Here is a 72,089-nt window from a genome sequence, read left to right as displayed (position 1 = left end):
ACTTACCTCCGCGCCTTTGTGCTTGTAGGGTTGCTTTTGAACTGAAATTTTGACTGTCTACCCTGTGGCACTTTCTTTTTTTCGTATTACTTATACGGTACCTTTAATAACCTAACTCCGATTTGAATAATTCTAGAGAATTACGACGTTATATCTGTGAGACTGAATTCACTATGTTGGGTTTCACTATGCCTATCTTGCACGATCTGCTGAGTTGTCGGTATCCTCTTGTCTAGCCATAACTAGGTTGTTCCTCAATCAACTACTAACTACTCGTTGGTCCATTTTCTCTTGGGATATGTCTTTTGTCTTAACTTACCTCTTGTATTGGCTCCTGATGTATCAAGTGTCGATTCGCACTTATTTATCAATAACATCCTGCGCGGGAACCTTTACTGCATCTCCCTGGCGGCGTTTTTGCATAATGTTCTAGAGTCGTAACATATCTGTAGGATCTAAATAAATGTAATCTCATTCTTTTTGCCTTATTACCACATTCTTCCTTTACTATTCCATAGTTACATGAACCATATAACTCCTACTTAATACCATATCACACCATCTTCCCCTGTCCATTCATCTTTGACGTCTTTTCACATCTTCACTAACTCTTACTCGCCTTGCGGTAACCCTTTTGTACCAAGGATAAAGAAATTTCTTACTCACGAGGATGACACCTAGTGTAACTGGCACACTTAGTCCCTTAAGCTTAACTCTTCTCACAGTTCTCTCTTTAGGGAAGCGTTTTCTTGAATAACCATTAAAGGTTATTCTTCTGTTGTACATTCTATTATCTCCAGAATGCTATCTCTAAAATTCTCATGATGCCAACTATTATAAAATCAATTGGTCCCTAATTCATCTTCAATTTATCTTGTTCACCAGCTCATACTGATTTCAATTACTCAGGGAGTCTAACATAGCCTTTTGGTAATCACGTTGAGTCACAAATTCATTTCTCGTAATGAGGGTATGTGTTAATGGCTTATACAATATTATTGTCTCAAGGCATGTCACCTCTTGTCTTTTCCTTCACTTGACTATAGACTCTGTCATTCTATCATATTCTGATTTACCGTTATCACCCATATATCATATCTTACTCATAATGCTTCATTTACTCTCTTCTTATTCTTCCGCTAATATTTTTATCTATCACTTTATTCTGAAAACTTCAACAAAATGTTCTTTCACTTATAGCTCCCCTTGCTTCATCTCACTGGCTCTTCGGGAAGCCTAACATTTTCCCTTTTTTCCTAGGGGCAGGAGTCATACTAAGGTAGATATTTATCCCTTCTAGGATTCTACTACCTATCTTCTAAAATTTTTGAACATTCTAGTATTCATATCCGACTGTACTATTCTAGAGTGCACCATCTAGGTGTCTCACAAAGAAATCTATTACCACATTTGCACTATCCTTCGGAAATGATAGCTAATGATAATAATCCATCTACCATTTTGGGTTACTCTAACCCCAGCTGGATCCTGATATCCCATTCTTCTCTTCTATATCTGTTAGATCCGATATGGCATAATTGAGATGGGTGTGGTCAATTGTATATACCTCTGTTACTGTTGAAAGTAAATCAGAATACTTATACTTCTCTGCCTGAATTGTAAATACTTATAACGTTCACTAACTGGGTACCTCGTACTTTTTTTCACCTTGCTTCTTTTAATTATTGAAACTTGTATATACCTTCTGATTCTCCAGTCGATTTTTACCATATGGGTGGATATATATTCATGCCTTAGGGATTCTTATCAAGAAGCTTACACGTCTTAGTACACACATGATCTGCTGAAGACCTCACGTTTACTCATCATAAGCATGATGCAAAATCAAGCTCTTCTGATTCAACTCTTCCAGAACACAATTCAATATCTTACCAACTGTCTTTCTGGATGTAGGTATCATTGTATTACGAATAAAATATAATTTAGGAGTTTGAATTCTTACAAATGGGCTCTACCACACGATATAGAGTAAGAAAAAAGAGTGACAGTCCTAAATGCTTTGTAGCCTCCTGCTTATAAATTTGGTGCACAACACATCTATAAACAAGACTCTACTAGACATGACTTGTAGACTCCCTAGGACACAACTGCTCTGCTATAACTTTTGTCACGACCCAAATCGGAGAGCAGTAACGGGCACCCGGTACCTTACTCAACCGAGTACCAATGTAACATATCTTTATTATCACACAATCATAGGAAAATGGGCTAGAATGATCGTCATGAGATAAACAGAATAAAACATAAGGAAATACTAGATATAGGATGACCCAAAATGATATAGAAACTTATACATGCGACATACGGGCCTATAAGGCCTACATGATCATTTGTACACTCAAAATATAGGCCGGCAAGGCCATACAACATGTCATCTATCTATAAGCCTCTAAGAGTACATAAACGTCATAAAGTCCGAGACAGGGCCCTGCCATAACAATCTATACATGTCTAAAGCATACTGACCAAGCAAGCAACTCCCGAGCAAGTGGAGTGCACCAACACCTTTCGCTGAGCTCATAGCCTACTAGAAGTACTGTCAACCACTCTATTGAGACCTGCGGGCATGAAATGCGTCGTTCCCAGGCAAAAGGGATGTCAGTACAAATAAAGTATTGAATATGTAAGGCATGAAAGCAGTATATAAAGACATGAAAGAAGAATGGAGTAAAGAACACAACCTATTATATCGACTTGGCTAGTCGTTTAGAGAGTTATAGCCCTGTTTCCCCTATTTCTACTTCCTTTTGTGCTTTTCAACTATATTATGATATACTGGGTTTATTGGTTTAGCTCCGGAGTGGTTTCGGAGTGGATTGAGACACTTAGTCTCTAAAGTAGGATCTTAAGTTGGAAAAGTCAACCGGATATTGACTTATGTGTAAACGATTTCAGATTTGAATTCTGATGGTTCCATTAGCTTCGTTAGGTGATTTTGGACTTAGGAGTGCATCTGCAATGTGATTTGTAGGTCCGTAGTAGAATTGGGCTTGAATTGGTGAAAGTTAAAAATTGTCCATTTTGGTCGGCAGTGGAAAATTTGATATCTGTGTCGGAATGGAATTACAAAAGTTGGAGTAGGTTCGTGGTATCATTTGTAACGATTGTGTAAAGTTGGAGGTCATTCGGACATGGTTTGGTTGGTTTCGGCATCGATTGTCGAATTTGGAACTTTAGAAGTTCTTAGGCTTGAATCCTTGAATAATCCGTGCTTTTGATGTTGTTCGACGTGGTTTGAAGGCTCGACTAAGTTTGTATGGTGTTTTAGGATTAGTTGGTGTGTTTGGTTGAGGTCCCGGGGGCCTCGGGTGTGTTTCGGTTGCTCAACGGGTCATTTTTGGACTTAGGGAGTTGGCATATTTTCTGGTGTTATTGCAAACATTTTCTTTCATCGCGTTCGTGAGGGAGATCTCGCGATAGCATAGGTCATATGAGAGGTCAGCTAAAATTGCTCTTCACGTTCGCGAATATGAAGATGCGATCGCGTAAGGTTATCAGGTAGTGCACCGCGAACGCATGGCCTAGGCCGCGTTCGCGAAGAATAAGTGAGGTAGCAGTGGAGTTTGAGTGTTACTCTTCGCGGTCGCGTGAGGACAATTGCGATCGCGTAGGAGTGAGCAGCTAGTGCATCGCGTTCGCGTGAGGTGTTATGCGTTCACGCAGAGTAAAGTTCTAAGGGAGCGAAGTTGTTCTTCCGCGATCGCTATTAAGGAAATCTGGGCAGCAATGTTAAATTTCAAAATCAGGGGTTTGAACCCATGTTTAATGTTTTAAGTTAGAGACCACGGATTTAGGTGATTTTTGAATGGATTTTTAGGGAGTTGATTGGGGTAAGTGTTTCTCACTTGATTTTGGTTAAAATCCATGATTATATCTTGATTTTTATCATCTAAATTGTGATTTGGGGTGAAAAATTGGGGAAAATGTGGAAGAGTTCTTGAGATGGAAATTTGTGGTTTTGAAGGGGATTTTATTGTCAATTTTGGTAAATTTGGTATGACTAGACTCGTGTGTGAATGTGCTTTCGGGTTTTGTGACTTTTGTCAGATTTCGAGACGTGGGCCCGGGGGCCGGGTTTGGGCCGATATCGGATTTTGGCTATAATTTGGTATTTTTCTTGTGGAATTGTTTCCTTTAGCCTATATTGATGGTATTGTACTGATTGTGAATATATTCGGAGAATCTGTAGGCCGATTCGAGAGGCAAGGGCATTGCAGAGTAGAGATTTGCTCGGATTGAGGTAAGTAACGATTGTAAATCTGGTCCTAGGGGTATGAAACCCCGAAATTTGTATCATTTTACTATTTGGAGGTGGCGCACATACTAGGTGATAGGCATGTGGGCGTGCACCATTGGGGATTTGTGACTTGGTCCATCCCGTATAAACTGTAAAGTTGAATATTTTGTTGAAACTATATGATTATTATGTGTTTTAGAAAGAATTTCTGTAAGTCAGGCTGAATGCCATGTTTAGGCCTTATGACAGCGTTGTTGGACCCTTAGAGGTCTTTCTTTCTATCCTCTCATTGTTTTTGATTAAAATCTATACTCAGTCATGTTTATACATATTTACATCATAACTCAGTCTCTATTACTCTATTTTGATGCATCATATAAATGTTGTTTGGGCTGAATACTTTGTTTTCTAAGAGGCCGAGAGGCTGGATAGATTTGTGACTGAGTGAGGCCAAGGGCCTGATTTGTGAGGATATTTACGGGATCGGGCTGCACGCCGCATCATGTTTGATATAGGCCGAGGGCCTCATCATTTTATGCAATGATTGGCTTGATATAGCACTTGGGCTGAAGGAGCCCCTCTGGAGTCTATATATACCCCCAGTGAGCGCAGGTACCTACTGAGTGTGAGTGCCGAGTGCTGAGTGACTGAGAGGCATGCGTGATGGTGAGATTTTCCCGAGGGGCTGTATACGAGTGATTGTGAGATTTGCCCGAGGGGCTGTATATGAGTGAGGTTGCCCGAGGGGTTGATTATGATTTCATTATTTTTGCTCACCTTTGCATTGAGCCTTTGTTTGAAAACTGTTGAAAGATTTCTTTAAATGATTTTACTGGAACTGGATTTAAAAGAGCTGATTTGATTCAAACCCTGGTTTTCAAAGTATGCTGTATTTTACAGAATTTTTGTGATATGAACTTTACTAGCATTATTGCTCGTCACTACTTATCAGTCTTTATTTACTGTTGTTACTTACTGAGTTGGCGTACTCACATTACTCCATGCACCTTATGTGCAGATCTAGGTGTATCTGGACACGGTAACGGCTGTTGACTATTCCGGTTGTAGATTTTCTCGGGGATAGCAAGGTAGCTGCCTGGCGATCGCAGCCCTGCTCTTCTCCCTCTTATCTTCCTTTAGTTGTATTTAGCTATTTTCCAGACTATTTTAGTCTCGCTATTGTCAGACAAATTGTACTAGATGCTCATGACTAGTGACACCCCGATGTAGAAATTTTCTTTTCTGCACTTTTGTTTTGATTTGATTTCCTGTACGAAGGTTTTTATGTTAAATAGCCTTGAAATTATCTTTGAAATGAAAATATCGGTTTGTTTTGCAAAATAAGTCGGCTTGCCTAGTTCCACGATAGGCGCCATCACGACGGGGTTAGTTTGGGTCGTGACAAGTAGGTATCACAGCCTAGGTTCCATAGGTCTCACAAGTCATGAGCGGGTTTAGTAGAGTCTTGCGGATCTGTACGGAGACGTCTGTACTTATCTTCGAGAGACTGCAGAACCTTTGGGAAAATTCCACATTCTTGAATTCTTATCATGCGAATCTGTTGATTCTGGTAACTAAACTTTTGTTGTTTCATTCTCTCACAGATGGTGAGGACTCGCACTACCGATCGGGAGGACCAGCCCCCAGTACCTCCAACTAGGGCCGCCAGGGGGCGAGGCCGCGGTCGAGGCCGTGGTAGGGGTAGTAGTGCAGCCCGCACATCAACTGGGGCAGTACCTGCAGACCCACCAGTTACCCTATATCAGGATCAGATCCTAGTTGTTGATGCCCCAGCTCAAGCACCACCTGTGCCTATTGTGATTCCAGGCCTTCAGGTGGCCCTAGCTCAGATTCTAACAGCGTGTACCGGCCTTGCTCAAGCAGTCTCTATCTCGACGGCCGCAGCCACTTCTCAGGCCGGGGGAGGCACTCAAACTCCCGCCGCTCGCACACCCGATCAGGTTGTTCAGGGACTCCAGATACCAGGGGCACCACCAGCCCAGCCGGTTGCAGTTGCTCAGGACTATGTGGTTCCTTCTATGCTTGAGGATGATCAGCGTAGGTTGCAGAGGTTTGGGAGACTCCAGCCTCCACCTTTCAGTGGCACAGAGAGAGAGGATGCCCGAGACTTTTTGGACAGGTGTCAGAGGATACTCCGTACAACTGGTATTCTGGAGACTTGTGGGGTCTCATTCACAACTCTTTAGTTTTTAGGGGCTGCACTCAGATGGTGGGAGACTTATGAGAGGCGTAGGCCTGTTGGCGCAGCACCCCTTACTTGGCTGCAGTTCTCCGTGGTCTTTTTGGAGAAGTTCGTGCCTCAGTCCCGCAGAGAGGAGCTGGACAGAAAGTTTAGGCAGCCTTGTCAGGGTGAAATGTCTGTGACACAGTATGAGATGCGGTTCTCAAAGTTGGCCCGTCAGGTGATCTGGTTGGTTCCCACGGACCGAGAGAAGATCACGAGGTTTATAGATGGCCTCGGTTTTTAGCTTCGGTTGCTTATGATCAGAGAGAGAGTGTCTGGTGCTACTTTTGATGAGGTTGTCGACATTGCTCGATAGATTGAGATGGTTCGCTGTCAGGAGAGGGTTGAGAGGGAGGCCAAGAGGCCTCGTGGACAGGGTGGATTTAGTGGTGCTCCTTCCGGGGGTCAGTTCTAGCACGACAGAGGCCGTCCATTCAGACATGCTCAAAGGGCTTGCCCAGTTCACCGTGGTGCATCATTTGGCCATGGTTCTCACGGTTATCAGTAGAGCCGTTCATCTCTTGGTGCCCTTCCAACACAGATTTCTTCTCGTACTCCATCGGGTCAGGGTTCATCTATACCGGGTCCTTCTACTAGTTATCTCGGTGTTAGGGCTTCCTTTCAGTCCCCACCACCAGCACCAGGGAGTTATTTTGAGTGTGGGGAGTTTGGTCATATATGGAGGCAGTGTCCTCATCTTCATGGAGGTCTATCTCAGTAGAGGAGTCAGCATTCGACTTCAGCACCAGTTACTTCGCCACCCGCCCAGTCAGCTCGGGGTGGAGGTTAGTCAGCTAGGGGTAGCAGTAGAGGGGGAGGCAGATCAGGGGGTGGCTAGGCCCATTTCTATACCCTCCCTGCCAGACCAGATGCTATTGCTTCAGATGTTGTGATTACAGGTATTGTCTCAGTTTGTCACAGAGATGCCTCTATATTATTTGACCTTGGTTCCACTTATTCATATGTTTTCTCATATTTCGCTCATTTTCTGGATATGCCCCATGAGTCTTTAGTTTCAACTATTCATTTATCTACTCCTGTGGGTGATATTATTGTTGTGGACCGCGTATATTGGTCATGTGTGGTGACTATTGGGGGTCTGGAGACCCAGTGGACCTTTTGCTGCTCAGTATGGTTGATTTTGATGTGATATTGGGTACGGATTGGTTATCTCCATGCTATGCAATTCTAGATTTTCTTGCTAAGATCGTGATGTTGGCGATGCCGGGATTTTCGAGGGTTGAGTGGAGCGGTGCTATAGATTATATACCTAGTAGGGTGATTTCATATTTGAAGGCTCAGCGTATGGTTGAGAAGTGTTGCCTATCTTATTTGGCGTTTGTGAGGGATGTTAGTGCAGAGACTCCTGCCATTGATTCTGTTCTGATGGTATGTGATTTTTCGGATGTGTTTCCTGCAGACCTGCGGGGCATGCTGCATGATAAGGATTTTGACTTCGGTATTGATTTGGTGTCGGGCACTCAGCCCATTTCTATTCCACCGTATTGTATGGCATTGGCGGAGTTGAAGGAACAGCTTCAGGAACTCCTTAATAAGGGGTTTATTCGGCCTAGTGTGTTACCTTGGGTTGCACCCATTCTATTTATGAAGAAGAAGGATGGTTCCATGAGAATGTGCATTGATTACAGGCAGTTGAACATGGTCACAGTCAAGAACAATTGATGATTTTTTGACCAGCTTCAGGGCGCGAGGGTGTTCTCCAAGATTGATTTGAGGTCCGGTTATCACCAGCTGAAGATTCGAGATTCAAATATCTTTAAGACAGCTTTCAGGACACGATATGGCCATTAACGAGTTCTTAGTTATGTCTCCAATGCCCCAGCAGCGTTCATGGATTTGATGAATAGTGTATTCTAGCCCTATTTGGACTCATTCGTTATTGTATTCATTGATGACATCCTGGTGTACTCTCCTAGCCAGGAGGAGCATGCTCAGCATCTGAGGATTGTATTACAGAGATTGAGAAAGGAGAAGCTTTATGCAAAGTTCTCCAAGTGCGAGTTTTGGCTCGGTTCAGTAGCATTCTTGGGGCGCATGGTATCCAGTGAGGGTATTCGGGTGGATCCGAAGAAGATAGATACGATGCAGAGTTGGCCTAGACCGTTCTTAGCCACGGAGATTAGGAGATTCTTTGGTTTGGCGGGCTATTACCGTCACTTTGTAGAGGGATTTTCATCTATTGCATCGCCCTTGACAAAATTGACCCAAAAGGGTGCTCCATTCAGGTGGTTGGATGAGTGTGAGGAGAGCTTTCAGAAGCTCAAGATTGCCTTGACCACAGCTCCAGTGTTAGTTCTGCCATCGGATTCAAGTTCTTACACAGTGTATTGTGATGCCTCGAGGATAGGAATTGGATGTGTTCTGATGCAGGAGGGTAGGGTGATTGCCTACGCCTCGCGCCAGTTGAAGACCCATGAGAAGAACTATCCTGTCCATGATCTTGAGTTAGCAGCCATTGTTCACGCCTTGAAGATTTGGCGTCATTATTTGTATGGGGTTCATTATGAGATATATACTGATCACTGTAGTCTGCAGCATCTGTTTAAGCAGAAGGATCTTAATTTGTGTCAGCGGAGATGGTTAGAGCTTCTTAAGGACTATGATAACACTATTTTGTACCATCCGGGGAAGGCCAATGTGGTGGCCGATGCTTTGAGTCGTCGGGTGGAGAGTTTGGGGAGTTTAGCATATCTTCTGGCAGCAGAGAGACCTTTGGCATTGGATGTTCAGACCTTAGCGATCCAGCTTGTGATATTGGATATTTCGGAGTCGAGTCAGGTGTTGGCTTCCGTTGTCTCCAGGTCTTCTCTTTATGACCGTATCAGGAAGCGTCAGTATGATGACCCACACTTGCTCGTTCTTCAGGACAGGGTTCGAAGAGGTGATGCTAGGGATGTGACTATTGGTGATGACAACGTGTTGAGGATACAGGGCCAGATATGTGTGCCTAATGTAGATGGGCTTCGGGAGTTGATTTTTGAAGAGGCCCACAGCTCGCGGTATTCCATCCATCTTGGTGCCGCGAAGATGTACCAGGATTTGAGGCAGCACTATTGCTGGAGGCGGATGAAGAAGGATATAGTTGGGTTTGTGGCTGGGTGTCTTAACTATCAGCAATTTACGTATGAACATCAGAGACTGGGTGACTTGCTTCAGAGGTTAGAGATCCCGGAGTGCAGGTGGGAGAGAATCACCATAGACTTCGTAGTTGGGCTCCCACGGACTTTGAGAAAGTTCGATGATATTTAGGTGATTGTGGATCGGCTGACCAAGTCCGCGCACTTCATTCCAGTTGGAACTACTTACACTTTAGAGCGGTTGGCTGAGATTTACATCCGAGAGATTGTTCGCCTGCATGGTGTCCCAGTTTCCATCGTTTCAGATAGGGGCAATCAGTTTACATCACAGGTTTGGAGGGCCGTGCTGCGAGAGTTGTGTACTCACGTTAAGTTGAGCACAGCTTTTCACCCTCAGACGGACGGGCAGTCCGAGCACACTATTCATATATTGGTGGACATGTTGCGCGCTTGTGTCATTGACTTTGGGGGTTCATGGGACAATGTTCTACCGATCGCGGAGTTTGCATATAACAACAGTTACCAGTCAAGTATTCAGATGGCTCCGTACGAGGCTTTATATGGGAGGAGGTGTAGATCTCCAGTAGGATGGTTTGATCTGGGTGAGGCTAGGCTCTTGGGTACAGACTTGGTCCAGGATGCATTAAATAAGGTAAAATTGATTCAGGAGCGGCTTCGCATGGCGTAGTCTAGGCAGAAGAGCTACGCGGACATGAAGGTCTGTGATGTGTCTTTTATGGTTGGGGACAAGGTTTTGCTGAAGGTATCACCCATGAAGGGTGTTATGAGGTTTGGGAAGAGGGGCAAGTTGAGTCCCCGGTTTATTGGACCTTTTGAGGTGCTTCAGAGGATAGAGGAGGTGGCTTATAAGCTTGCCTTGCCACCCATCTTGTCGAGTGTGCATCCAATGTTTCATGTTTTCATGCTCCGGAGGTATGTTGGTGATCCGTCCCATGTTCTGGACTTCAGCACGGTTCAGTTGGAGGGTGATATGACTTATGATGTAGAGCTGGTGGCCATTTTAGATTGGCAGGTTCGGAAGTTGAGGTCAAAGGACATAGCTTTTGTGAAGGTGCAGCGGAGAGGTCAGCCTATGGAGGAGGCCACCTGGGAGACCGAGCGGGAGATGCGGAGCAGATATCCATGCCTATTCGAGACTCCAGTTATATTTCTAGACCAGTTCGAGGACGAACGATTATTTAAGATGGGGAGGATGTAACGACCCGGCCGGTCGTTTCGAGAGTTATAGCCCCATTTCTCTCATTTCTTCTTCCTTTTGTGCTTTTCAGCTATATTATGATATACCGTGTTAGTTGGTTCGGGTCTAGAGTGGTATCGGAGTGGATTGAGACACTTAGTCTCTAAAGTAGAAGATTAAGTTGCAAAAGTCAACTGGATGTTGACTTATGTGTAAACGATCTCGAATTTGAATTATGATGGTTCTATTTACTTTGTTAGGTGATTTTGGACTTAGGAGTGCGTCCTGAATGTGATTTGGAGGTCCGTAGTAGAATTAGGCTTGAATTGGCGAAAGTTGGAAATTTGGCGATTTTGGTCGGCAGTGGAAAATTTGATATCGAGGTCGGAATGGAATTTCAGAAGTTGGAGTAGGTTTGTGGTGTCATTTGTGACGTGTGTGTGTAAAGTTTGAGGTCATTCGGACGTGGTTTGGTTGGTTTCGGCATCGGTTGTCTAATTTGGAAGTTTAGAAATTCTTAGGCTTAAATTTGTGCATAATTCGCATTTTTGATGTTGTTCGACCTGATTTGAAAGCTCGACTAAGTTCGTATGGTGTTTTAGGATTGGTTGGTAGGTTTGGTTGAGGTCTCAGGGGCCTCAGGCAAGTTTCGGATGCTCAACGGGTCATTTTTGGACTTAGGGAGTTGGCAGATTTTCTAGTGTTATTGCAGACATTTTTCTTTATCGCATTCGTGAGGGAGATCTCGCGATCGCGTAGGTCATCTGAGAGGTTAGCTAAAATTGCTCTTCGCGTTCGCGAAGATGAAGACGCGATCGCGTAAGGTTATCAGGCAGTGCACCGCGAACGCATGGGCTAGGCCGCGTTCGCGAAGAAGAAGTGAGGCAGCAGTGGAGTTTGAGTGTTACTTTTCACGGTCGCGTGAGGACAATTGCGATCACGTAGGTGTGAGCAGCTAGTGCATCGCGTTCGCGTGAGGTGTTACACATTCGCGTAGAGTAAATTTCTGAGGGAGCTATGTTGTTCTTCGTGATCGTGAGGCCTTTTTCGCGATCGCGATTAATGAAATCTGGGCAGTTGTATTAAGGCTACTCCACCCACCCTTACAAGAATTTCAAAGGGTCCGAAAATCATTTGCTAAGCTCGCATTCATCCTCGTGACGGTCAGGTAAACTTTCTCAACCAATCCAAACTCAAATCGCAACACCTATAACCCACTAGTATAAAAGAAACCGTTCACACAACATCATAATGATCACACATCCGCAGATCATCCGTATATTACCCCATAGGTGATAACCCGCCAGCTTAGCCTTAAGCTGACATCTCTCTATACCCTTTCACAACCACAACTACTATGCAATCACTTAATCTTTCAGAGTCTGAACTCATTAGCAAGACATGAGAATCTACTTCATTCCACAAATGAAATAACATGAAAGAATCCCTCAAAACCTGCATTACTCCAGACTATATAACAAATCCACAGAAATCGAGCACCCAATAGTCATTTTCATATCTCAAGAAAACTCTTCTCGTCACATTCAAACCATCTAAACATATACCACAGTCACATCCTACTCATCATATAGCCATCCAACCATTCACGAAGCCACTAGTCCCACTCATAGGGACACCACCAGACATAGAAGTTCAAAAGCACATACTCACACAACTGAAATCTCTGTTCCCAAGCTGCGGTCAAATCCCGGCCTCAAGTCTTCCAAATTGGCCCATCACCAAACACATCTCGCACTTCATCTATGGGACCACAAGTCGTCGAAGTAGAGCTGATACCGAGAGCTCACATACGCATACAAGTGAGTGGAAGAAATTCAAAAAGATACGCTTTAAGCTGAATCAATGCCGCACGATAATGAAAGAAAGACGGGAAGTTTATCCTATATGTCCCGTAGTCTCTCGAAGATAGGTATGGATGACATCATAATGATACACAAGATTCTACTAGACACTTGCTAATGACTCGCATAACCTATGAACCTAGAGCTCTGATACCAACTTATCACAACCCAGAATCCAACTCGTCGTGATGGCACCTAACCCAACTTGCTAGGTAAGCCAAATAACCATAAAACATAATATAATGTTAATGATAAGAGTCAAAAATGAAATTTAGAATTTTATACAACTTCCCAAGGACCGGTAGTACAAGTCATGAGCCACTAAGACTTAGATTTTACAAAAAATCGAACTGAAATAATTACAATATCTGTTTGGATTGTACATGAATAGAATTTGAATCTAAAGCTACCAAGGAAAAGTGATAGGTATAACTGGAACACGGGTACATCTTCAATGCCAACTCCCGCCATACACATCAGCAACGACTCTAAGATATGCACATAAGATGCAGAAGTGTAGTATGAGTATAACTAACCAAATGTACTTAATAAGTATCCTAACTTACCTCGGCAAAGTAAAAGAAGCAAGAACTATAGATGATACTCACTAACACTTGTGCAGTTCATAATTTCAATAAGTATAGAACATATATATTATCAAAACAGGAAATCTCAGGTAAAACCACTTTGATGCTCACAATTCTTTGCTTTAAGGTGTTCTGCTCAGTTAGCAATCCAGCATATAAGGAAGATACGCAAGATGAAATGCAATAACCAAATATCAGTTTGTTGCAGCTCGCAACCCGATCCAATAACCATAAGCCAATAAGACATGATGCGGCGTGAAACCCGATTCAATAATAGTAACCAGCTCTCCCAGAGCTCACATCAACCAGAAAGTCGTCGGTTTCTTACTATCTGCATGTACACCATCAAGAGAGAAACATGAATGGGTGACCCTAGGGGAATGGATATGTATCCACATGCAAGCACAACAAATTCAACTTTCTACCTAGCCCAAGGTGGTCACATAGTCAATATCATAAACCGCCCGACATGGTCACATGCCTAATATTAACCGTACGGCCAACTCACGTGCTGCACGACCAACTCACATGCTGCACGGATAACTCACGTGCCATAATATCAGTATCTGGATCCGCAAGTCATGTGCTGCACGGACAACTCATGTGCCGATACTCACAATACGCCCGTATGGTCACAGGCAAAAATACACAATTCGCCTGGCGAGGTCACAAGCATAACAACACATCCGCCCGGCGTAGTCACAGGCATCCAGTCCAGTCATATCACACAGGAGAAAATAAACAATAATACATGTATGTGATGAATGAATAACAAATCTCAAGCTCCTGGACTGGTAAAAATGACATGCTAAAGTGTAGGCATGTGCAAAGTGTGCTATCATAGCTCAAATCGGCAATCTCATCACGGGATAGCATGAATCAAGTTCATTCAGGAATTAAACCTCTATGTAGCCTCAAACATGGCTCAAATAGATCACATAAATATCACAAAGGTGAGAAACATCATAGCTTAAAGCTTATCACTCAATTTTAGGCTTATTATAGCCTAAGCACAACCCGAGCATGGATAAATACCCCCAGTATTAGCACATGAGCTCAAATCCCACAGATGTGCACGCCTATAACACATAGCTATCACAAATAATTAAGGCAACTAGTGCCTCAATGAAGTTTTGATAAGATACTTACCTCAAACAAGCCAAAAGAATACTGAACAAGCCAAAAAATACTCTAGGAATGACATCCCGCATGTATCAACCTCCGAACGACTCGAAACTAGCCAAAAGCAACTCAAAAAATAAATAATGCCTAAGGAAACAATCCCAAATGATAAAGGTCGAATCATTACTCATTTACTCAAAGTCAACCAAAAAATCAAACTCGAGCCCACACATCGGAACCCGATAAAACTCATAAAATCAGACAACCCATTCAATTACGAGTCCAACCATACTAATTTCACTTAAATCCGACTCTGAATCGATGTTCTAAACTGAAAAATTTACTTTATGAAAGTTTAGACAAAACCCCCCAATTTCTCTTTCAAATTCATCAATCAAATGCCAAAATTGAAGATGGATTCATGAAATATAAGACTAGGTAACCCCAATTTCCCTCCGTAGGATGTTGTGACGGTACTTAGTCTCTACGACTAGGTAAGCCTAACACTTGCTGAATTAATAGCATAATTTAACCAACAACTATGAATATCGATGTGGAAATTTCCATACAAGCCAACAATCCCAAAACTGGTAGTACAAGTCATAAGCTCTACTAAGTTTGCTAGAAAAATCCCTAAATACAAATGTTTTGAAATAGAAATAAACAATATAGGTACAATATCATAAGGTGACTCTAAAGCCTGCGAACGCGACGACAGGTTTACCTTGAGTCTCCGCAGCAAAACCCGAACAGCTAGCTATTGATCAACCAACTCCAAAATACCTGGAACTGCACAAAAATATGTAGAAAGCATAGCATGATTACACCATAGTAGTACCTAGTAAGTATCAAGACTAACCTCGGTAGAGTAGTGACGAGGGACAGTCAAGACACCAACCGAACGAAACAACCTGAACAAGTGAAAAGGTGAACTAACAGAGAAATAATATTAATACAAAGCTAAGCAGGATAAGGATTACAAAATAATGCTTGCAATGATACACTAGTAAAAAATTTATTTAACAGGAAGTAGTTAGGTAATAGTGGTATAGAGTAAGTTGAACACATTCTAAGTCCGGTGATACCAAATATAGGAAAACCAGCAACAACTCAATAACGACAACCGCTGTCACATAATATTTATCAAGCATTTCCACGAGGTACCAAACCTCATAATCACAACTCGCGAGTTCCAATTCATGAACCCTAATCACTTGGCATCTTGTGCCCGCATTACAACTCATAACCGCACGGACGACTTACTTGCCAAGAGAACAGGTCTCACACAGAAGGCAGGTAGACAAGAATACATGTAATGGTCAATAGCGTCAGGATTCATCTTGTTAAATCGATACGAGTGATTCATCTACGTGTATGTGTGTGCTAGTGTTCTACCACAATTCAAGTCAACAAATAAGAGTAAAGACAACTAATGGCACATAAGAAACGATCATCACAAAATGTATAGTCTAAGCAAGACAACAATGAAGTTGAAGCAACGGCAAGCACAACAAGATTGGCTACAACAAATATTGCAACACGGAGGAAGACAATTAAAAGTATGTTAAGGAAACAACAATCAAAAACAAGTACAAAATGATGGGGAAATGACAACAAGATCCCTACCGAAGTACCGCCTCGTAGTCTCAAATCATAAAATGAATCAAAACTTTTCTTATTTCACCGCGGGAGCCTTTATATTTAGTTTTGAAAATATTTTTTCCCGAAATAGCATTCCGCGTTTTAGCCCACCTTATATCACGCATGGTTTCTAGTAGTTCCCTTACTAGCCACGCATTTCAAGCCCACCTTATCTCACCGCATGCGTTTCAACACCCAGACCTTATACCACCGCATGCGTATCAATAATAACAATAGAACGACAGAAACCTCGTGCAACACAATAACAACTGCACGGCAGAAACCTCGTGTAAACAAAATAACAACCGCATGGAAGAAACCTCGTGCAAACACAATCACAATCCTTTCAACAATAACATGTGTGCCAAACCATAACAACTCAACAAAATGACTTTCACAATATGTGCCCATATGCCACAACTTTTCCTCAAATCAGTTTAAATATCACAACCACGCATAGCCCTCAGCTCAACAACACTGAATACAACAACAACAACAACAATAACAATAACACGAGAATACGATAGTAAATCAACACAAGAACTTCATAACACAAAGAAACGGAAGAACGAATTCACAAAGAAAGACACAACAGGGAAATAATAGTCTCAACAAGAATAGTTCAACAAGGGAGAGGTAATGTGTACAAAAGTGCAGTTCGACAACAAGAGAGATAGCATGAATCGATGACCCCAAATAAGAATGTGTCAACAATGAAAGGGGTTAAGGCTAAGCAATTGCGGAAGAGATAATAGTGATTTCAATTAAGGTTAAGCAATTACAAAAAGATAATAATGATTAAAATTAAGGTTAAGAAATTACGGAAAGGATAACATGACGATAAAAGAGGCTACAACTTCAGTTAAGTCACATAAGAGTTTAATCGGCAATAAGGGTGGAAAATGAAGCAATTAATTCCAATTAAGGCACATGAGGGTGAATTTAGTAAATGGGGGATTTAACATGACAAACAACTTCATATCTAATGAACATGAGAACCTAAGAGCCCTAAACAGTCAAATTTCCATAAATACGCCCGAGAACGTACTCGTCACCTCGCGTACACGGCTTTCACTTGTCACAATTAGCACAAATGACTCAAATCCTAAGGGGTAGTTTCCCCCACACAAAGTTAGGCAAGATACTTACCTCAAAGAAGCTACACCGATACTTTAAAATGACCTTTTCGAGATAAACAACCTCTGAACGGCTCAAATCTAGCCAAAATAACTTCAAATCATAAATAAAACTTATAGGAAAATATTCCGGATAATGAAGCTTCAATCTTTAACAAAAACTAAAAAGTCAACCCAAAAGTCAACTCTAGGCCCGCACCTCGGAACCCGACAAAATTTATAAAATCCGAACATTCATTAAATTACGAGTCTAATCATACTAATTTCATCCAATTCCGACTCCGAATCGATGTTCAAAACCCAATTATTCTCTTTAGAATTTTTTTTGATAAAAACCCCAATTCTCCATCAAAACATGGATTAATTCAAAAATGAACTTATGTAATCATATTAAAATACAACAATTATAGTTATATACTGACCCCCATGAAAATACGAGAAGAACGCCGCAAAGATCGCCTCAATCGGAGTTCTAGAACTCAAGATATGCACAAAATACTAAATGAACTTATGTAATCATATTAAAATACAACAATTATAGTTATATACTGACCCCCATGAAAATACGAGAAGAACGCCGCAAAGATCGCCTCAATCGGAGTTCTAGAACTCAAGATATGCCCAAAAATGCCGCACCTGCGGTCTGCTAGCTGTAATTTCCGCATTTGCTGACCATTTTTCGCACTTGCGGTGTCGCAAATGCGGACCCAACTTCGTATATGCGAAGCACCAGCACCAGCACCAGCTCTCTTCTCCGACGCTAAAATGAGCATAACTCCCTCATACGATGTCCAAATTTGACGATTCTTTTTGATATGACTCCATAATTACGATACAGATTTAATGTTTCAATCAAAACAGAAACTGGAGGTCATTTGCTTTCTTTGGTACCATTTAAGCTTGAAAAAACGACGTCGAAACAGCAAGAGCGAGCGCAACACAACCCAAACATATCTGAAACTCACCCGAGCCCCTTGGGACCCCGTCCGAACATACCAGTAAGTCTCAAAACATAACGTGGACCTGCTCGAGGCCTCAAATCACATCAAACAATATCAAAACTAATTGCGCCTCAAATCGAACTTAATGAATTTATAAACTTTCAACTTCTACAACTCGCGTCGAAATATATCAAATCAACCCGGAATAACGTCAAATTTTGCATGCAAGTCTCAAATGACGTAACAAAGCTAATCCAACTCTCGGAATAGCAATCTGAGCCCCATAGCAACAAAATCAACTCCCGATCAAACCTCTTAGCCTTCCAAAACTTCAACTTTCCAATTTTTGCCAAAATGCTTCAAGTTATCCTATGGCCCTCAAAATCCAAATCTAAATCTGAACGCATGCTTAAGTCCAAAATCATCATACTAAGCTATTGGAATCATCAAAACGCCATTTCAAAGTCGTCTACACAAAAGTCAAATTGCGGTCAACTCTTACCGTTTAAGTTTTTAAAATAAGAATCATTATTCCAAATTGTTCCCGAATCATCTGAAATCCAAACTCGACCACACATGCTAGTCATAATACATAATAAGAAGCTGCTCGAGACCTTAAGCTGCAGAACGGGACGCTAATTCTCAAAACGACCGGTCAAGTCGTTATAAAATGCAAATCTAGGCATACGCCCAAGTCCTAAATCAACATTCGGATCTAAAGGAACCATCAAAACTCCTATCCGAGGTCAAATACTAAATAGTCAAATTTGGTCGACCCTTCCAACTTCAATCTTTCTAGTTGAGAATATTCTTCCAAATCAACTCCGAATCACCTGAAAACCAAAACCGACGATTCACACAAGTCATAATACATCATACGAAGCTACTCAAGACTTCAAATAGCTGAACGGAATGCAAATGCTCAAAACGACTGATTGGGTTATTCCATAGTTACAATGCAACTTTTATCAAAGTGTTATAATTGCACATTACTTTTGTGCTTGCTCGGTTTTCTTAAAAAATATGTGGGCGTCACGTAGCAAAATTGGTGGGTAATAGACAGACTTTATAAATATTTAGTGTATAAACTAATTTCCGTAGTCAAAAGGTCATTTGGGTACAAGACTGGGGGTAAACAATGTATTAAAGCCTATACAAAATATATATATTTGTTGACAATTATTTTTTTAGGCGACCCAAAAATATAATTATCCCATGAATGGGAAATAATATAATTTAATCAGTTCACAAATTTGATGAATGAGAATGGGAGCTTTGGAATAACGGTAACGTCGTTTTAGTGTGATCTATACGTCAAGGGTTCGAACTATAGAAGCAACCATTAATGATGTAGACACTCTTGAGCTGCGATCCTTTTTCGGACCCAGCTATATGAACTCAAGATGCCTTGTGTATCGAATTGCCAATTACAATTTGATAAATGCACTAATAAATAAAGTAGAGACTGACATTCCTAACACGAATACTTAAAAGCAGCATTTCATTTCGCATAAATGTTGAGACATAGAGTATTACACAAGATCAAGTCCACATACATTTTAGCACAATTTAATGCAAGCGCAATAAAAGACATCAGTTATTTTTGGGATTCATGCCTAATTTTTTGTAGCCATTTCTTGCTTTTTCTTGGACCAGCATATGCATCTGTGAAAAACACAACTGGTTTTCAGAGGATAAGAACAAATCCTGTCACAATCATCTGAAGTATTACATTTTCTTAGTGCTGCCACCTTAAAGGATGAAGTATCTGCAATTATATACAAGAAAATTGTAATCAATCCATTATATCATATATGAGTTTAGGGGTGTCAAACATGCAATTCCGGCTGAATTTGGGCGCGTCAAAATGGGGTGACTTAACTAATGAAAGAGTTATTGGTCCATCCAAAAAATATTTAGACTAAGATGAGTTAAATCAAGATTAGCTAAACAATGTGGTATAGCCCGACCAGCCTAACTCTTATCACATTTTACTGTTTTTTGTTTGTTTTCTTGTAATTTGTTTATTTATTAAACAAAATTAATGAAATTTTTTTCATTTTATTGTAGCATATATATATATATATCAACATAAAAAATATTTAAATATTTTGATAAGGTTTCTCATGGGTCTAAATCAACCTGACTTTTAGACAGGCTAACTTTCAGTAGAGTCAAAATGAATCGAGTTAATAAATAGGTGGTCAATGACTCGCCAAAACTTATGTTGGTTCATATTTGATGGGCTAATTATATCACTCTTACATATGATTATTATCATTTTTTTTCTCTTTGCTCTAAGACCATATTACAATGAAAAACTAATATTAAATGAAATGGCTATGAAGGGACTGAAATAAGAAAAAGAGACAAACCCATGGTAATAAGCAACAAAGCAACAAAGAAAGCAAACTTCATAAGAGCCTTGGCCATATTTATCCACTACTACACTTTGTAAAGAATAGAATATTATAATTTTTGCATGATTTGGATTAAGGTCTTGTTTAACATTATATAGTGGCAGAGGCAAAGTTGAGCTTAATATAATCTCATGAAACAAAATATTAAGATGGTCTTTGGATTGACTCAAATGCAGGTCAAACTAGCTTTAAAGTATTTTTTTTTAAACGTGTTTTGGTATTTGACAAACACCAAAACTGTTTTTTTTAATTATTAGTGATATTTCATATAAGGCCTTACGGAAACTGGGCCACAGGTAGCACCCCACGCTGTCAGTGGCCCTCAAATGTGCACTTTGTCCTTTTCTTTCCATTTTCGCTCCAATTCGCACACTTTCTTCGCAAATTGCATCTGAATGACTCCTACACATAAAAATATCACAAATTAGCACAAATTATTATATTATACATCTGAAATCTACGAGACATGAGCACAATGCGAGGCAATATACATAAAAATCTGCATACTTTAAGCAGAATATCAACACCCCACACTTAAATGTTGCTCGTCTTCGAGTCAACCAGCAAATTACTCTATCTTTGAGAACTCTATACTAATAACCATGGTTCATAGAAACAATTAAACTCTAGCATATGCAATCACATACACTTCCCTTTACTTATGTCATTCTTCAAAAATATTCAAACAAAGACAATATGCTAACAATAATCCTAGCCTCACAAACCAACTCAATGTCCCAATGCACTCATGGCGTGAACACCCAATATCCTAGAGAAGTCTAATAATGCTAACTATCCCTCGTAAAACTATGTGCCCTCACAACAAAAGCGAAGAGAGTAAGTTGAATCCACACATCTGAATCTCATGATCAAATATAGTTTAAGTACTTACTTGTATATAAAAGAAATCTCTTACTCTCACAAAGAAGTCACATGCATGCTATTGATACCATAGGCTTTCCCTTAATGTAAATCTCTACTAATGTAAGCTCGCTCGATCTAAAATCAACTAGGACTTTTTCATGGTCGTAATGTGGACTAAGGGATGGGTAAGATATATTTAGGAATAGTGGTTCACCCTCCTAGGCTTTTTAACACAACACATAATCAATTTTAAATGCATATTTCCTCAATCCAACTTCAACTTCACAAACAATATCACCACCAAAAAATATTCTCTTTTTCTTTAAGCACTATCGTCATTTACACTCCACTAGCAAAAATAAGATATTTATTCATCTACATTTTTTTCTCCTTTTTTTTCTTGAGATTTTTCTTCATTGTTTTCCTTTTTAAATTTTCAGTAGTGGTGTATTATTTTACAAAATAAGTGTATTCATCTTTCTTTCATTGGTTCCACTCAAAAGCCGCCCCACATTCCCTCCTTACTTCTTCTATCACTCATTTCACAATTAAAGTGCTTTAAGAGGTAAAATAATTAAAAGTTTCAATTAAGAATAAAAAGATATATAGGCTTGTAATGTGGGTGCCAAATAAAAGTTTATAGGCTCAAAAGTGTTAACTAGGGATATATTTTATTTGTGATAAGCAATTAAGGTCAAAAGGATCAAAGAAAGCCTAAAATTATTTTTCAAACCGAGCATCACCTAAATTTTCGCTTCAACTCACATACCTGGTAAATTCTAGACACAAGTATGATACATAGACTACACAAAATCCTCACCACACATGGCACATGACTGACTAAGGACAGTCTCATTCTAACTCTCAACTAATTCAAGTATTCACAAAGCCACGAGATATTAAGCATTACGCACAAAGTAAACAAAAGTCAAGTAAACGAGACATAGGCGTCAATAACATGTTATCCGGTATGTACATGCATCATAGACATTTTCAAAATATTGGAAGATACTACACATACCAAAGCCTAAATATGCTACTATCAAACAAGTCAAGGGCGCCTAGGAATCTCATATTTCTTTCTCCATTTATTTCTTAAATTCTAATCTACTTTAAAAATTGAAAAACTACTATCCAGTTCAAACTATATCCCATGGAAAAGAATCGAGGCACAAAAATATATCACGGGGGATTATTGACGTCGTTGCCGGGGACTTAGAATTAGATATTTCTTTAAATCCAAATAGGACTTTTTCATGGTCGTAATGTGGGCTAAGGGACGGGTATGATATTTTAGGAATAGTGGTTCGCCCTCCTAAGCACTTTAACACATTACATAATCAACTTTAAACGCATATTTTCTCAATCCAACATTAACTTATCATCCCCCAAAAATATTTTATTTTCCTTTAAGCATTATCGTCATTTACACTCCACTAGAAAAAACAAGATATTTATTCATCTACATTTTTTTTCTCTTTTTTTTTCCAGATTTTTCTTCTTTTTTTTTTCCTTTTTCAATTTTTGGTAGTGGTGTATTATTATGCAAAACAAGGGAACCCTTCTTTCTTTCATTGGTTCTACTTAACAGCCACTCCACATTCCCTCCTTACTTCTTCTAGCGCTCATTTCACAATTAAAGTGCTTTAAGAGGTAAAATGATCAAAAGATTCAATTAAAAACAAAAGGGTATATAGGCTTGTAATGTGGGTGCCAAATAAAGGTCTATAGGCTCAAAAGGTTAACTAGGGATATATTTTATTTGTGATAAGCAATTAAGCTCAAAAAGATCAAAGAATGCCTAAAATTATTTTTCAAACTGAGCATCATCTAAAATTTCGCTTCAACTCACATACCGGGCAAGTTCTACACACAAGTACAATACATGGACTAAATATAAACCTAACCACACATGGCACATAACTCACTAAGGATTATCCCATTCTAACTCTCAACTAATGCTAGTATTCACAAAGCTACGAGATATTAAGCATTAAGCACAAATTGAACATAAGTCAAGTAAACGAGACATAGACGTCAATAACATGCTATCCAGTCTATACAGGCATCATAGATAATTTTAAAATATAGGAAAGATACTACACATGTCAAATCCTAAATATGCTACTAACAAACAAGTCAAGGTCACCTAGGAATCTCATATTTCTTCCTCCATTTATTTCCTAAAATCTAATCTACTCTAAAAATTGAAAAACTACTACCCGGTTCAAACTACATCTCATGGAAAAGAATCGAGGTATAAAGAAAAACCACGGGGGATTATTACTACCTAAAAAACAAAAATACATACTTTTCTATTATTTTTTTAATTTTTTTTACTAGACTTTAATCCCTCAAGAAAACTGTCTAGGAGATCCATCGTCAGGAAAGTCCAATATTTTTCAATTTCTTTCATTTTATTTTTAAATTAATCACCATAAATACTACACTACTCTAGAAACAAAAATACGAAACTGAAAAAATAATAAATCTACATACTAATATAATACTTCTAATGATCTAAAGGAATTCTCCCACCCCATACTTAAAAGAGTGCTGTGTCCCCAATGAACAAATAATGCAAAAAATAACGAGGGTGGACAAGAAACTCCTTGAAAGGCCAAAGACCGGAGCACTAGCAGCTCATGGGGTACTTAGACTTCCCTCAAAGAAGGCCCTTTGTGCGGGTACCTCACACTAGTTCCAACCATCTGGCTCGCTTTTGTACACTTCCAGTGGTTTTTCTTCCTATGCTCATAATCCTACAAAATAAAAATAAATACTACAAAAATAATAAAATAAAAACAAAATAAAAATAAATAAAAGAAAGCAGTAAAGCTGGGTTGCCTCCCAACAAGCGCCTAATTTAACGTCGCGGCATGACGTGAACCACTTTTTGCCTCCACCTCGAACTTATGAATTATGCCCCTAATTTGGCTTCAAGCTTTCTGTTATGCTCCCTGGGCGGTGAGACAAATTTAATTGGGCCAAGCAACCAATATCGCATTCTACACTTCTTGGCCTTCATATGAGGTATGTAATTTTGTCTCTCTGGCACGACGAATTCCAAAATGTAAGCACCCCGTTCCTCATCCATTGGTTCCTCTAAAGGCTCAGATGACTCGATTTCCATGTCATCATCAAAACACAGTGTTGAAAGATGTATGTAATGAGGACCAATACGCCCTAACTCTAGAATTGTATTACTCTTTATATCCTCATATTTACATGCGCACGAGTATTCAAATATAACATTATCTTCTTCCTCACATGGCTCTAGTGTAATTTTCTCAACATGGGCATCATCAACAAAAATATTCTCGAATAATTTGCTCTCCACTTTTAGCTCATTAATTTGGCATATAAACTCCTTTTAGCTTCACACAACTCATTACTATTTTTTTTGGCGTTAAACGCATCAACCTTTGGATACAATTGAGCCTTTACGTCGTGAATAACAGTGCCAAATTTATCGATCTCTTGTCCTAATTCAGCTCTTCCTTCTATAAAGTATCTCACATCATTTGTAATTTCCTCACATTGAGTTTCATATATTTTAAATTTTTTAGCTTGTTCCACTAGCCAAGTTTTGCTCAAAATCTATTCTTTTTCAAAATTTTTCTCTTGCTGGTACTCGCTCTTTTCATTCAATTCTTCCAGATCTTGAATTTAAAAGAGAAATTGAAAACTAGCTCTTGAAAATGTCATAAAGTACCATGAATGAAATGCATGAAATATAAAATAAAAATTTCTTATTGTAACGACCCAACCGGTCGTTTTGAGCATTTGCACTTCGCTCGGTAGTTTACGCGCGTGAGTAGCTCCGTATGATGTATTTTGGCTTGTGTGAATCATCGTTTTAGTTTTCAGGTTATTCAGAATCGAATTGGAAGAATGGATTTTATTGTTGAAGATTTAAATTGGGAGAGTTGACCAAGTTTGACTTTTTATGAATTTGAACTCGGAATGGAGTTTTGATGAATCCGGTAGGTTCGGTTGGGTGATTTTGGACTTAGGGGTAAGTCTGGATTGTGATTTGGAGGTCCGTAGTGGAATTTGGCTTAAAATGGCAGATGTTGGGTTTTTGGAAAGTTTGATGTGAGTGGACTTTTTGATATCGGATTCGGATTGTGATTCGGGGAATTGGAATAGCTTCGTTTTGTCATTTAGGACTTATGTGCGAATTTTGGGTTCATTCCGGGTTGATTTGCTATGTTTCGGCATGAGTTATTGAAGTTGAAAAGTTAAAAGTTCATAAATTTTGATTTGAGGTATGATTCATAGTTTTGATGTTGTTATGTGTGTTTTGAGGCCTCTAGTAGGTCCGTATTGTGTTATAGAACTTGTTGGCATGTTCGTACGGGGTCCCGAGGGGCTCAGGTGAGTTTCAGATGAGATTCATATCATTTCATTGAATTTTTGGACTTTTGCTAAGGTGCTGATTCTGGTGTGATCGCACCTGTGGCTGGTTTGTGTAGGTGCGATCGCTGCAAAAGAGACAGAGGCATCGTAGAGGAGAGGTGAGTGCTGGGTGAGGAAGACAGCATAAGGGGAGATTTTGGCGCATATGCGGAAGCGCAGGTGCGAGGTGATGGAGCGTAAGAGCGAGGTATTTCGCAGGTGCGGATGGTGGCTCGCACCTGCAATGTCGCAGAAGTGGATATGTTGTCCGTAGGTGTGAGAGTCGAGTCCTTATCTGATTCCACAGAAGTGGAGGTTATGCCGCAGAAGCGACGTCGCAGAAGCGGGTAATGTGCCGCAGGTGCGAAAATGCTGGCAGAAGCTATAAATCGAGGTTTTGGTTCTTTCTTCATATTTTGATATGTAGGAGTCGGTTTGAGGCGATTGTTGGATCAATTTTCATCACAAGGATTGGGGTAAGTGTTCTCTACTCAGTTTTGGTTATATTTCATGAATCTAACTTCATTTTTGGTAATTGGTTGATGAATTTTTAAACAGAAATTGGGGGTTTTGGCTTAAAGTTTAATAATATGATTTTTTGAGTTTTGAACGTAAAATTGGAGTCGGATTTGAGTGAAACCAGTATGGTTGGACTCGTAATTGAATGGGTTGTCGGATTTTGTTAGTTTTATTGGGTTCCGAGGTGCGGGCTCGGGTGTCATTTTTGGCCGGTTTTGGGTGTTGATTAAGGATTCGATCTTTATCATTTGGAATTATTTCCTTGGGCTTTATTTGATGTATTTGATTTGCTTTTGGCTAGCTTTGAGCTGTTCAGAGGTCGCTACACCTGTGATGGCATCTTTGGAGAATCGCTTGGCTTGTTCGGCATTGGTATTGGCTTGTTCGAGGTAAGTAACTCTCCTTGTTTCCACCATCTGATAAAGTAGTTATGTTGTCAATAATGCTAGATATCAGGTTTAGGCATTATGCTGATACTATTTGGACCCATATTGGTCATTTCTTACTGTCATCTCACTGATTTCATTGATATTTCGTACTCGATCATATCCATGCATTCATACCATATCTCAGTCTCAGTTATTATTTATTGATACATCATATCATTGTTGTCGGGCTAGTTTCATGACATTATGAGCCCGTGAGTGAGACTGGAGATATTGATGACTAAGTGAGGCCGAGGGCCTGAGTGAGAGTGATATTTTGGGATCGGGCGGTACGCCGCAGCATGTTATATTGATTACATATTTTGGTATCGAGCTGCACGCTGCATCATGTTATATTGATTACATTTTATGGGACCGGGCTGAACGCCGCAGCGATATAGCGCTTGGATTGAAGGAGCCCCTCCGGAGTCTGCACACCCTCAGTGAGCGCAGTCGACTATATATATGTGGTTCGGGTTTCACGCCGCAATGGGCTTTATGGTCATATGTGGATCGGGTTGCATGCCGCAACAGGTATTGTACAATACTGAGTGATTGAGTGTGTTGAGCATTGCGCACAGTGAGAGGGAATGTGAGACAGTGAGGTTGAGTACTCTGAGAGTGTGAGTACATGAGCTCATCATTGAGATGCATTGCATTTGACATGCGTACTTGAGATACATACATAGAGATGCATTTCCTTCTGCTACCCGGTTTTGGTGACATTTATGATTTTACCTGTATCATGACATGTTGGTATAGAGACATACTTTCCTCATGCTATCTGAAAATGAAACATCTTACTTACCATTGAAAGGAGTTTTGGAAAAAATAAGAGTTTTCAAACTTACTCGTATTTTGGCATTTTTTGGTAAGAGATTTGGGTTTTCACTAAGATACTTGAAAAGAAATGCCTATTTTTCTGGAACTGTGACCGAACTGAGCATTTTATTTCTGAGATACCTCTTTTATTACTTGTACTATGTTGTTATGAACTGTTGTGGAATATTGGTGTTGGACCCGACCTTTGTTCTAGCTCATCACTACTTTCAACCTAAGATTAGGTTTGTTACTTACAGAGTAAATGGGGTCGGTTGTACTCATACTACATTTCTGCACCTTGCGTGCAGATGTTGGCTACTAATGTTGTTGTGTTCAATGGGAGTTAGTTTTGAACATGTACCTGCATCTCGGTTGTAGCTGCCTCTTGTTCATAGTAGCCTTAGATATATCAAACTCTGTTAATGTATTTTTCAAATAGATGATGTATTTACTTCATTTTAGCTTTGTAAACTCTATTCTTAGAAGCTCGTGATTTGTACTACCAGTCCTTGGGAAATGTATAAGATTTAGTAAATTACTTTTGTTTAATTGTCTTGTTAATATAATTGGAATTGGATAGTTACTAGTTGGCTTACCTAGCGGGTTAGGTTAGGTGCCATCACGACTAGTGGATTTGGGGTCGTGACAAGTTGGTATCAGAGCTTTAGGTTCATAGGTTCTACAAGTCATGAGCAAGTGTCTAGTAGAGTCTTGCAGATCGGTATGATGACGCCCATACCTATCTTTGAGAGGCTACAGGACATTTAGGATATACTTCCTATCTTTCTTTCCTTATTGTGCGGCATTTATTTAGCTTGAAGTGTAACCCTTTGAATTCCTTCCACGCATTCATATGCGCACATGAGCACTCGGTATCAGCTGTGCAACGACGACTTGTGATTCCATGGTTGAGGTACGAGATGTGATTTTGGCATGCGGATGATGGGCCGGTCTGGAGGGCTTTTGGCCGGGTTTTGATGGTAGCTTGAGCATGGAGAATTTGGTTGTGTGAGCACGTGATGTTGGGACTTATATGTCTGGTGGTGTCCCTGTTAGTGGAATTTGTGATTGGATGACTATGTGGTGAGTATGATGTGACTGCAAGATGTGTTCAGATTGTTCAAATGTGACGAGAAAAGTTTACTTGAGATGTAGCAAGGACTATTGGGTGTTTCATTTCTGTCTTGATTTGGCGTATGGCCTCGAGTTGTGGGTATGTTGAAGGACCTCTAATGTTGTTTAGTTGTGGAATGAAGTAGATTTTCATGTCGTGTTATGAGTTTAGACTCGGGGAGATTAAGTGATTGCGTAATAGTTATGACTGTGGGAGAGTATAGAGATATGTCAGCTTGAGGCAAAGTAGGTGGGTTACCTTCGCGGGGTGTCCTGAGGTTGTGCGGTCCCTATGTTGTTTTTGTAGAAATTTCTCCATTACCAGCAAATTATATGTGTTGCAATATGAGTCTGGACCGCTTGTGGAAGTTGGCTTAACCATCACGAGGATGAATGCGAGATTGCAGATGATTTAAGGTACTAGATGGTTTGTGTTGCATGAGCTGATAAAGGATTTAGTTGAATCTCACCGCAGTATTTTGGCAGTAATAGAGTATGGGAATTGTGAGTTATTGTGTGTTTTGATCTATTATTTTGAGCCAAGTGGGGGGTCTGCTATCGACGAGTTGATTGCACGATTATGCGTTGTATTGGATTCGGTTTGAGGTATACCGGTGAATCACTTATGACTCCAGGGGTTGAGATTGTGGATGACTCGAGTAAGGGAATTTTTGGATACAAGTTGTATTACACTCTATGGGTATATGGGAATCATAAAATAATTGAGTGATTATTCGTGAAGGGTGTAGTGTACATGGAGTAGGAATTTGCTCGATTACTTAGGAGTGTGGGTTACTCCCTTGGGTGTTGTTGTGCTAATGGGGCATAGGATGTTCGGTCTGTTTGGTCGGTTTAATTAAGATTGGAGAAGAGTGGATGACTCTCGAGAATGGTTCTAATGGATTCAAGATTTAAATGTAGCGATTTGAAATTTTCAAGATTTGTATATGGCTAGAAACGGAGAATTACATTGGACGGTGTCGAGACTTGTGGCATTTTTTTTATATCATTGTGGGTTATGCATTTCAGTATCAAGCAAGTTAAGGAAACAATTTTTGGTTCACATAAGGTCTCTTTAGAGTGGGTATCTCAGTTGTGGTGCTTTGGGGTGCTTAAGAGGGAAGTCAGCGGCTTATGGGCCTTCGGGCGTTGTGGTTTTATACTAGGGTCTCTTGTGTGGAGAATTTTGGTTAAGGAACGTGGTGTTCTAGCAAGGAGAAGTATCAATTTGAAGGCAATTTGAAAAAAACTTGGAGAAATAGGACAGCTTGGTAGTAGGTTGGATCAGCACAATAATGAATATAATCGGTTCCTTGGGTACTTATGATATGGCTAGTTTCTACAGGTGTTTCGTGGCAATGCTCTTGGGTTTTGGCGACCTGCGTGGCTGGGTTGAGTTAGGGAGATTCGGTTCTGATAGCTTGGTTATGTGCAAATGGACTTCGAAGAGTTCTCAATGGTTTTTACCACGGTTCGAGGAGTATATTTCCTGCTGGCGTGAGGAACATGTGGTGGATAGTGAATTTCTCCTAGATGAAATCAAATGGAAGGTCCTTGGCTAATTGAGTATGTAGTTGTTTGTGACTCGGGGTGGACTATGAAATTCTCGTATTTTTAATATGATGGCATGATATATGCGGTGTGTTGCGTGGGATTAAGATTTACGTGAGCGAAATCACAATTCAGTTTTGAAGGGAAGGTCATAAAATTTGTAGGCAGCATGGACGGCTTCAGATGACTAAGTAAATGATATTACTATTTGGTATGGCTTGATGATAGTATATATTTTAGAAGGGGCAATGTGTTTTGATTTATGGATACTTCACTCGTACTGCGACACTCTCCTGGTTGATCGACTACTGATATTCAAATTTTCTATGTGGCACGGAAGAATTTTAGAAGTATTTCTCATGGGATGATCATGTATGAGAGATGTGTTAGACATTTTGGCGGTGGAGTTGGGATCAGATATGGTGATTCGTGTGTTCTATGGATTTCGAGACTGGGAGTTCTCGGGAGCGGATTGTTTCATGGGTGTGGACTGTGAAGTCATGGCCAAAGCTAGCCAGATGATAGTATGTGTTATGATTCAGTCATTGTGGGCTTTCAGAGGGTTATTTATCTAATTGTGGGTGTTCGAAGTTGATTTGGGGGTCCATTAGTAGGCCCAATTAGGATGTGTATTCTACACCGAGCCGGATTGGTTGGCTCCATACTGCTATTATTGAGGGATGTACCATTCGGTTGTTGTTAAACTTATTCGTGTTCTGAAATAATCTGTGAGTTACTCTTCTATACTGCGAGGAGTTGTGATCTGTTGGTTATAAGCACACCTGGTGTGGTTACTTTTGGGCTTTATAGCAGAATTTGAGCGAGACGAGTAACTGGGTATTGCATGGTTGATGGCGTATGGATTATGTTCTTTCGGGTTTTGTGTGGCATTGTGTCATCTGCTTATCCCTGGTTATGGTAATGCACTTTGAGTACTTGATGTCAGATTGCGCGTAGCTATTGATATTGAGCATGATGGCTGAGGTATTTCATATGGATCAGTGTTTGGATTTGGTCATGCATTGTAGCGGAGTTATGTTGAGATAGGATCCCTTGTGTTAGATTCGTGTGTTTTGGTTCTACTGTGTGTGATAGGTTCTTAGCATTGTGTTGTGGTGGTACCCGTTAAGGTAGCCAGACGGTTCTCTTGATTGAGTCATTTTCGTGATTGAGTACATTTGGATTGTTGCTTATTGGTGCATGGATTGCATGGTTTGTGGATCTGGGTAGTATTGATTTTGTGTGTCAGTAGAGTAGTTGGTATTCAATAAGATGAAGTCGTAGAATCTAGGATGGGTGCTATCGGATTTGATTGCGGTATATTTGGAAAGATAATATCGGAAGTCGGCTTAGGAATTGGCTATAGTTCTTGTTGAAGGAGAGGGAGCTCCATGGCTTGTTGATTTAATGAATGTTTATGATTTTTTGCGTGTTCTTTCATTGTTGGCAGTGTACGAAGGTTTTAAAGTGAGGTTTTGTTAGATATGAGGTTTATTACGGGAATTGGGTTGTTTTGAGAAGCTACTATGATCGAAAATTTTGCTAGGGGTATTTGAGTTATGTGGTATGTCTTGTGATTGTAACTTGGATTATGGTTGCGTTTTGGTACAACTTTTTCAGACTTATACAATGTATAGGTTGCGAGATTCAGATCTTATAAGAAATTCTAGATGTTGGAAATTGGATTCTAAGGCTTGTAGGCTAGGTTGAATTGAGAAATTTTAGTTATGTTGTGTTATCGGACCTGTATAGGATAGGGTGATGGGGGATCACCCCCGGGTATTGCATGGTAAGGTTATACGGTGGTTTGATGGCTTTGAGAACAACTCTGGACACGTTCGAGGACAAACGTATGTTTAAGTGGGGGAGAATGTAACGACCCAACCGGTCGTTTTGAGCATTTTCACTTCGCTCGGTAGTGTATGGGCATGAGTAGCTCTGTATGATGTATTATGACTTATGTGAATTGTCGGTTTTGGTTTTCAAGTTATTCGGAATTGAATTGGAAGAATGGATTTGATTGTTGAAGCTTTAAATTGGGAGAGCTGACCAAGATTAACTTTTTGTGAATTTTAACCGGGAACAGAGTTTTGATGGTTGTGGTAGGTCCGTTGGGTGATTTTTGCCTTAGGAGCGCGTCCGGATTGTGATTTGGAGGTCCGTAGTGGGAGTTGGCTTGAAATGGAGGAAGTTGGATTTTTGGAAAGTTTGACTGGGAGTGGACGTTTTGATATCGGATTTGGATTGTGATTCCGGGAATTATAATAGCTTCGTTTTATCATTTGGGACTTGTGTGCAAAATTTGGGTTCATTCCGGGTTGATTTGCTATGTTTTGGCACGAGTTATTGAAGTTCAAAAGTTCAAAGTTCATACATTTCGATTTGAGGTGTGATTCATCGTTTTGATGTTGTTATGTGTGTTTTGAGGCCTCGAGCAGGTCCGTATTGTGTTATGGAACTTGTTGGCAAATTCGGACGGGGTCCCAGGGGCTCGGGTGAGTTTCTAACGAGATTCAGATCATTTCATTATATTTTTGGACGTTTCCTAAGCTGCTGGTTTTGGTGTGATCGCACCTGTGGCTGGTTTGCGTAGGTGTGATGGCCGCAGAAGCGACAGAGGCGTCGCAGAGGCGAGGTGAGTGCTGGGTGACGAAGACTGCAGAAGCGGAGTTTTGGGTACATATGCGGATGCGCAGGTGCGAGGTGATGGAGCACAGGAGCGAGGTATTTTGCAGGTGCGGATGGTGGCTCGCACCTGCGATGTCGCAGACACGGATATGATATCCGTAGGTGCGAGAGTCGAGTCCTCAGCCAATTATGCAGAAGTGGAGGTTATGTCGCAGAAGCGACGCCGCAGAAGAGACTAATGTGCCGCAGGTGCGAAAATGCTGGCAGAAGCTATAAATCGAGGTTTTGGTTCTTTCTTCATATTTGATATGTGGGACTCGAATTGAGGCAATATTTGGAGCAATTTGCATCACAAGGATTGGGGTAAGTGTTCTCTACTCGTTTTGGTTATATTTCATGAATCTAACTTCATTTCTGGCAATTGGTTGATGAATTCTTAAAGAGAAAATGGGGGTTATGGCCTAAAGTTTCATACAATGAATTTTTGAGTTTTAAACATCGAATTGGAGTTGGATTTGAGTGAAACTAGTATGGTTGGACTCGTAATTGAATGGGTTATCAGATTCAGATCATTTCATTGAATTTTTGGACTTTTGCTAAGGTGCTGATTCTGGTGTGATCGCACCTGTGGCTGGTTTGTGTAGGTGCGATCGCTGCAAAAGAGACAGAGGCATCGTAGAGGAGAGGTGAGTGCTGGGTGAGGAAGACAGCATAAGGGGAGATTTTGGCGCATATGCGGAAGCGCAGGTGCGAGGTGATGGAGCGTAAGAGCGAGGTATTTCGCAGGTGCGGATGGTGGCTCGCACCTGCAATGTCGCAGAAGTGGATATGTTGTCCGTAGGTGTGAGAGTCGAGTCCTTATCTGATTCCACAGAAGTGGAGGTTATGCCGCAGAAGCGACGTCGCAGAAGCGGGTAATGTGCCGCAGGTGCGAAAATGCTGGCAGAAGCTATAAATCGAGGTTTTGGTTCTTTCTTCATATTTTGATATGTAGGAGTCGGTTTGAGGCGATTGTTGGATCAATTTTCATCACAAGGATTGGGGTAAGTGTTCTCTACTCAGTTTTGGTTATATTTCATGAATCTAACTTCATTTTTGGTAATTGGTTGATGAATTTTTAAACAGAAATTGGGGGTTTTGGCTTAAAGTTTAATAATATGATTTTTTGAGTTTTGAACGTAAAATTGGAGTCGGATTTGAGTGAAACCAGTATGGTTGGACTCGTAATTGAATGGGTTGTCGGATTTTGTTAGTTTTATTGGGTTCCGAGGTGCGGGCTCGGGTGTCATTTTTGGCCGGTTTTGGGTGTTGATTAAGGATTCGATCTTTATCATTTGGAATTATTTCCTTGGGCTTTATTTGATGTATTTGATTTGCTTTTGGCTAGCTTTGAGCTGTTCAGAGGTCGCTACACGTGTGATGGCATCTTTGGAGAATCGCTTGGCTTGTTCGGCATTGGTATTGGCTTGTTCGAGGTAAGTAACTCTCCTTGTTTCCACCATCTGATAAAGTAGTTATGCTGTCAATAATGCTAGATATCAGGTTTAGGCATTATGCTGATACTATTTGGACCCATATTGGTCATTTCTTACTGTCATCTCACTGATTTCATTGATATTTCGTACTCGATCATATCCATGCATTCATACCATATCTCAGTCTCAGTTATTATTTATTGATACATCATATCATTGTTGTCGGGCTAGTTTCATGACATTATGAGCCCGTGAGTGAGACTGGAGATATTGATGACTAAGTGAGGCCGAGGGCCTGAGTGAGAGTGATATTTTGGGATCGGGCGGTACGCCGCAGCATGTTATATTGATTACATATTTTGGTATCGAGCTGCACGCTGCATCATGTTATATTGATTACATTTTATGGGACCGGGCTGAACGCCGCAGCGATATAGCGCTTGGATTGAAGGAGCCCCTCCGGAGTCTGCACACCCTCAGTGAGCGCAGTCGACTATATATATGTGGTTCGGGTTTCACGCCGCAATGGGCTTTATGGTCATATGTGGATCGGGTTGCATGCCGCAACAGGTATTGTACAATACTGAGTGATTGAGTGTGTTGAGCATTGCGCACAGTGAGAGGGAATGTGAGACAGTGAGGTTGAGTACTCTTAGAGTGTGAGTACATGAGCTCATCATTGAGATGCATTGCATTTGACATGCGTACTTGAGATACATACATAGAGATGCATTTCCTTCTGCTACCCGGTTTTGGTGACATTTATGATTTTACCTGTATCATGACATGTTGGTATAGAGACATACTTTCCTCATGCTATCTGAAAATGAAACATCTTACTTACCATTGAAAGGAGTTTTGGAAAAAATAAGAGTTTTCAAACTTACTCGTATTTTGGCATTTTTTGGTAAGAGATTTGGGTTTTCACTAAGATACTTGAAAAGAAATGCCTATTTTTCTGGAACTGTGACCGAACTGAGCATTTTATTTCTGAGATACCTCTTTTATTACTTGTACTATGTTGTTATGAACTGTTGTGGAATATTGGTGTTGGACCCGACCTTTGTTCTAGCTCATCACTACTTTCAACCTAAGATTAGGTTTGTTACTTACAGAGTAAATGGGGTCGGTTGTACTCATACTACATTTCTGCACCTTGCGTGCAGATGTTGGCTACTAATGTTGTTGTGTTCAATGGGAGTTAGATTTGAACATGTACCTGCATCTCGGTTGTAGCTGCCTCTTGTTCATAGTAGCCTTAGATATATCAAACTCTGTTAATGTATTTTTCAAATAGATGATGTATTTACTTCATTTTAGCTTTGTAAACTCTATTCTTAGAAGCTCGTGATTTGTACTACCAGTCCTTGGGAAATGTATAAGATTTAGTAAATTACTTTTGTTTAATTGTCTTGTTAATATAATTGGAATTGGATAGTTACTAGTTGGCTTACCTAGCGGGTTAGGTTAGGTGCCATCACGACTAGTGGATTTGGGGTCGTGACAAGTTGGTATCAGAGCTTTAGGTTCATAGGTTCTACAAGTCATGAGCAAGTGTCTAGTAGAGTCTTGCAGATCGGTATGATGACGCCCATACCTATCTTTGAGAGGCTACAGGACATTTAGGATATACTTCCTATCTTTCTTTCCTTATTGTGCGGCATTTATTTAGCTTGAAGTGTAACCCTTTGAATTCCTTCCACGCATTCATATGCGCACATGAGCACTCGGTATCAGCTGTGCAACGACGACTTGTGATTCCATGGTTGAGGTACGAGATGTGATTTTGGCATGCGGATGATGGGCCGGTCTGGAGGGCTTTTGGCCGGGTTTTGATGGTAGCTTGAGCATGGAGAATTTGGTTGTGTGAGCACGTGATGTTGGGACTTATATGTCTGGTGGTGTCCCTGTTAGTGGAATTTGTGATTGGATGACTATGTGGTGAGTATGATGTGACTGCAAGATGTGTTCAGATTGTTCAAATGTGACGAGAAAAGTTTACTTGAGATGTAGCAAGGACTATTGGGTGTTTCATTTCTGTCTTGATTTGGCGTATGGCCTCGAGTTGTGGGTATGTTGAAGGACCTCTAATGTTGTTTAGTTGTGGAGTGAAGTAGATTTTCATGTCGTGTTATGAGTTTAGACTCGGGGAGATTAAGTGATTGCGTAATAGTTATGACTGTGGGAGAGTATAGAGATATGTCAGCTTGAGGCAAAGTAGGTGGGTTACCTTCGCGGGGTGTCCTGAGGTTGTGCGGTCCCTATGTTGTTTTTGTAGAAATTTCTCCATTACCAGCGAATTATATGTGTTGCAATATGAGTCTGGACCGCTTGTGGAAGTTGGCTTAACCATCACGAGGATGAATGCGAGATTGCAGATGATTTAAGGTACTAGATGGTTTGTGTTGCATGAGCTGATAAAGGATTTAGTTGAATCTCACCGCAGTATTTTGGCAGTAATAGAGTATGGGAATTGTGAGTTATTGTGTGTTTTGATCTATTATTTTGAGCCAAGTGGGGGGTCTGCTATCGACGAGTTGATTGCACGATTATGCGTTGTATTGGATTCGGTTTGAGGTATACTGGTGAATCACTTATGACTCCAGGGGTTGAGATTGTGGATGACTCGAGTAAGGGAATTTTTGGATACAAGTTGTATTACACTCTATGGGTATATGGGAATCATAAAATAATTGAGTGATTATTCGTGAAGGGTGTAGTGTACATGGAGTAGGAATTTGCTCGATTACTTAGGAGTGTGGGTTACTCCCTTGGGTGTTGTTGTGCTAATGGGGCATAGGATGTTCGGTCTGTTTGGTCGGTTTAATTAAGATTGGAGAAGAGTGGATGACTCTCGAGAATGGTTCTAATGGATTCAAGATTTAAATGTAGCGATTTGAAATTTTCAAGATTTGTATATGGCTAGAAACGGAGAATTACATTGGACGGTGTCGAGACTTGTGGCATTTTTTTTATATCATTGTGGGTTATGCATTTCAGTATCAAGCAAGTTAAGGAAACAATTTTTGGTTCACATAAGGTCTCTTTAGAGTGGGTATCTCAGTTGTGGTGCTTTGGGGTGCTTAAGAGGGAAGTCAGCGGCTTATGGGCCTTCGGGCGTTGTGGTTTTATACTAGGGTCTCTTGTGTGGAGAATTTTGGTTAAGGAACGTGGTGTTCTAGCAAGGAGAAGTATCAATTTGAAGGCAATTTGAAAAAAACTTGGAGAAATAGGACAGCTTGGTAGTAGGTTGGATCAGCACAATAATGAATATAATCGGTTCCTTGGGTACTTATGATATGGCTAGTTTCTACAGGTGTTTCGTGGCAATGCTCTTGGGTTTTGGCGACCTGCGTGGCTGGGTTGAGTTAGGGAGATTCGGTTCTGATAGCTTGGTTATGTGCAAATGGACTTCGAAGAGTTCTCAATGGTTTTTACCACGGTTCGAGGAGTATATTTCCTGCTGGCGTGAGGAACATGTGGTGGATAGTGAATTTCTCCTAGATGAAATCAAATGGAAGGTCCTTGGCTAATTGAGTATGTAGTTGTTTGTGACTCGGGGTGGACTATGAAATTCTCGTATTTTTAATATGATGGCATGATATATGCGGTGTGTTGCGTGGGATTAAGATTTACGTGAGCGAAATCACAATTCAGTTTTGAAGGGAAGGTCATAAAATTTGTAGGCAGCATGGACGGCTTCAGATGACTAAGTAAATGATATTACTATTTGGTATGGCTTGATGATAGTATATATTTTAGAAGGGGCAATGTGTTTTGATTTATGGATACTTCACTCGTACTGCGACACTCTCCTGGTTGATCGACTACTGATATTCAAATTTTCTATGTGGCACGGAAGAATTTTAGAAGTATTTCTCATGGGATGATCATGTATGAGAGATGTGTTAGACATTTTGGCGGTGGAGTTGGGATCAGATATGGTGATTCGTGTGTTCTATGGATTTCGAGACTGGGAGTTCTCGGGAGCGGATTGTTTCATGGGTGTGGACTGTGAAGTCATGGCCAAAGCTAGCCAGATGATAGTATGTGTTATGATTCAGTCATTGTGGGCTTTCAGAGGGTTATTTATCTAATTGTGGGTGTTCGAAGTTGATTTGGGGGTCCATTAGTAGGCCCAATTAGGATGTGTATTCTACACCGAGCCGGATTGGTTGGCTCCATACTGCTATTATTGAGGGATGTACCATTCGGTTGTTGTTAAACTTATTCGTGTTCTGAAATAATCTGTGAGTTACTCTTCTATACTGCGAGGAGTTGTGATCTGTTGGTTATAAGCACACCTGGTGTGGTTACTTTTGGGCTTTATAGCAGAATTTGAGCGAGACGAGTAACTGGGTATTGCATGGTTGATGGCGTATGGATTATGTTCTTTCGGGTTTTGTGTGGCATTGTGTCATCTGCTTATCCCTGGTTATGGTAATGCACTTTGAGTACTTGATGTCAGATTGCGCGTGGCTATTGATATTGAGCATGATGGCTGAGGTATTTCATATGGATCAGTGTTTGGATTTGGTCATGCATTGTAGCGGAGTTATGTTGAGATAGGATCCCTTGTGTTAGATTCGTGTGTTTTGGTTCTACTGTGTGTGATAGGTTCTTAGCATTGTGTTGTGGTGGTACCCGTTAAGGTAGCGAGACGGTTCTCTTGATTGAGTCATTTTCGTGATTGAGTACATTTGGATTGTTGCTTATTGGTGCATGGATTGCATGGTTTGTGGATCTGGGTAGTATTGATTTTGTGTGTCAGTAGAGTAGTTGGTATTCAATAAGATGAAGTCGTAGAATCTAGGATGGGTGCTATCGGATTTGATTGCGGTATATTTGGAAAGATAATATCGGAAGTCGGCTTAGGAATTGGCTATAGTTCTTGTTGAAGGAGAGGGAGCTCCATGGCTTGTTGATTTAATGAATGTTTATGATTTTTTGCGTGTTCTTTCATTGTTGGCAGTGTACGAAGGTTTTAAAGTGAGGTTTTGTTAGATATGAGGTTTATTACGGGAATTGGGTTGTTTTGAGAAGCTACTATGATCGAAAATTTTGCTAGGGGTATTTGAGTTATGTGGTATGTCTTGTGATTGTAACTTGGATTATGGTTGCGTTTTGGTACAACTTTTTCAGACTTATACAATGTATAGGTTGCGAGATTCAGATCTTATAAGAAATTCTAGATGTTGGAAATTGGATTCTAAGGCTTGTAGGCTAGGTTGAATTGAGAAATTTTAGTTATGTTGTGTTATCGGACCTGTATAGGATAGGGTGATGGGGGATCACCCCCGGGTATTGCATGGTAAGGTTATACGGTGGTTTGATGGCTTTGAGAACAACTCTGGACACGTTCGAGGACAAACGTATGTTTAAGTGGGGGAGAATGTAACGACCCAACCGGTCGTTTTGAGCATTTTCACTTCGCTCGGTAGTGTATGGGCATGAGTAGCTCTGTATGATGTATTATGACTTATGTGAATTGTCGGTTTTGGTTTTCAAGTTATTCGGAATTGAATTGGAAGAATGGATTTGATTGTTGAAGCTTTAAATTGGGAGAGCTGACCAAGATTAACTTTTTGTGAATTTTAACCGGGAACAGAGTTTTGATGGTTGTGGTAGGTCCGTTGGGTGATTTTTGCCTTAGGAGCGCGTCCGGATTGTGATTTGGAGGTCCGTAGTGGGAGTTGGCTTGAAATGGAGGAAGTTGGATTTTTGGAAAGTTTGACTGGGAGTGGACGTTTTGATATCGGATTTGGATTGTGATTCCGGGAATTATAATAGCTTCGTTTTATCATTTGGGACTTGTGTGCAAAATTTGGGTTCATTCCGGGTTGATTTGCTATGTTTTGGCACGAGTTATTGAAGTTCAAAAGTTCAAAGTTCATACATTTCGATTTGAGGTGTGATTCATCGTTTTGATGTTGTTATGTGTGTTTTGAGGCCTCGAGCAGGTCCGTATTGTGTTATGGAACTTGTTGGCAAATTCGGACGGGGTCCCAGGGGCTCGGGTGAGTTTCTAACGAGATTCAGATCATTTCATTATATTTTTGGACGTTTCCTAAGCTGCTGGTTTTGGTGTGATCGCACCTGTGGCTGGTTTGCGTAGGTGTGATGGCCGCAGAAGCGACAGAGGCGTCGCAGAGGCGAGGTGAGTGCTGGGTGACGAAGACTGCAGAAGCGGAGTTTTGGGTACATATGCGGATGCGCAGGTGCGAGGTGATGGAGCACAGGAGCGAGGTATTTTGCAGGTGCGGATGGTGGCTCGCACCTGCGATGTCGCAGACACGGATATGATATCCGTAGGTGCGAGAGTCGAGTCCTCAGCCAATTATGCAGAAGTGGAGGTTATGTCGCAGAAGCGACGCCGCAGAAGAGACTAATGTGCCGCAGGTGCGAAAATGCTGGCAGAAGCTATAAATCGAGGTTTTGGTTCTTTCTTCATATTTGATATGTGGGACTCGAATTGAGGCAATATTTGGAGCAATTTGCATCACAAGGATTGGGGTAAGTGTTCTCTACTCGTTTTGGTTATATTTCATGAATCTAACTTCATTTCTGGCAATTGGTTGATGAATTCTTAAAGAGAAAATGGGGGTTATGGCCTAAAGTTTCATACAATGAATTTTTGAGTTTTGAACATCGAATTGGAGTTGGATTTGAGTGAAACTAGTATGGTTGGACTCGTAATTGAATGGGTTATCAGATTTTGTGAGTTTTGTTGGGTTTCGAGGCGCGGTCCCGGGTGTGAGTTTTGGCCGGTTTTGGGTTTTGATTAAGGATTCGATCTTTATCATTTGAAATTATTTCCTTGGGCTTTATTTGATGAATTTGAGTTGCTTTTGGCTAGTATTGAGCCGTTCGGAGGTCGCTACATGCGTGATGGCATCTTTGGAGCATCGCTTGGCTTACTCTCCATTGGTATTGGCTTGTTCGAGGTAAGTAACTCTTCTAAACTTAGTGCTGAGGGTATGAAACCCCGTAATACATGTTATGTGATTGGTATTGAGGTGACGCACATGCTAGGTGACGGGCGTGTGTGCGTGCACCATGTGAATTGGGACTCTGTTACTTTTATGGCACTGTATATTGGTCCTAATTTGTTAATATCCATGTTTCCACCATGTGATAAAGTAGTTAAGCTATCAATCATGCTAGATCTCATGTTTAGGAATTATGCCTATACTGTTTGGACCCATAGTGGTTGTTTCATACTGTCATCTCACTGATTTGATACTTGGTCATATCCATGCATTCATACCATATTTCAGCCTCAGTTATTATTTATTGATACATCATATCATTGTTGTCGGGCTAGTTTCATGACATTGTGAGCCCGTGAGTGAGACTGGAGAGATTGATGACTGAGTGAGGCCGAGGCCTGAGTGAGAGTGATATTTTGGGATCGGGCTGCACACCGCAACATGTTTTATTGATTACATATTTTGGGATCGGGCTGCACGCCGCAGCATGTTATATTGATTACATTTTATGGGATCGGGATGCACGCCGCAGCGATATAGTGCTTGGGCTGAAGGTTCCCCTCCGGAGTCTGCACACCCCCAGTGAGCGCAGTCAACTATATATATGTGAATCGGGTTGCACGCCTCAACGGGCCTTATGGTCATATATGGATCGGGCTACACGTTGCAACATGTATTGTACAATGCTGAGTGATTGAGTGTGCTGAGCATTGCGCACAGTGAGAGGGAATGCGAGACAGTAAGGTTGAGTACTCTTAGAGTGTGAGTACATGAGCTCATCATTGAGATGCATTGCATTTGACATGCGTACTTGAGATACATGCATAAAGATGCATTTCATTCTGCTACCCGGTTTTGGTGACATTTATGATTTTACCTGTATTATGACATGTAAGCATAGAGACGTACTTTCCTCATGCTATCTGAAAATGAAACATCTTACTTACCATTGAAAGGAGTTTTGGGAAAAATCACAATTTTCAAACTTACTCGTATTTTGGCATTTTCGGTAAAAGATTTGGGTTTTCACTGAGATACTTGAAAAGAAATGCCTATTTTTTATGGAACTGTAACCGAACTGAGCATTTTATTTATGAGATACCTCTTTTATTACTTGTACTATGCTGTTATGAACTGTTGTGGAATATTGGTGTTGGACCCGACCTTTGTGTTAGCTCGTCACTAATTTCAACCTAAGGTTAGGTTTGTTACTTACTGAGTACATGGGGTCGGTTGTACTCATACTACACTTCTGCACCTTGCGTGCAGATGCTGTCTGCTGATGTTGCTGCGTTCGATGGGAGTTGGATTTGAAGATGTACCTGCATCTCGGTTGTAGCTTCCTCTTATTCATGGTAGCCTTATATCTATAAAACTTTGTTAATGTATTTTTCAAATAGATGATGTATTTATTGCATTTTAGCTTTGTACACTCTATTCTTGAAAGCTCATAATTTGTACTACCAGTCCTTGGGAAATGTATAAGATTCAGTAAATTACTTTCGTTTAATTATCTTGTTAAATTCATTGGAATTGGATAGTTACTAGATGGCCTACCTAGCGAGTTGGGTTAGGTGCCATCATGATTAGTGGATTTGGGGTCGTAACACATATCCTGCACTTCATTTCCCCTATCAAACTCACAAGCACTGTTAGAAAGATCATAATAAGGGCTCAAAGACGGATGAAAAGAACTAGGACAACCATCCCAATGACCACCTTGACCACAACATATATTACAAATATTCCACTCAAAGGATTGAGATTGTGCGCACAACTCGGCCCCGGGAACATTCTGACAATTTTTCCACCAGTATGGTCCTCCACAATATGGACAAGGATCATCAAAATAAGAATAACCATCATTCGAACAATTTTCATTCCAAGATGCCATGTTAAAATTAAAAAAAAACTAACTAAACTAAAAATATAAAAAAAACTTGAAGAGATAAAATATAAATGTCCAATCTAGAGAAATAGCTAATTCTAAATCCACGGAAACGGTGCCAAATACCTGTTGCGGTCAAACGCACATGCAGTATACGCGGTCGTCAAGTAATAAAGTGACTAATGTTGAACCCACGAGGAATTGTGATTAACTATTAACTAAATTAGAGTATCCTAACTATCTAAACAAGAATTAAAACTAGAAGTATTTGATTCTAAATTAATTAAAATAAAGAAAAACAAATAGTGAACGTTGGACAAAAGAAGAGCAGATGTTTATGTTATCAATGCAATAAAAACGATCTAGGGTTATGGGATATCTAACATTCCTATTGTATTCTTTAATTGAATTGACTAATTAATTCATCTAGTTCATTGGTTGATAGGGTTAATATTGCTCATAAGAATCCGTTGAGTTCTTACTCGCCTATTCAAGCTAACCTAATGCCTATATGTCTATGGAACTAGAACTAACAAGAACACATTTGTAATTCCTGTAAATCAACCAAACAAGGCAATCAGGTATATGTCTATCGTAACCGCGAATCCGTTCCCCGATGCCTAGGTTCAAGAACTTGCTCTACTCAATCCTATGTGCAATCTAGAATTCCCACTTTCGAGTTCAATTCTAGATTCGTAGATAATATTCAATTGGTGATCAATCAATTAAATAATTAAGCGCAAGATTGAACAAATAAACCAATACGATAAACGAAGAAACAAAAACTAATATACGAAAAATAATATTCATGAACAAACCACAACCCTAGAACGTGAAGTTTAGATCAACATAGACATGGTAGCCAAACAACAAATCATACAAAGAAACATAAAAATTACTAAGTTTGCGGAAGAAAGATGGAATTTGATAAATTCCGGCCTTCACAACGGCTCTATGCTTGTGTTTCTCACTCAAAAACGTCCTCCCACTCCAAAATATGTTAAGGACCCCTTTTATACGAGTTGGGAGCATGTAGGGCCCAAATAATCAAGTTCCGGGCGAAATAGGACAAGTCCCCGTCACCAGCGCCCAGGGAAGCGTGGGGTGCTAGCCCTGGCGCCGGATATTTTATGCTTCTGGAACCTGGGCCACATTTACCCTTTTTCCCTTAGTTTTTTATATTCGCATGTCTTGTTCCGTTATTACTTGTCATCGGTAATTCCGTAGTTTGCTAGCAGTACTTCGTACATATTCTTGTTTGCTGCCTTGGATTTAGTTTTCTAAATATATTGTCGTGCTATTACTTGTTATCGTTACCTTTTTCATATTCTCTGTCTCTATCTTCTATTTAGTTTTCTAATTATTTGTTTTGGTATTACTTGCTATCAGGGTTTCTTTCACCTTTTTTTAGCCGTGGGTCTATCGGAAACAGTCTCTCTACCCTTCCAAGGTAGGGGTAAGGCTGCGTACATCCTACCGTCTCGAGACCAAACTTGTGGGATTATACTGGGTGGTTGTTGTTGTTGTTGTTGTTTGAAACTGGGCCACTGGTAGCGCTCCACGCTGCCTGTGGCCTTCAAATGCGCACTTTTTCCTTTTCTTCCCATTTTCGCTCCAATTCGCATACTTTCGTCCCAAATTGCATCCGAATGATTCCTACACATAGAAATACCACAAATTAGCACAAATCATTATATTATACATCCGAAACCTATGAGACATGAGCACAATGCGAGGCAATATACACAAAAATATGCATACTTTAAGTCGAATATCAACTACACTTGGTCAACACTTTTTCTGGTCAGTAATATGAATAAAATACATATGTCAATAAAGATAAGTAATTAATGATATTAACTAAAATATTACTCTACAAAAATAGGATAGTTATTATCCGCTTTAAATGGATTTTTGGGTTTCCAAAAAATGGCTAGAGGTTTTTTTACAAAATATATACAATCTGGTAAATACATATAATTAGCATATAATTATTTTATTATATACATTTTATATGTCGTTTATATGCATTTTGTAAGTCGTGTGTATGCCACTGTATATCTAGTGCTACATTGCACATACAAATAACGCACACTCGATGTACATCCAACATACACCTATTTCATATATGGAAGAGGGCCAAAAGTACCATATTTCATATATAGGTAAGCCTAACACTTATTGAATATATTGATAGAAATTAACCAACAAAACTATTAAGCAGAAACTGGATATTTCTAAATGAACTCAACATTTACAACATGAAATAACATCCCAAAACCGGTAGTACAAGTCATAAGCTCTACTGAGTTTACTAGAAGAATCTCTAAATACAATTGTTCTGAATGGAAATTAAACAATACAAGTAAAATATCCGAAGGTGACTCCGAGGCCTGCGAATGCGACGACAGGTTTACCTTGAGTCTCCACAGCAGTGCGCGACCAGCTAGCTAATAATCAACAATAATTGAGGCACCTGGATCTGCACAAAAATATGCAGAAGCGTAGTATGAGTACACCACAGCGGTACCTAGTAAGTATCAAGACTAACCTCGGAGGAGTAGTGACGAGGGACAGTCAAGACACCTACCGGGCTAAACAACCCGGACAAGTGTGAAGGTGAACTAACAGATAAACAATATTAATATTATGCTAAGCAGGATAAGGAATACAAAACAATACTTGCAATGATACACTAGTAACAACAATATTCAACAAGAAGCAGTAAGGAAATAATGCTGTAGAGAAAGCTGATCACAGTCTAAGTCCGGTGAAACCAAATAAAGGAAAACCAGCAACAACTCAATAAGAACAACTGCTTTCCCACCAGATCTATTCAAGCATTTCCACGAGGTATCGAACCTCATATCATAGTTCACGGGTCCCAATTCATGAACCCTAATCACTTGGCATCTTGTGCCCACATTACAACTCATAACTGCACGGACGACTCGCATGCTAATAGAACAATCCTCACGCAGAAGGTAAGTAGACACGAGTACATGTAAATGGTCAATAACATCAGGATTCATCTTCTTAAACCGGTATGAGTGATATATTTACGTGTATGATTGTGCAAGTGTTCTACCACAATTCAAGTCAACAAATAAGAGTAGAGACAACGAATGGCACATAAGAAACGATCACCATGAAATGTACAGTGTAATAAAGGCATCAATTAAGTTGAAGCAATGACTAGCACAACAAGATTAGCTACATAGAACTAAGCAAATAGTGCAACACGGAGGAAGGCAATTAATAGTATGCGAAGAAGACAACAATCAAAGACAAGTACCAAAAAATGGGGAAATGACAATAAGAGCCCTACCGAGGTACCGCCTCGTAGTCTCAAATCATAAACTGAATCACAAACATTCCTTATATCACCACGGGAGCCTTTATATTTGGTTTTGAAAATCATTTTTCCCGAAATAGCATCCCGCATTTTATCCCACCTTATCACATCGCATGGCTTCTAGTAGTTCCCCCACTAGCCACGCGTTTCAAGCCCACCTTATCTCACTGCATGCGTTTCAGCACCCAGACCTTATACCACTGCATGCATATCTATAATAACAACAGCACGGCAAAACCCTCGTGCAACACAATAACTACCGCACGGTAGAAACCCCGCACAACCGCAATAACAACCGCACGGCAGAAACCCCGCACAACCGCAATAACAACCGCACGGCAGAAACCTCGTGCAAACACAATAACAACCGCATGGTAGAAACCTCGTGCAAACACAATAACAACTTCAATAGCGACAATAACACGAGAATACGGAAAGTAAATCAACACAGGAACTTTAGAATACAAAGAGAGGGAAGAACGAGCTCACATAGAATGACACAACAGGGAATAATTATCTCAACAAGAATAGCTCAACAAGGAAGAGATAATGTGTAGCATACAATTCGACGATAAGAGAGACAACACGAATCAATAATTCCCTATAAGGATAAGCCAACAAAGATAAGGGATAAAAAAACTTCATTTAGGGTTGAGCAATTACGAAAGAGATACAACAAATTCAATTAAGGATAAGCAATTACGGAAAAGATAATAATAACTTCAATTAAGGATAGACAAATTACAGAAAAAAATAATAACTTCAATTAAGGGTAAGCAATTAGGGAAGGATAGCATGGCAATAGAAGAGGCAAAAACTTCAGTTAAGGCACATAATAGTTTAACCGGCAATAAAGATAGAACATGAAGCAATTAATTTCAAATAAGACACGTAAATGTGAAACTAGTAAATGGAGGATTTAACATGACAAAATAACTTCATATCTAATGAACATAAGAACCTAAGAGCCCTAAACGGTCAAATTTACACAAATAAGCTCGAGAACGTACTCGTCACCTCGTGTACACGACCTTCACATGATACAATTAGCACAAATAACTCAAATCCTAAGGGGTAATTCCTCCACACAAAATTAGTCAAGATATTTACCTCAAAGAAGCTAGACCAATACTCTAAAATAACCTTCTCAGGTGAAACAACCACCGGACGGCTCAAATCCAGCCAAAATAACTTCAAATCATAAATAAAACTCATAGGAAACCATTCCGGATAATAAAGTTTCAATCTTTAACAAAACTAAAAAGTCAACCCCCGGGCCCGCACCTCAGAATCCGATAAAATTCACAAAACTCGTCGTTCAAATCATCATTTTTTATTTTGAATTTTTTTATAAATCTTCCCCAAATTTCCAACTTAATTCACTAATTAAATGATGAAAATAACAATGGATTCATGAAATATAATACGATTCGGGTAAAGAACACTTACCTCAATGGATTTCTTGAAAAGCCCACGAAATATCTCCCAACTCCGAGGTCTACAACTCCAAATATTATATAAATGGCTAACCCTCGAAATAGAGTTCTTATATTTTCTACCCAGTGATTAATACATCGCGATACATTCCTCACGATCGCGATGAAGAAAAATGAAGGCTGCCCAAAATGTGCTTCGCGAATGTGTCTGTGTACTCGCGAACGCGGTGACCAAATCTTTAGACCCTACGCGAACGCGTCTGTGTACTCGCGAATTCGAAGAGAAGAGTTGCCTGATGCCCTTTTCCGCCTTACCTCTACGCGATCGCAAACCGCTGAATGTGAATGTGGAGGCAAAGACCTTCCAACCTTCGCGAACGTGAGTCCCTCTTCTAGAACGCGAAGGGAAATTGCTGCCTGCATCACAATTACACTATGCAAACGCGATTGCTTTATCGCGAACGCGATGAAGGACACCAGATAGCAGCAGATCAGCAGTCCAAAAATAGAAGGAAATGGCTCGTAGCCCATCCGACACACACCCGAGGCCTCCGGGACCCCGTCGAAACATGCCAACAAGTTCCATAACATAACGCGGACCTGCTCAAGGCCTCAAATCACATCAAACAACGTCGAAACTATGAATCATACCTCAAATCAAACTTATAAACTTTCAAATCTTCCAACTTCCAAAACTCGTGCCGAAATATACCAAATCAACCTGGAATGATGTCAAATTTTGCATGCAAGTCCCAAATGACAAAACGAAGCTAATCCAACTCTCGGGATTGCAATCTGAGCCCGATATCAACAAATTCAACACCCGGGTAAACCTCTTAACCATACAAAACTTCAACATTCCAATTTTTGCGAAAATGCATCAAATTGCACTACAGACCTCCAAATAAAAATCCGAACACACATCTAAATCCAAAATCACCATAAGAAGTTATTGAAACCATCAAAATTCCATTTCTGAGTCGTCTATACAAAAGTCAAATTTCGGTCAACTCTTACTACTTAATCTTCTAAAATAAGAATCGTTCTTCCAAATTGATCCCAAATCATCTGAAACTGAACTCGACCACACACACACATCATAACACATAATACGATGCTGCTTGAGAGCTTAAGTCACCGAACGAGACGTTAATTCTCAAAACCACTGGTCAGGTCTTTTCATTCTCCCCCTCTTAAACAAACTTCCGTCCTCGATAGTGTCAAGAGCCATTCCGTAGTCATCAAATCACTAAGTGGACTTATCATAATACACCCGCGAGTGATCCCATGTCACTCCAATCCACATAGGCCCGACGACATCGTCCCAACTGAAAATTATTCCTTTCACCCACACTGATAACCTTAGAACCAAATTTCTCACCATCCAATCATTCCCAAAAGACCCGATTCCCACATCAACACGGTACCAACCTCAATCAGCTGCAACAACTTATGCCTACACCCACAAGGTAAAACCACATGACGTAACACATCACACATATGTCCTTAACAACAACTCTATCCACAGTAAATGCCCATAATCAAATTTGCACCGATAATTAGCCTTTAATCCGTTAGAACCCTATTTCAAACGTTCGCAACACTAACAACGATGCAAGAAACATGAAGACCTCATAACTACTCACCTGAATCAACAAGTCACATCTAACGCCACCTGGGCATACACCTCGCAAGCTATAACGCAATAAGCACATCACGAATATGACTGAATATGTCAGGAGAAACACATAAGAGAACTATCAAACAAGCCCCACAAGCACAACTCCTTATTAGTAGCATACTACGACTTAATTCCACAAGCGAGAATCAAAGAATATGAACAAATCAGAAGGATCACATCCTAATATAATTTCACCGCGGCACGCAGCCCGGTCCAAACATAACAAACCTCATGGAAACACGAGGATCCTATCCTCAGTTCTGAATCACAAGTAGATTACACATCATACCAACCGAAACCTTCCACTAATTTAATTTTCGCTAGGAAGGTCACAACACATGCTGAACTCCTACACTGGAAGAGCATCTAATTCACACATCGTAATAAACCACCAAGAAATCACATCAAAACCTACCATAATGGGTAACAGAAAGTCATTCCTAGTCTCATATCTCCCAGTACTGATTTAAAATAACACGATAGACACGGGCTACGACTATAGAATCTTTAATACGGGAAAACATATAAGTAGAGTATAAAATCATGAAACTCACCCATATATGAAGCAAGATTGGATGACTCACATTGATAAGCAGGCCCGAAACAAAATACAAATGATATTATTCTAAAACCAGTTGAAACCATACATGTACGACATCATCTGGTGCAGCGGCCTCAGCCCTACTGTAGAAAGCATATCAATAGGCCGAGCCTCGCCCTCTTGGGCGCCCTCTACTCGCCCGATCTGCACCCTAAGCTGGCAGTGTAGGGATGTCAATAAATGGAGCAAAACTCATAGCCTGAATACCCCGCTATGACATATCTGTCCGAAGTCTGGGACAATCTCTCACCATATGGCTGGTATCTACACACTCAAAGCAACCTCTCTGCTGACGTGACTGTGGAAGTTATTCGGTACGGGTACATTGAGACCCACGGGTACGAGAAAGACCGTGCAAAGCCTGAAGTTCAAATTGAATTGGTTGACCCACAAAATATCTACCATGACGTACCCTTCCTAAAAAATAGGAACTAATAGGTCTCTCCGGTCTACGAGGCCTCTTAGCCTCCCTGTCTTCTCTCTCCTCACCCTGCATGCTCTCTAATCGGCGAGCGATCTCTATTACCTGCTGAAATGGAACATCCGACTCCAACTCCCAAGCCATGTTGAACCGGATATCATGACTGAGCCCCTCAATAAACCTGCAGACCCACTCTCTATCTGTAGAAACCAAACAAGTCGCATGTATGGACAATCATTGAACATAAAGGCGTACCCTGACACTGACATAGTTCCCCGGGCGCAACTGCTCAAACTCCACATGCCATGTATCCGGAAGGGTTTGGGGAAGAAACCCTCTCAAGAATATCCCTGAGAACTGGACCCATGAAAGTTGAAGCTGCATCGTCCGGTCTACCCACATCGTACACTTGCCACCACTGATATGTCATTCCCTTAAGCTGGAACGTAGTAAAAGCAATCCCACTCGTTTCCACATTACCCATATTGCGGAGAATATGGTAGCACTCCCCTAGGATATCAGCTCAGCGGAAGAGGTAGGAGGGTAATACCTTTTGAACCTCGCAAGTCTAAGCTGTTATCCCTCAGATGTTGTTGCCCTAACCACGGGCTGAACTAGGACAACATGACGTGTGAGCATGACATCCTGAGAACTTGGCCAACGTGGACTCGCTGCTCTGGAGTATGTGCGGTGTGAGTTTGAGCTCCTCCTCCAATCTGTGAAGTAGCTGGTGCAACCGAAATCAATCCCGCTTAAGCCACTGTACCAAACATACTCAAGAATTCTGCTAAAGTCTCCTAAAATCCTGGGGTCACAATAGGTGACCCCAGTGCATGTCCCTCAACAGAAGCTACAGGAAGCTCCTTAACAACTACTCTGACAAGTGCTCTAGCTGTAGCACATGCTCTTCCTCGGCCTCTGCCCTGGCCCTTAGCAACACCGGCTCTGGGGGCTGCATCGTAGGTAACTGCAACTTGTATCCTCACTATTTGTGAGAGAATGGAATGACAAAGGTTTAAACTCCGAGATCAATAAATTCGCACGATAGGAATGAAAGAAGTGAAAGTGTCCAAAGATTTCCATAGCCTCTCGAAAATAAGTATAGGTGTCTCCGTGCCGATCCGCAAAACTCTACTAAACACGCTTATGACTCGTAACACCTATGAATTTATAGATCTAATACCAACTTGTCACGACCCCAATTTCCCTCTGTAGGATGTCGTGACGGCACCTAGTCTCTACGACTAGGTAAGCCTAACACTTACTGAATAAATTGACAGAAATTAACAAACATAATTATTAAGCAGAAACCGGATATTTCTAAATGAACTCAATATTTACAACATGAAATAACATCCCAAAACTGGTAGTACAAGTCATAAGCTCTACTGAGTTTACTAGAAGAATCACTACATACAATTGTTCGAAATGAAAATTAAATAGTACAAGTGTAATATCCGAAGGTGACTCCAAGGCCTGCGAATGCGATGATAGATTTACCTTGAGTCTCCAAAGCAGTGTTCGACTAGCTAGCTAATAATGAATAATAATTGAGGCATATGGATGTGCACAAAAATGTGAAGAAGCATAGTATGAGTACACCACAGCGGTACCCAGTAAGTATCAAGACTAACCTCAGAGGAGTGGTGACGAGGGACAATCAAAACACTTACCGGACTAAACAACCTGAACAAGTGTGAAGGTGAACTAATAGAGAAATAATATTAATATAAAGCTAATCAGGATAAGGAATACAAAACAATACTTTCAATGATACACTAGTAACAACAATATTCAACGGGAAGCAATTAGGAAATAGTGTTGTAGAGAAAGCCGATCACAGTCTAAGGCAATTCATAAACCCTAATAAGGATAAGCCAACAATGATAAGGGATAACAAAACTTCATTTAGGTTTGAGCAATTACAAATTCAATTAAGGATAAGCAATTACGGAAAAGATAATAAAAATTTCAATTAAGGATAAACAAATTACAGAAAAAAATAATAACTTTAATTAAGGATAGACAAATTATAGGAAATAATAATAATAACTTCAATTAAGGGTAAGAAATTAGGGAAGGATAGCATGACAATAGAAGAGGCAACAACGTCAGTTAAGGCACTTAAGAGTTTAATCTGCAATAAGGATAGAATATAAAGCAATTAATTCCAAATAAGACACATAAAGGTGAAACTAGTAAATGGGGGATTTAACATGACAAAACAACTTCATATCTAATGAACATAAGAACCTAAGAGCCCTAAACCGTCAAATTTACACAAATAAGCCCGAGCACGTACTCATCACCTCGCGTACACGGTCTTCACATGACACAAATAGCATAAATGACTCAAATCCTAAGGATTTGTTCCCTCCCTCCCCCCCCCCCCACAAAGTTAGGAAAGATAATTACCTTAATGAAGCTAGACAAATACTCTAAAATGATCGTCTCGGGTAAAACAACCTCCGAACGGCTCAAATCTACCCAAAATAACTTCAAATCATAAATAAAACGCATAGGAAACCTTTCCGGATAATAAAGTTTAAATCTTTAACAAACACTAAAAAGTCAACGACGGGCCCGCACCTTGGAATCTAATAAAATTCATAAAACCCAAACACCCATATCGATATGAGTTTAACAGAACCAAAATTATCAATTTCTGACATCAATTCGTCCTTCAAAGCATCATTTTTCATTTTGAAAATTTTTATAAATCTTTCCCAAATTTCCAACTTAATTCACTAATTTAATGATGAAAATAACAATGGATTCATGAAATAAAATAAGGTTCGGCTAAAGAACACTTACCCCAATGAATCGCTTGAAAAACCCACGAAAAATCTCCCAAAGTCGAGGTCTACAACTCCAAAAATGATAAAAATGGCTAACCCTCGAAATAGAGTTCTTATATTTTCTGCCCAGTGATTAATAACATCGCGATACATTCCCCGCGATCGCGAAGAAGAAAAATGAAGGCTTCCCAAAACGTGCTTCGCGAACGCATCTTTGTACTGGCGAACACGGTGACCAAAGCTTTAGACCTTATGTGAACGCGTCTGTGTACTCCTGAACTCAAAGAGAAGAGTTGCTTGATACCCTTTTCTGCCTTAGCTCTACGCGATCGTGGACCATTGAATGCGAACGCGAAGGGAAATTACTGCATGCCTCCCAGTTACACTATGCGAACGCGATGAAGGACACTAGATACCAGCAGATTTGCAGTCCAAAAATAGAAGAAAATGGCACGTAGCCCATCCGACACACACCCGAGGCCCCCAAGACCCCCTCGAAACATGCCAACAAGTTTCATAACATAACATGGACCTGCTCGAGGCCTCAAATCACATCAAACAACGTCGAAACTACGAATCACATCTCGAATCGAACTTATGAACTTTTAAATCTTCCAACTTCCAAAACTCCTGCCAAAACATACCAAATCAACCCGGATAGACGTCAAATTTTTAATACAAGTCCCAAATGACAAAACGGAGCTAATCCAACTCTCGAAATCTCAATTCGAGCTCGATGCAACAAAGTCATCTCCCGGTCAAACCTCTTAACCTTCCAAAACTTCAACTTTCCATTTTTTGCCAAAATCCATCAATTACCCTACGGACCTCCAAATCCAAATCCGAACGCACTCCTAAGTCCAAAATCACCATACGAACAAGTAGAATCATCAAAATTCCATTTCGGAGTCATCTACACAAAAGTCAAATTCTGTTCAACTCTTACCGCTTAAGCTTCTAAAATAAGAATCGTTCTTCCAAATTAACCCTGAATCATCTGAAAATCGAACTCGACCACACACAAAAGTCATAACACATAATACGAAGTTTCTCGAGACCTTAAGCCGCCGAGCATGATGCTAATTCTCAAAATGACTGGTCAGGTCGTTACATTCTCCCCCTCTTAAATAAACGTTCATCCTAGAACGTGTCAAGAACTACTCTGAAGTCATCAAATCACAAAGTGGACTTACCATACATACACCCGCAGGTGATCCCACGTTACTCCAATCCACATTTGCTCGACGACACCATCCCAACTGAAATTTATTCCTTTCACCCACACTGATAACCTTAGAACCAAATTTCTCACCATCCAATCATTCCCAAAAGACCCGATTCCCACATCAACACACGGTGCCAACCTGAACCACCTACAACAACTTATGCCTACACCCACTGGGTACAACCACACAATGTAATACATCACATATATGCCCTTAACAACAACTCTAGCCATAGTAGTTGTCCATAATCAAATTCAGCAAAGACAATTAGCCTCATATCTGTTAGAACCCTATTTTAAACCTTTACAAAACTAACAATGATGCAAGAAACGTGAAGACCTCATAACTATTCACCTGAATCAACAAGTCACATCTAACGCCACCTGGGCACACACCTCACAAGCTAAAACTAAATAAGCACAACACGAATATGACTGAATATGTAAGGAGAAACACATAAGAGAACTATCAAACATGCCCGACAGGCACAACTCCCTATCAGTAGCCCACTACGAATTAATTCAACAAGGGAGAATCAAAGTATATGACCAAATCACAAGGATCTCATCCTAATATAACTTCATCGCGGTACACAGCCCAATCCAAACATAACAAACCTCATGGAAACGTGAGGATCCCATCCTCGTCGCTTAATCACAAGTAGATTACACATCATGCCAACCGAAACCTTCCACTAATTATATTTCCACTCGCAAGGTCACAACAAACGCTGAACTCCCACACTGGTAGAGCATCTAATTTACAAATCGTAACCAGCCACCAAGAAATTACATCAAAACCTACCGTAATGTGTTACAAAAAGTCATTCCTAGTCTCATAGCTCTTAATAATGAATTAAAACAACACGATAGACACGGACTACCACTATAGAATCTCCCAACAGTGGAATACACATAAGTAGAGTACTTACCCATATGTGAAGCAAGATAGGAGGACTTACCTTGATAAGTAGAACCGAAACAAAATAGGAATGATGCTCCTCTATAACCAATCGAAACTATCCTTGTATGGCATCATGCAGTGTAGCGGACTCAGCCCTACTGTAGAAAGCACATCAATGGACCGGGCCTCCCCCTCTTGGGCACCCTCCACTTGCCTGATCTGCACCCAAGATGGCGATGCAGGGATATCGGTAACTAGAGTAGAACTCATAGCCTGAATACCCCGCTATGACACATTTGTCCGAAGTCTGGGACAATCTCTCACCATGTGGCTAGTATCTCCACACTCAAAGTAACCTCTAAACTGACATGACTGTGGAAGCTATCCGGTACGGGTACCTTGAGACCCATGGGTACCTAAAATACCGTGCGAAGCCTAAAGTGCAAGCTGAACTAGCTGACACCCAAAACCTCTACCATGTCGTACCCTGCCTCCAAAATTAGAACAGATATGGCTCTCTGGTCTACAAGGCCTCTTAGCTTTCATGTCTTCTCTCTCCTGACCCCGCATGACCTCTCCCTCTTGGTCCCGCATGCCTATTACTCGATGAGCAATCTCTATCACCTCCTGAAATGGAAAATCCGACTCCAACTCCCGAGCCATGCTGAACTGGATATCATGATTGAGCCCCTCAACGAACCCGCAGACCTGCTCTTTAACTGTATAAACCAAAGTAGGCGCATATCTAGACAATCACTGAACATAGTGTCATACTCTGACACTAACATAGTTCCCCAGGTCCAGCTACTCAAACTCCATGCGCCATGCATCCAGTAGGGTCTGGAGAATAAACCCTCTCAAGAACATCCCCGAGAACTGAACCCATGAAAGTAAAGCTACATCAGCTGGGCTACCTAACTCGTACACTCGACACCACTAATATGCCGCTCCCTTAAGATGGTACGTAGTAAAAGCAACCCCACTCATTTCCACAATACCCATAGTGCGGAGAATAGAGTAGCACTCCCCTAGGAACCCATGCGCATCCTCTGAATCCAAACCACTAAACGTAGGAGGGTAATACTTCTTGAACCTCGCAAGTCTAAGTTGTTCTCCCTCAGATGCTGCTACCCTAAACACGAGTTGAACTGGGATAACAGGTTGTATCGGCAAAACACCTGGAACCTAGCCAATGTGGATGTACTGCTCTGGAGTACGTGCAGCAGAAGTCTGAGCTTCTCATCCGATATGTGAAGTAGCTGGTGCAACCGAAATCAACCTCGCTTGATCCACTGTACCAAACTTGCTCAGGAACTATGCTAAAGTCTTCTGAAATCCTAGGGTCACAACAAGTGCACTGGTGCCTGTCCCCCAATAGAAGCTACTGGCAGCTCCTCAACAACTGCTCTAGCTGTAGCACGTGCTCTTCCTCGGCCTCTGCGTCTGCCCCGGCCCTTAGCAACACCGGCTCTTGGGGCAATATCGTCGGTAACTACAGCTCGTGTCCTCACCATTTGTGAGAGAATGGAATGACAAAGGTTCAAACTCCGAGATTAATAAACTCACATGATAGGAATGAAAGAATTGAAATTGTCCTAATAGTTCCATAGCCTCTCGAAGATAAGTACAGATGTCTCTATACCGATCTGCAAGACTCTACTAAAATCGCTTATGACTTGTAGCACCTATGCACCTAGAGCTCTGATACCAACTTTTTACGACCTTAATTTCTCTTTGTATGATGTCGTGACAGCACCTAGTCTCGACGACTAGGTAAGCCTAATACTTACTAAATAAATTTATAAAAATTAACTAATATAACCATTAAGTAGAAACCAGATATTTCTAAATGAACCAAACATTTACAACATAAAATAACATCCCAAAACGGGTAGTACAATATCTGAAGGTGACAATAGCCGAATGAACTATTCAGAATGGAAATTAAATAGTACAAGTACAATATCCGAAGGTAACTCTGAGCCTTGCGAATGCAACGACTGATTTACCTTGAGTCTCCACAGCAGTGCTCGACCAACTAGCTAATAATCAACAATAACTGAGGCACCTGGATCTGCAAAAAAATGTACAGAAGCATAGTATAAGTACACCATAGCAGTAAATAATAAGTATCAAGACTAACGTCGAAGGAGTAGTGACGAGGGGCAATCAAGACACCTACCAGACTAAATAACCTAAACAAGTGTGAAGGTGAACTAACAGAGAAATAATATTATTATAAAGCTAAGAAGGATAAGGGATACAAAACAATACTTGCAATGATACACTAGTAACAACAATATTCAACAGGAAGCAGTTATGAAATAATGCCGTAGAGAAAGCTGATCACAGTCTAAGTCCGGCGAAACCAAATAAAGGAAAACCATCAACAACTCAATAAGAACAACCGCTTTCATACCTAATCTATTCAAGCATTTCCACGAGGTACAAAACCTCATAATCACGGCTCACGGGTCCCAATTCATGAACCTAATGACTTGGCATCGTGTGCCCACATTACAACTCATAACCGCACGGACGACTCACGTGCTAATAAAACAATCCTTACATAGAAGGCAATTAGACAAGAGTACGTATAATGGTCAATAACGTTAGGGTTCATCTTCTAAAACCGATATGGGTGATTTAGTTACGTGTATTCTTCTGCAAGTGTTCTACCACAATTCAAGTCAACAAATAAGAGTAGAGACAATGAATGGCACATAAGAAATGATCACCACGAAATGTACAGTGTAATAAAGGCATCAATGAAGTTGAAGCAACGACTAGCACAACAAGATTAGCTACATAGAATTAAGCAAATAGTGAAACACGGAGGAAGACAATTGATAGTATGCTAAGAAGACAACAATCAAAGACAAGTACAAAAGAATGGGGAAATGACAAAAAGAGCCCTACCGAGGTACCGTCTCGTAGTCTCAAATCATAAACTGAATCACAAACTTTCCTTATATCACCATGGGAGCTTTTACATTTGGTTTTGAAAATTATTTTTCCCAAAATGGCATCCCAAATTTTAGCCCACCTTATCACACCGCATTGCTTCTAGTAGTTCCCCTACTAGCCACGCGTTTTAATCCCACCTTATCTCACCGCATGAGTTTCAACACCTAGACCTTATACCACCACATGCGTATCAATAATAACAACCGCAAGGTAGAAACATCCGGCAACACAATAATAACCGCACGACAAAAACCTCGTGCAAATACAATAACAACCGCACGACAAAAACCTCGTGCAAACACAATAACAACCGCATGGAAGCAAACTCATGCAAACAAAATATCAACAGCAATAGCGACTATAACACGAGAATAGGGCAAGTAAATCAACTCAGGAACTTCAGAACACAAAGAGACGGAATAACGAGCTCACAAAGAAGGACAAAACAGGGAATAATAGTAATAATGTGTAGCAATGATCCCGCAAAAATACAACTCAACTGTCGCGCCCCGTTTTCTCTCGCGAAATGCGGGCTTCGACGTGTGACAACTCTTTTAAAGGAGGTATTAAAAGAGGAGAGTCGCCACCTAACGGTTTTTAAGGTGCATTAGGGCACATATTATGCAGATAGCTCTGTTTTAACCAGTCTACGTCACCAAAGATCGGGTAAGAGCTCAATTTACCTCAAAGAGAAGGTGTTAGGCACTCCTCAAGGTCCACAATTATGGGTCCCGACTGAACTTAAGATTATGCGGATTATGACTAGGCTAGGTGATCAAATAAGCAAAGGAGTTCAAAAGTCACAGAACTTTATTACAACATGATTAATACAGATCTTAGTGAGAATACAAGGATACAACTATTTAGATCTAATAACAGCATATAAAGAGGAGGGGGTCCTAAGTTTTTTAGCCTAAAGGATCACCCCGTGTAACATAAATAATACTTCATAACTCCCTCAAGATGGGGTGTTACTCATATTATTCAACGGGCACAGACTACCATCTCCTGCTACCCGATTACTAGGTTAAAGTTGTTACCTAAAAGCGTTTTAATTCAATTATAGGTCGTACCCTATGCGTGCATTACACGTCCCATACCTATGGTCCAGGAGGTATTAGACCTCTATTTAGGCTGGTTCTAGACTTAAACTTAGGCTTCTCGAAAATGATAAAACTATGCGACATAAAAAACACATTGGACTTCAAATATAGGCAGTCAAGGCTCAAGTTTACCTCCACACTTACGCAACAAATTCATGCAAACACATATGCCGATAAGAAATCTGCAGAATCCTATAGACATGCTTTCATGTAGGTATAATAAGCTAATTGTTGAGAGTTTTAAGTTACCAATACTATATGTGCAATGCCTAAGTGATCTACGCAGTTGGGTACAACAGAATCTGCTAGGGAAAGAGTCCCAAAATTATTCAATCGATGTGCATGAAGAAGTGTTTGAATGGTCTAGCATTAACCAATTATAGCGAGCAATTATTTCCTGTAGGCAGGATCTCTAACACATAGTACTTTAGAGCTTGTTTTATTTATGCTTAGTCCTATGAACAAGATTTCTAGTGAACGATGTTATACAATAGCAAATGAAATGATCAAAATCCTATAGGCATGATTTCTAGTGAGTAACTGAAGTGAATTGAAGGAAAGTTCATTTTTGTTCGTATAGGCAGGTTTCTAATATATTTGAAAGTAATCATGCAAGTTGAAGGGGTGCCTTCTCCCTATAAGAATGATGTCTATAAACACGTAGAAGTACACATAGCATTTGGACTCATGATTAATAGTAGACAAGTAGTGTGTGTGTGCTCCCCTAATGTCATGATCCCTAAGATGCTCATGTAATCGAACATATAGCAAACATATTACCAAATCCTATAGGCATGTTATCTACCCATTGGATGCAAATATTAAAATCTACCCCATTCCCTTTTACTAACAACCCTAATCGTTTATACAAAGATTATTACAGGCCCAACAATGAGTAAAGTAACAAGGTTACATAACAGTAACATTAGGCCCACAGCAGGCCAAAATAAAATAACTAAATACCCAGCTTTACTGGGCCTCCAATATCTCTCACATAGCATACCCAAACCTTCAACAAAGAGCCATATTCAATACAGGACTCAGGGATCCATAGAGGAGTCCATACCAATTCAATGAGCCACAACACAAGTGTTGCACCACTTGGAACAACCAATATAGATATACAGTACATGACAGGAAGTAGAGTACTAGGGGCAATTTTGGAGGTTGAAAGAATGACTAGGACCAAGCCCTAGTGTGTCAGAGTTCACAAGGGCCTCAATGGACCCCGAGTAGTGCTCACACTAGGGAGGTCAGTAGTAAGAGCCTTGGTAGCCTTGGCTTTCAGCCGGCTAAGAATAAGAGGTTAAAGATAGCATAGATAACAAATGAGGGAGAGTAGACAATGGTTGAGGGATAGGAATTGAGGGAATACACTTATAACTTAAAGTAGACATAGCAAGGATGAGAACACAAATCAACTAATCAAACAGGTCACAAAAATTAAATGTAGGTTCAGCAGGGAATTAGAAGATGGTTCAACACTTAGTAAAATAACACATAAACGGCCACATATTGAAAGAGTTAGGGGAAAAACAAGTTTGCAAGATTGACAAAGATTATCATGCACAAGTGCATAATACAAACAAATTGAAACCTAAAAAGTCCAGATCATGCTAAGTATACATCCTAGTGTCATAAGACAGACATGTTAACTCTCATTAGGGAACAAGACAATATTCAGACATGATAGGGGAACACACATTGTGACAAGTCAAGTAATCACTGAAGGAACAAGGAATTAAGTGAGCCAAAGACATGCTGGGGGACATATTAGCAGGGAAGCAAGGTCATAGTTGATAGAAAGAAAGAATCTTAACACAGATTAGAACACATTACATATGCAAGATAATCATTGCAGAGGTTCAGAACAGAGTCAAAATAACCTCATGTCAAATGGCAAACGTAGGCATTCAAGTATTGACCAGTAGACTAATTAACTAGGGAAAGTCTAAGTTATGCTAGGGATTCATCTTAAAATAGTTCAAGCATGGTAGGGAAAACAAGTTGAGATAATTGTTCTATAATTTAAAGCCATCATTAAAGAGGTATGAGATCAAGTAAGCATGCTGAGTGACACAATAGCAGAGAAACAAGTCATAGTTAATAGTGACGATCTTAACACGGGTATTTACAGATGTGAGGCATTTATTACAGAGATTCAAGACAAAGCAGGTAAGCATATTCATGAATATTCAGACACCAATACACTAGCTAAACGAGCTTAGGAGGGTTCAGATTATCCAAGTTAGACATAGACAATCTCAGAACTAGCAACATTAGCAGGAGCTAAATGCTAGAGAGATTTAAAACAAATGTAAAGCTAACAGAGTTGTGCATAAAAGTAGCCCAGAAACACATTAAGCCATAGATTTCAAATGCGAGAGCACATGCAAATCAGAGACTCATAAAAATGAAATTGCAAAAGATCAAGCGACTTACCAGTTAAACGGAAAACAACAAAGAACAAAAATTCCACAAGAACCCAGAATCTCAATGCGTCAAAATTCCCAAGAGCTTTAAAAGAACTCCGGGAAATGCTCGCACCAAGGGAAAGTTCGAATAACAGAATCTCAGTGGCCTTGGCTTTCATCCGGCCAAAATAAAGTATAGAACAAGAAAATGAGGGAATCACAGAACAAAGCTCCAATTTTTTAGTGAAAGTATATCGATTATGTCCGCTTCAAAAGGGATGGAGAGGGGTTTATATAGTGATAGAAATCAAGCTAGTAAACAAGGAAAACTGTAAAATCAAACATAAATAAAGAAGTATTAACATACATAATCAAGAAAAATTGGATTAGGGAAGAAATAGGTAAACCCTATTTGACAGCAGTCAAAGATTGGTCAAAAATCTTGGCTAATCGGACCCATATAGCGATGGTCATGATGTATATGGACTAAATACTATCCAGATTCAAGCGATTGAAGTCGAATGGCTAGATTCTGAGAGATAGTACTTGCCATGTTTAGGCAAGTACTAGGTGATACCATAGTTTTGTAGAAAGTAACGAGATAACACATAGAAGGTAAGGAACTCATGGAGAGAATCCATGGTTGAGAGGGATTTGGAGAGATTTAAGGGGGCGGTTAGGGTTTCTGTGGAGAGAGGAGAAGGTTCGAGAGGGTTTGGGGGCGGCGGATGGGTGAAATAAGGGTTAGGGTTTGGGTGAGGTTAATTTAAAAGGAGAGGATGAATGAGGGCCGTTGATCTTGAAAGATCAACGGCCAGGATTAAAAATTTGAACGGGGTGGGTCGATTAATGGGTACCGACCGGGTTTTGGGTTAAGGGGTTGTTTGGCTTTGGGCTGGGTATTTGAGTGTTTGGGCCATTCATTTGGTCCGAAATTGGTTTAAAAATTGGGATGTTGTTTAAATACCCAAAATTTATCAAAAATAATTTATAAAAGTAATTAATAAATAACAAAAAAAAAATTTTGTGCATTAAAATGATTGAAAATAATAACTTGACATTATAAAAATAAAAAAAGCTATTTTGGCACAAATAATGTAATTACACATGAATATTGGCTATTATTGCAAATATTGTGAAATTAGCCTAAAAATGCAAATGCAATTATAGAAAAAATGAAGTACAATATTATAAAACATATATGTTGGTGTAAATAATAAGTTTGGATGATTAAGTCATCACAAAATAATAAAAAGGATAATTATTAGATATTTATATAATAAAAATGTAGAAAGAAATTGATTTAGAGCTTTAAAAATTATGGAAAGTTATAGAAAATGCTTGTATAGGTTTGTAAACTAAATGATGATGCAAATATGCCATTTTGAAAGTATATATGCATTTTTAGAAAATATGAGGGAAAAATTGGGTATCAACAGTTGCCCCTCTTTACCCGGGAATGATGAAAGAATTGTCGGGTAAAGAAATAATGACCGATTTTAACCGAATGGGATGATTTGAAAAAAATGGAGGCCGAACTCTGTTTTCCAAGTTGCCTACATATACCCGGTGTTACGGGAATCAGGCCGTGTATAGTTCTGGATCCAGCGGTGAACTGAACCGATGGAATTGTTATAGGAATAGTCGTATGCTTTGGAAAGGCTCTTTTAGATAGGACGAAATCGTGAATGGATGTATCTTAGAACGTGTATCTGAATAGTTATCAAGTAAAAGTGGGTAACGGATGGTGGTTGGTTGCGTTTGAAATAATTGCTAGATGTGAACGTTGAACGAAAATGTCACGCCCCAAAACCGAGGAGCGCGACCGGCGCTCAACCGAGTGAACCCGACCAAGCAAGCCTGTTAGATTTCCTTCTACCCAAACTCATCCACGGATGGATATAATACATAGTTTCATTAAATAGACGAAAAGGTAATCACGTCTACAATACCAATTCCTTTCCAATAGTTTCATCATTTTTAAAGTCTCAAATGGATAAGTAATACAACCACAACATAACATATTTGACTTTTCCAGCACCAATACACAACCCACACTATGTCTACGGAGCCTCTATAGATAAAGAAGAGCACAATGATAATGCCGGCAACAAGTCCCCGACTATACCTCAAACATAATACATAAAGAAGAAAAGATAAATGACCCCGGAATGAAGTGGGGCTCACCAAGTCAGCTGGGAAGAAGGTGTACTACTATCACTGATCAATATCTCCTACTGTGGAACCACCTGCATCTATTTAAAGATGCAGCACCCCCGACAAAAGTGACTATAGTACTGTCGAATAGCACTAGTATGTATAACCAAACTCCCTCTCAATAGAATGACAAATATTACAAACAAGATTATCGTAATATCAATGAAAACCTTAATCAACATCAAACCTCAATTTAGGATCAAGACATTGTTCAAATTAATTTCCATATCTCACATTGGGAGAATTTTAGTATCGATATACCATTGTCCACAATACCATTATTCACAATATCATTATTCACAATATCATTATTCACAAAACCAGTACCATCGTACTCTCAGCACGGAGTCCGATCATGACCCGATTGGCTAGGCTATCTCATTAGAGATATCAACCACAATTACTCTCAATATCAATACCACCGTCTTTAAAATGGAGTCCGATCACGACCCAATCGGCTAGGTTATCCATTAGGGACATCGACCACAATCACAATTTCAATTACAATTTCCAGCACAATCACCACCATGTGTGCGGCATGGTGTCCGATCACGACCCAGCCGGCTAGGCTGTCTTATTCGAGACATCAACCATTTTATATCAATCATCGCATTTCATGTTACTTTCACATCTTTTCATTTCGTTGGCACTAATGGCCATAATTATAAGATCATTCTTGGCACGTTGGCCATATTTAGTGTTTCATGCTCACCTTTTAAATTTCAAATATCATCATCATCATCAACAATAAATACAATTCAAATCAAGGTGTGTAGTACACATGTGAGAAATTTAGAGTCTAAGACACATAGAGATATTTCACAAAATTTGGCATAATAACCTTCATTTGAACTTGATTTGAAGTCGAAACATTATTAATGCACAACCCATATTTCAACACATCCTTAATTGGTAACATAACATGAATGAAGCATTTGGGGTACTTGATGAACATATATCTTTCAACCTAATCTTACTCGGAATAGCCAATTTTGTAATGAATCACTCGGGACTTACATAATTTACATGAATATCGTGGAATTCAATTCTAAGAGAAGATTTTAGCCAACATACCTCAATCGAGCTTCCGTAAACTCTAAAACGTTTCGGAATTCTTAGAAACTTCAATCTATTGTAGAAATATAACAAATTGAATCAAAATTAGGAAGTTGCTCATGGTTCTAACTCATTTGAGCATTTTATCAAACACTAGGTGTGCATTAAGGTTTCAAAGTCCTTTTATGGAGGATTCCATCATCCCACAACCCAATCTTTACCATGCTTAGTTCAACAATCTCCCTACACCTTTGATAACACATTCATGTAAAATAAACAACTCGCATGCCCAAAACTTATCTTGTTAATTACCCATTTCTAGACAAAATTCTAAATTGAGGGTTAGGGTGTAGAATCTTACCTCTAGGATGAAGACCTAGTGAGTTTCCCTTCCTAATCTTCCAAAATTTGAGCAAGAAATGAAGAACAAATATTGAAGAACACCTTCTCACTCTAGGGAACTCTCTCTCACTCTAAAATGTCATATTATAGCTCAAAAATGACCCAAAACGTGTATTTAACGAAGTAGGGTCAGGTTTTAAAAACCCAAAAATGAAGATCCGCAACATGTTTTGTGGTCACATATATGATCGCATAATGGTTATGCGGACCACATATCGGTCGCATAATTGGTGTCCAAAACGACCAAAATATGTCCCTGTCTGCGGTCACTATGCGGTCCGCATAACTGTTATGCGGTCATATAGTGCACCAGATAACAGTTATGCGGTCGCATAGTCGACCACATAATTGCTTCCAACTGGCCCAATTAACTGCCTCACTCTGCGGCCATTATACGGTCCGCAGAGTGATTCTGTGGTCGCATAATTGGATCGCAGAAACATATTTCATTGCCAAATATTTTCCTTTACTTTCTGGTGCATTGTTAAACCCAAAATGTCCGAGCCGCGGCAAGCAATCTCACCGCGAATAATTTATAAAGTCCTCAAATACGTAAGCCTAATTCAGCACCATGAAACATTATTTTCTTTTGCAAATTTTAGTGGGCAAAAACTTAAGTACTTCAAAATTTTCCGAGGTGTTACATTCTCCCCCGTTTAGGATTCGTCCTCGAATGAGGGTAAAATCTGTCATTAGTATCTTATGCAACTCTTTTTTTCATACCACACTCCAGTAGCCCCAAATTTGACTAACTCCCAAAATTTCTAAAACTTTTGCTAGAGTTTCCCTTGTAACTAGGCCTATCCACCTGTTAGAGAGCCCCAGAAACACATCCTAACAACATATACGTAATCCAACGACTTAACATAATACAAAACAACACCAAATGTGGCCTCATAAGCAATATATTTCCAAAAAGGAACACCCTTAACGCCAATTGTTCAAATGATACAAAATTCATAAAAAGTAAGTCTTATAATTTTCCTACATCACAACTTTATAAATACATGGTAATTCAAACAAATAAGTATACCTCTTCTTCATTTCTTCCTCGGCCTCCCAAGTAGCCTCTTCAACCTGATGGTTTCGCCATAACACTTTCACGGAGGCAATTTCTTTATTTCTCACTTTTCAGACTTGCCGATCAACAATAGAAACCGGAATCTCTTCGTAAGTCAATTTCTCATTTACCTCAATAGTCTCAACCGGAAAATTGAGTGTCGGATCTCCAACTACTTTCTTCAACATAGACACATGGAACAACGGGTGTTTTAATGACATCTCAGGTGGTAGCTCAACCTTGTACGCCACCTCACTGATCCACTGAATGATTTTGTACGGTCCGACATACCTTGAACTCAGCTTTTCTTTCTTACCAAATCTCATTACACCCTTCATGGGGGAAACTTTCAAGAATACTCAATCATCTTCTTTGAACAACAAATCCCTACGACGAACATCTGAATAGGATTTCTGACGACTCTCAGTAGTCTTCAACCTCTACTTAATAATTTTAACTTTTTCCATAGCTTGATGCATGAGGTCTGGCCCTATCAACTCTGCTTCCCTAATTTCGAACCACCCAATGGGAGATCTACATCTCCTACCATATAAAGCCTCGAACTGTACCATTTGAATGCTAGCATGATAGCTATTGTTGTATGCAAAATCTATGAGTGGTAAATGATCATCCCAGCTACCTTTAAATAGTCCGCTTTGCCTGCCCGTTAGTTTGCGGGTGAAAAGTTGTACTAAGATTCACCTGAGTACCCAAGCCTTGCTGAAATGTCTTCCAAAAATTAGCGGTGAATTATGCTCCCCGATCAGATATGATGGAAACTGGGGTGCCATGCAACCTGACTATTTCTTTGATATACAACTGAGCATACTTCTCTGCTGTGTCGGTAGACGTAACCTACAAAAAGTGTGTTGATTTCCTGAGTCGATCCACAATTACCCAAATTGAGTCAAACTTGCGCAGAGTGCACGGTAATCCTACTACAAAGTCCATATTAATCATTTCCTACTTCCACATTAGAATTTCTATGTCCTGTGCCAACCCACCGGGCCTTTGATGTTTGGCCTTTACTTGCTGACAAATTGTACACTTTGCCATAAATTCCTCTACATTCCTCTTCATATCATTCCACCAATAGACTTCCTTAAGATCATGATACATTTTTGTAGAACCTGGATGCACAAAATACCTAGATGTGTGAGCTTCAGTCATAATTCTCTCATGGAGACCATCCACATTTGGAACACATACTCGCCCTTGGTACCTTAGTGTACCATCCTCCATGACAAGAGAAAAGGCCATGGTCTTATGTTTATGAATCCCCTCTTTCAATTGCACCAACAATGGATCATTGTATTATTTATCTTTGACTTCCACAACAAGCGATGATTCAACCCTATTTTGCACAATTACCCCTCATTCACTAGAGTCCGCAAGACGAACTCCCAAAATAGCCAATCGATGAACTTCTTTGGCCAATGGCCTTTGATATGCCTCCAAGTGTGCTAAGCTACCCATAGATTTTCGGCTAAGAGCACCCGCCACAACATTAGCCTTACCCGGATGGTATAAAATATCAGTGTCATAATCCTTGAGTAATTCAAGCCAACTTCTATGCCTCAGATTCAATTCTTTCTGTTTGAAAATATATTGAAGGCTCTTATGGTCCGTGAATATATCCACATGGACCCCATATAAATAATGACGCCAAATTTTCAATGCAAATACCACCGCCGCAAGTTCTAAATCATGTGTTGGATAGTTCTTTTCATGATTCTTTAGTTGCCTAGAAGCATAAGCTATCACCTTTCCATGTTGCATTAATACACATCCAAGCCCGATTCTTGAAGCATCACAATATACCATAAATCCATTTATACCCTATGGTAGAGTCAACACCGGTGCCGTAGTCAATCTTGCTTTCAATTCTTGGAAACTCTTTTCATAAGCATCTGGCCATTGGAACTTAATTGCCTTCTGCGTCAATTTAGTCAATGGAGAGGCAAGAGTAGAAAACTCCTCCATAAAATTTATGTAATATCCAGCTAAGCTAAAGAAATTGCGAATCTCTGTAGGAGTTGTAAGCCTCGGCCAATTCTTCACACCTGAAATTTTTTTAGGATCAACCTTAATACCCTCACTACAAACTACATGACCCAAGAATATGACTGATTCAATCCAAAATTCACACTTTGAAAACTTTGCATATAACTAGTGCTGATGTAGGGTTTGCAGAACTACCCTGAGATGATCGGCATGGTCTTCTCGACTTCGTGAATAACCAAGAAAATCATGAATAAACACTATCGCAAAAAAGTCGAGGAATGGCTTAAATATTCGATTCATAAGATCCATGAAGACTTCTGGGGCATTTGTTAGCCCAAAAGACATCACCAAAAATTCAAAGTGCCCATATCTGGTTCTAAAAGTTGTTTTCGGAATATCCCGCTCCCTGATCTTCAATTGGTGATACCCGGATCTTAAATCAATCTTGGAGAAGTACCTGGCACCTTGCAATTGATCAAACAAGTCATCTTCCTTGGTAGTGGGTACTTATTCTTGATTTTGACCTTATTAAGCTGTCGATGACTTACACATTCTCAGTGACTCATCTTTCTTTCTTACAAAAAGGACCGGTGCGCCCCAAGGTGACACACTCGGCCGGATAAAAACCTTTTCTAACAAATCTCTTACTTGTTCCTTTAGCTCCTTCAATTCTGCCGGTGCCATTCTGTAGGGTGGAATAGATATAGGATGTGTGTCTGGATTCACATCAATCCCAAAATCAATCTCCATATCTGGTGGGATCCTAGGGAGTTCATCCGGAAAGACTCTTGGAAATTCATTCACAACATGCACAGACTCAAGTATAGGTGCCTCAGCATCGGTGTCCGCAACCCGGACCAAATGGTAAATACATCCCTTCTTGATCATTTTCGTGGTCTTAAAGTAAGAAATAAACCTGCCCTTTGGCACTACATCATCACCCTTCCACTCAATAACTGGCTCATTTGGAAATTCTAACCTAACATTTCTGCTTTGGCAATCAAGCTTGGCAAAACATGAATAAAGCGAATCCATCTCCATTATCACATCAAAATCGACCATTCTCAATTCAATAAGATCGGCCACGGTGTCCCGACCACGCAACGTGACAACACAATCCCTATAAACCCGCGCGGCCAAAATAGACTCACCAACCAGAGTAGATACAGAGAACAACTTATAAAGATGTTTTGGTTCTATCCAAAATTCCATAACAACATAAGGTGTGACATATGACAAAGTGGAACCGGGATCAATAAGAGCATATACATCCTGAGATTGGACAGTTAATATACCTGTGACAACATCTGGAGAAGCCTCTGAATTCTAGAAACCCCTCATAGCATAGAAATGGCCGGATCCTCCCGAACCCTGTGGTCCACCCCTAGCTTCACCACGCCCTACGGGTGTTGGAGTGCCTCGAGCTAGAGGATGTGTTGTGGATATAGTAGCCGCAGAACTGGTTGGCTGTGCCATGCCCCAGCCGTACCCTGGCGGGACAAACGATAATCCCTCTGCATATGACCCCTCAATCCGCATCCGTAGCATATGGTCCATGTAGCATATTCCTAGGTGGATCTTTCCACACCTAGGATGTGGGGGCCTCCTCTATTTCTGGAATCTACCACCATGACGACCATGTTGATTGGATCCTCTATTGCCCTGATTGGACCTGAAACAGCTCCACTGTTGCTGCTGACTGGGCCCTGATGGTAGTGCACTTGCCGAAGACTAAGCAAAGGACTGTGATGGCCCTGACAGACCCTCCTCTGAAGGCTGACCTGCCACCACCAGAAGAACCACCAAAGTTTCCCGTAGACCGGGCCTTATTACTACCCTCTCGCTCCATTCTGATCCTTAATTTACGGGTCTTTGTGGCTTAAGCAAATGCCACCATCTTTCCATAATTCATATCAAAATTCAAGGTAGTTGTAGCAGCCTCATTAATTACCAAGGGACTAAGGCCCTGTACAAATCGGCGCACTCTAGCCTCCATAGTGGGCAGCATGTAAATAACATACTTAGACAGGTACACGAATTTCATATGGTAATCCCACACACTCAGGCTACCTTGTCTCAAGTTCTCAAACTCAGCAGCATGGGCTGCCTTTGTCTCGGTAGGCAAGAAATTATCAATGAAGAAATTATCTTTGCGGGACTCCTCCCATAGTTCAAACCAGGAATATGCCACCTCTTTTAAGCAGTAGGAGGCCAATTCCACTACCTCTGTTTCAGTAGCATGCATAACTCTGATTGTCTTGTGCATCTCATCAATGAAATCCTGGGGATCTTTCTCTGGGTTAGTACCTGTGAACACTGGAGGATCCAACGGGAGAAACCTATTCACCCTAGAACTAGTAGAATCCCCTAGCTGACTGGAAGAAGTGGGTGCAACATTTGAACCAGTTTTATCGCACGATCAAGAACATGAAAGAAGGGTATTATTCCTAAATTCCCATGTAGCATCCTAATTATAGATATGGTCGACACCACACCTATAATAAGGACTCTACTAGACACGACTCCAAGACATCCTAGGACACTATAAAACATTAGGCTCTGATACCAAGTTTGTCACGCCCCAAAACCGAGGAGCGCGACCGGCTCTTAACCGAATGAACCCGACCGAGCAAGCCTGTTAGATTTTCTTCTACCCAAACTCGTCAACAGATGGAGATAAAACATAATTTCATTAATTAGACAAAAAGGTGATCACGTCTACAATACCAATTGCTTTCCAACAGTTTCATCATTTTTAAAGTCTCAAATGGATAAATAATATAACCACAACATAATATATTTGACATTCCCAGCACCAATACACAAACACATTATGTCTACGGAGCCTCTATAGATAAAGAAGAGTACATTGATAATGCCAACAACAAGGCCCCGGCTATACCTCAAACAGAATACACAAAGAACAAAAGATACATGACCCCAGAATAAAGTGGGGCTCACCAAGTCAGCTGGGAAGAAGGTGTACTGCTATCACTGATCAATATCTCCTGTTGTGGAACCACCTGCATCAATTTAAAGATGCAGCACCCCGATAAAAGGGACTATAGTAATGTCGAATAACACTAGTATATACAACCAAACACACTCTTAATAGAATGACAAATAATATAAACAAGATTATCGTAATATCAATGAAAGCCTTAATCAACATCAAACCTCAATTCAGGATCAAGACAGTGTTCAAATTAATTTCCATATCTCACATTGGGAGATTTTTAGTATTGATATACCATTGTCCACA

Source organism: Nicotiana tabacum, chromosome 17, assembly GCF_000715075.1.
Source record: "Nicotiana tabacum cultivar K326 chromosome 17, ASM71507v2, whole genome shotgun sequence".
NCBI lineage: Eukaryota > Viridiplantae > Streptophyta > Magnoliopsida > Solanales > Solanaceae > Nicotiana > Nicotiana tabacum.
The sequence above is the reverse complement of the archived record's forward strand: the minus strand, read 5'-3'. Positions refer to the sequence as shown.